The sequence below is a fragment of the Hippoglossus stenolepis genome, chromosome 8, assembly GCF_022539355.2.
Source record: "Hippoglossus stenolepis isolate QCI-W04-F060 chromosome 8, HSTE1.2, whole genome shotgun sequence".
Taxonomy (NCBI): domain Eukaryota; kingdom Metazoa; phylum Chordata; class Actinopteri; order Pleuronectiformes; family Pleuronectidae; genus Hippoglossus; species Hippoglossus stenolepis.
Window position 1 is genome coordinate 24,283,001 of NC_061490.1, and position 59,971 is coordinate 24,342,971.

Genomic DNA, 59,971 nt, shown 5'->3' on the forward strand with positions numbered 1-59,971 from the left:
TCTGCATCCTCAGGGCTGCACTACAGTAATTTCCTTTTTTTACTTATCTTGGTAAATCGTCTCCGAAACCATTTACAGACTGTCAAGTATGCTGCTGCAGGTTTCTCACCCAGATCCACCAGGACGAGACACATCACACCCATTTTCACATTCACTACTTTGGTTTCCCATTACGTCGAGGGGCCATTTCAAGGTACCTGTTTTCATGTGTAGAGCCCTTCATGGTCAGGGTACCTGAGTACATCTGTATTGCCCAGTAGGTCTCTCAGGTTTTCTGATCAGGGCCGGCTTACTATCCTGTGCACGACACCGAAAACAAAAGATAATTGTGTGTTTGAAGTAGTTGCTCCAACACGATGGACCTCTCTTCCATTAGACACACAACCCACAGTCTCTGTCGAATCTTTTAAAAAGCAACCGAAGGCCCATCAGTTCAAATTGGCCTGTGTCTCACCCTAAGATGTCAAGTGCTCGTTCTTTGGTGTGTTTCTTTAAAGACCCTCGGCTGCCTGTGTATCTTTGCCTTGTATTTTTATTTTATTTTTATTGGTCTTTTCTTTCTCTTTTTAAACTTGGAGCTTATGTTATTATTTTTGTATTCTTTCATTGGCTTTGCTTTTATTGATTGTGTCTTCATGGGCTTACTTGGTGTGAAGCGGTTTGTGAATTATGTTTCTGTGAAAAGTGCTTTACCAAATAAGTTGGTTCACTGATTTAAAGGATAAGAACACTGCCACTATAATTATCTGACCTCCCTTACTGGTCCGGGGCACCGATGTCAGAGCCCATTTGTTCCTAGTGAAAATGTAAAACACAGGTTACACATATTAAGTTTAACTTAGTGTTTTTAGGCATTAGGGGTTTAGTAAACATAACTGAGACTCAAGTAAGTACTTCATTTGTTGAAGTTGATTATCCGTCACAACTTCAATGTGATGATAACAGCTTTATTACACAGTAAAATTAACAAGACCAGGCTCTGTCCACTTGTTAGTTGGATCAATTTGTTGCCGATTTGGTGTATTTTGTATTTTACTTTAAAATAAAAGACAGCATCTTATGTTGGAGGTAATTCATCGAAGCAGAGCACAGAGATTCCAGCTGAACGTGGGACGGTGCCAACATATTAACAGTAAGTCGTTGAAAGTGACTCTAAATGGCTCAGAATGTGGATGACATTGCTGTGAAATCTTGAGCATGACCGCCATTCAACTTTTTAATTAAGGAGGGGCATTGCAGGTGGAATTCATTTGCCTGCGATGTTCCTGTGCTGCCTCAGCTGTTCTGTCTGCACTTCAGCAGCCAGGCTAAGGTCATGTCAGGACACCTGACTGGCAGGATTTGAGGTTGGCGGAGTCAGCCTGTCATACCCAGTTTAAGTTTGTCTATACTTGGACGAGGCAGGAGAGGGGATGCAGAAGACAGCGGCCGGCAGCTCCATGAAAGACTTTAGGCAGACAAATTGTTTGTGGCCTTCTGCGAAACTCTGAGGACAATCAGTCAATTGCAGGTAAAAAATCAAAAATAGCAATTAAAGCCAAAGACTTAACCTGTATTGACATCATTTTTTATGAATCATATTTTCAGTGTCACAAGGCTCACAAAGGGAATCAGAGACCAACATTTGAAAGAGTTGAAGAGTGAACTGGGTCTCACAAGAAAACCACATGAGCCATGGGAGTTTTCTTTGGGTTTCAGGCTCTGCCAGGTTTGTGCTGGGACATAGATTTCCTGATTTTCACTGACAGGATCTTCAAGCATAGCCAAGGAGGGAGAGGGATTGTTTTTGTGACCTAATTCAGTTGACTTCATCCGTCTATTCCCTCAAAAGCACGGAGGCCATGGTCACCTGCCAGAGATTGATTTCACTGGGGATGAGTTTAAAGGAGTGCACGGCTCATGTTAAGCTCAATTAGAAATAAAAATTAAAGGATGATTGCACAGATTTTCCCACAGACTCCGTCCTGCAAGACACTATCACTGATATTCACGTCTGAAAAGTGAAAGAAATGTCAAAAAAACGATATCAGAGATCAAATCAATAATTGACTAGTGCAGAATTCAGTGAAGTGATGCAGACATGGTAGAGAACTGTCATGGTGAAGAAAACACTGAGTGATCCAGTTGTTCCATGTTCTTCAGGTTGCTTAGTCCATTCTTTCTTCCTGTGGAGGTATTTCAGGCACATCTGACTTCGGAGGAGGAGAAAACGCCTGCGTTACTCTCTTTGCTGACCTCGTCTGGAACAGTGAGGCTTCTGTGCTCGGCAGGATTATGATCATAATCATGAATCATCAGTATATTCTTTGTGGAAGTTGTAGAGAAATTATATCACAGGGATAAAAGGCAAAGAGACGTCTACAACTTGTGATTTACACAAAGGAAACAGTCGTCCCTTGACTTGTTCAACAAAAGCCGTATCCACACAACAGCTTTTTCCAATTGGGAATAAGTCAAGTGACTCAACTGCTTTGATCCTCTGTGCTGTATACCGTGCAGTGACTTTCATTGTGGTCCACTAAATTTTAAAAAGCCTGAAAAGTCCTTCATCTTCCGTCTATATGACTTGACAGCTTAACAATAGCGTTAAAGCGTCAGCTAATGACGTAGTGCCTAAATGTCACTGTCTTTTCCATTAAATGTCAACTGTCACACTGGATTCAGTTAGACAGATGGGGAGAAACAGGGGGCAGATGTGGGAGGTACTGGGAGGATGAAAAGTCCACACCAGCCGCCACGGAAATACTGTCTGATCTTTATAAGTAGATGACAAATGCGTCTTCTCCACAAATCAGCTCCGTCAGTTATCTAATCACCACCTGAACATCCCTGACTCAAAGACAAATTGAATTTGTGAAACAGTGAAAGGAGGCAGCCGCTATCTCCCTGAGAAAGGAGTCGCACATAGAATAAAGACAGCAGCCGAGCAGGGTGGCAACACCGATCCCAGATCTGTATCAAAACACCATCAACACTTAGTGAGCTGGCTGGAACAGATGAAATGTGAACAAGATGTCAGACCATTGTCTGGCTGCCAACTGGAAGCGAGGCCTGGTTTAAAAATAAGGAATCTCTCCATTGACGTGAGATCTTGATTTACATTGAAAAAACGTGTTGTGTGTCCAATGTTCATTTGCATATTTAGCTGAACAACAATAAGATATTTATTAGTCTCCTAAAACCCAGATATCTTTATTCTGAGGGAAACATTTTCTCAGAGGTTGAGTTAGAAAAGAGTTAAAACCGACGACTGTTCCTTTAATTCTGCGAGAATAATTTCGCCTGCGACACTAGAAGGCTTTTTTCACATTCAGCTGTTTATCTGAAACCTCCATTGCACGTTCCCCCTGAATATTCTCTCAGTGCAGTTTGACACATCTGGTATCCAGCTGTTCAACTTTCTATATTGGTTCATTCTGATGAGGAAGACAGAGATTATGTCCTGAATTCATTGTTCCTTTTAATTTAACGTAATGCTTAATTAGTTAGATTAACTTTTTTGAGGCAATATCTGACAAAAATGTCTATATACGATGCTTGTTTTTATATTAAAAAGATGATCATCAATAATTTTCCTACAAATTCTATAATAATTACTTTTGTTTCCCCCTTGACCTTTTCCCGAATACTTCATTATTAAAATGATTTAGCACAACTGAACAGACACAGACACATGAGGAACATTATGCTGCTGGAGTGTATTAAACAGCATCTATGCATATTCTTATTATTATTATCTGCTGTAAAAACTCCTCAACTTTGGAGTAATTGTAATTGACACACAGTAATTCAAACTGACCATGTTGGACATAACACGTTTTCACAGTCACCCAATAACCCTACAGGGGTTAAAGTAAAATATCAGTTTTACTATATTACTACATTTTACGATCGATTAAAATATCTTTTATATTCTAATAATGACAGCCATGGACAGTAAATTGCACAAACCTGTTTTGAGTTGGATGTTAAGTAGATACATAAGTGTAAACACATAACCAATTACACTTATGATGCACAAGTGCCACTGTGGTTGCATTAGCAACTGATTATGCCGACAAGGTGTATTTTTATAATTCACACCCACACACAACAACGTCTTTATATCGAGTTATATATTCTTTACATGATCGTCTGTAGCCTTGTTAATGTGCCGCATATTTTCACATCACGTACTTTGCTGCAAATTCACACATCAGCTGTTCTCGTGGGGATGGACTGATTATACAAGGCAGCTTTTATAGAGCTTACAATATTTCATACTGTGCATGTGTTGTGTGATACTTTGGTGTGTGGCTTTTGGTCGGTTCTGCTGTGTTGAATTGTTATCATAGACATTTCCATTGTGTCTCCAGATTGATTAGATTTCAGGCACGGTCCTCGTGGTCCTGTGAGACGTACTTTGAACAGACGTTCTTATAAAATAATTACTTTAAATCCAGAAAGGGAAATAATTTAAACTTTGCCAGACAATAGAACATCCAGGTCAAGCATTGTAAATGTTAATTAATATTTCTTTCTCCAAACTAACTACGTTTCCACTGGGGGTTCATTTCAATTCATCATTAGCCCATAGATTGTTAGGGCTATTGTTAATTATTCCAAAGTGTTGCCCTGTGTTGCTGTGTTCCTCGGAGTGGCTGCTTAAAAGGGATTTGGGGTTTCTGGAATAACAATTAAAGGAAGAGCAGGGTAATCTAGCAGCAGGCAGGAAGCACTGAGGCCACATTACACTGTCTCTGCCTGTGCGAGTCTGTGTGTGAATGATTGTGTGTATTTGCTGCTGTTAAAATCCTCGGAAGTCTGAGTACTCAATATGATATTTCCTCCAGACGAAAAGACAAAAGTGAGGATGAGCTGTTGTGATGACGTCAGATCTGCAGCTACATCCAGACAGAAATAAAAACACGAAGTAAAAACCTGGTGAAATAAAAACCTGGTGAAATAAAAACCTGGTGGAATAAAAACCTGGTGGAGTAAAAACCTGGTGGAGTAAAAACCTGGTGGAGTACACCTATTAATCAAAACAAATGGGGTGTAAAACGTAAAATAGGGATATTATGTCAAACATTTAAATTTTTTAAAGTACGCAAACTAATACTTTCTCTTTAGGGTTAATTTATACATTTTACAGGGCTAAATTGGTCCATAGTTGTAAAGTTGTAAAATCTGCATGTCCACACGACTTCTCCAAGCAAACTTGAAGAAGGTAGAGGATGATTGAGATAATGACAGAGGAAACAATCACACAACAAGACATCTCAAAGATTGAGATTGATTAATTAAACACAATCAACAATGAAACATTAGTGCTCTGCAGGTGGTGACTTGTGACTGAGGCCCCGATGGAGGCTGTGCAATCAGAGCAGGACCCGAAGGTCAGGTTCTCTAAAGCAGGGTGACGACCCCTGACATCCTGGAATCGGGCTTATACAGCTTTACTGGGGAGGTTATGATTTTTGCCCTGGTTTGTTTGTTTGTTTGTTTGTTTGTTGGCTTATTGGTGTGTTTGTTGGGATTACACACAAAACCTTCTGAATGGATTTCCATGAAACTTGGGGAAGGATGGGAAAAAAGGGGTGGAGGGCGGGGGTAGTTTCATTAAGGAAATGTTCACCATTGGCGGAGGCGCTCCACTGAATGTCATTCTACTTTTGCAACTGTTTTAATTTTACGGAAAGAGGAGCAAGGCAGCGGTGAGTTCAGCAAATCAAATAAATGAAAAATGAAGTCTACATTAGTCATAAATCAAAACCTAATTCTGTGATTACTTTTTCATAAACCTGACACCTGTGAAAATAACAGGAACATTTATTTGACAGTGAAAATAGTTTGCAATTAGCAAATACAAAGCCCACATTTGTATTAAATCAAAACCTCCCTTTGCGGTTGCTTTGTTTCTAAATTTAAAAATCCACAGTTTGATAAACCTGACACTCTCACGGTTTGAGAATGATTGATGTTGAGGCATAATGAAAAATTACAGTCCTGTTAAAATGACAGCAGAAGAAAGGTGAAGCACTCAAGTCTTTGTTTGCTTTGATGTACTGAATATCAAAAATATCCCGAGTTGATATTAAAGATATTTATATCACCTTGTGATATTTTTGCCACACAAGTAAGCTTATTAGAATTTACGATAGAAGTTGATCGTCAGACTGGATTTTCCTGAAGGTCGGTTTGATACACTGTTTCTGCAGTTGAGCAGATATTAAAATGAAATGGGGACAGACTGAGTAATTGACTGATAATGTATTCAGGTTATGCAAATTATTCCCGATGCAGAGAATAGCTTACAGATCTGTAAATGTCTCACAGCCATGTTTCTTTTCACAGACTCGACAGTTTACGAGCAAAACAGTGATCGAAACCAAAGGCTCTATGTAAAGGTGGACAACTTGACGGCTGTGAAGCCAAAACACCTTGAGCGCCCCCTGGTGCCTTCCTCCATGTTATCAGATTGGACACATTAATCGATCTTTATCACCCTGATGTTTTGTGCATCTGATAATAAACCACAAACATCAACAGATATTTCGGACTAAAAAAATGCAATGACATGGTGATTTAGCCCAAATCCTCTAATTGGCCACATCAGACCATCCTCAGGTGTGAAGGACAGACAATGTCACACATAACAAACTTGTCATGCTCACGTCTGCCGCTTTGCACAAACAATATCAGACCTGATCACTAATTATTTGAGTTAATTAATTATCCCAATTAGTGTCACATATTAGAGGTTGATTGTTCTGTCTCCCAGCGTCAGTGGGAACGAATGACAGACAGCGGCTGACAGGCCCACACCGGTTTGGAGTAGCAGCATTCTGCTCTGTTGATTAAAGGGGAGGATTGAAGAGTGAAGTCATCACAGTAATCTCACAGAGAGCCAAGGAAAACTGACCACCATCAACTTTGTGAGAAAACAAAATATATACAACTTGTTTCTCACACAGCAAATACAGGCAGTGTGCGAGCTTAAATATTCTGCTGAAGTTGACTGTGAAGGGAAACATAATCTAATTTGTGGAATTTGCAAAGTGTCCTTGAATGGCTGCAGTGTAGAAGAAAGAAGGTTGAATTCATTTCAGACAACAAATGTATAAATGAGATATTTTACCGGCGAGAGCTGATAAATTAGCCTCTTGTGAGTCGGGAACATAACACAGACGTATCCGTTTTTCAGGTGATGTCAAGAGCTCATGACAATTTATATTTCGCACAGTTACAGACCAACATTATTATGAATTTTATATTATATATTATTGAAATTAAGCTGGATTGTCACTGTATTTTATGTCTGTTTTTGGTCTCTATACCAACGTCTCCTTAGCTGCTAAATGCTCCACTAGGTTAATCTCTCTGTGTTTTGGAGCTTTTCAACAAAACGACACCATGAGAGCGGTGAGAATTTCTCATTGCTGTTTTTTTTATAATTGCAATGTATCAGAAGGCAATGACAGCCACTTAGAAAGATAAATTATAATAAAGAATAATACAGTTTCATTGGTATGATTATTACGTGTTCCAGTGCACAGTTGATTTCCTGTCGGTGACAGCGTGACTCACAAAAGCAAAGTACTATGACAATGACATCAATACTCAAGTCAAGCAGAGCGGCAAGCCCAGGATTCCCTTGGAACTAGGTCTCGGGGAGGGGGATGACTCATGTGATGGTGTGGAGCTACATCCGCACTTTGAGCGCTCAAGTCAAAACATACCCTTACACTGGGGCCTTATGGCGTTGGGGACCATGCTCCAGTATGACTGCACCTCTTGTGACACAATGAGATCAGCGTGTTTCTGAGCACAAAGATATTTCCCCGTGACTTTTGTCCAAACTCGGCCTGCACGAGCTGATTTACTTTGCACAACGGTGATTAGACATTGAAGTGAAGCGATACAAACACAACAGTGAAAGAGAGAGTAACACAAAGATCTATGAGAGTTAATAACACCCCCTCATAAAACTCGCTGCAATATGATTAACAGCGGAAAGGAGCTTGTCCCTCTTGGCAAGTTTAAACAAATAATAAATTTGACGGCAGATGCAATAAAAGTCGCCTTTGCTTTGTTTAGTCAAGATTTAGTAGGTTTGTGAGTCTGCCTGTTTGATGAGAAGACCAGTGCATATGTTTGATGTTCACAAGATTGTGTTTATATTGGTGATCATCTCACTGAGGTACTTCTACACTACAGCTACAGATATGATAAGAAATGAGACGCCTCTGCGATGCTGTTGCTGGAAGACATTTAGGGTAAAATACCTTTTTTTGGGGACAGTGGTTTTTGGGTGTTTTGGTGAAGTCTTGACAATTAGGTGTATTTGTATTACCTCCACTAAGACGTTTATGTTTTCAGTCTTTGTTGGTTGGTGTATTTATTAGCAGGATTATGCAAAAACCAATAAAATAGTATTAGTATTATACTAAAATAGTCAAAGTATTTCCTCACGGCTGTGATGTTGTCGCTCCCCACAAACACACACAGTTACTGTGGAGTGATGACAATGTCCCTGCAGGGGAGCTGTAACTCGGAGCCTGCATTGGGAAGCTGTGATTCAGGTGGAGTTTATAAATACATTACAGCAGCGATGGTGGTGACAGCACAAGGGGATTGCAGCGGTTTTACTTGAACCCAAAACAGAACATGTCCAGCATCGTTAATGAGGAACACGTTGATATGTTATTATACTTATATGAAAATCACTTCGTTGATCGGACACTGATCACAACAGAATTAATCACCACGTGTGGCTGCAGGGGGCGCTGTTGCTGAGTTAAAGTTGCACAGTGTTGCTTTAAGAAAAGATGTGACGCTTCTACTTCTCTTATAAAACAGAATACTACTCACACAAAGCTTATTTAACAGAAAAACAATCCAGTTGTGTGATACTGAGACGAAGACACACTCCTCGTCCTTGGTTTGTAACATCAGAGTTTGTGCGACTGCTCCACAGCTCAGACTCACACCACTCACATGACAAAAAATAACTGAGAGGAGTTCTGCAACAATTATTTTCATAAGCCCTGTGATACTGACACTTTCTTTTTTTAGGATTTTGTGGGAAGTGATGCTTCACAGCAACATCACTTGTAAGTCTTGCAGGTTGCCTGAAGCTCTGTTGTCAAAATGATCCTGACCTGGATAAGCAGCAGGAGAAAAGGATTGATGTAGAAAGCATGTAGCATGTGGAACCTGAACAACAGCGCTGCTTACAGAAATGAATCTGGACAACATCACTCATCAGACATTCTACATGTCAACACAGAGACTGCAGTTGATTTACAGAAACTGTGCATGGCTCCGTGTTCCTTCCAGTAACAGAAAGGGGATTGTGAGCTAAACAGATTCAAGTTACACGCCAGTGGCCGACAGAACGGATGTGATACTGCAGCGGTCAGGAGGAGGGAGGACGGCTGCGTTTGATTCGTTGACCACAATGTGATGGAACTGATGAAAGGCTGTATTCTGTGGAATAGCTCTCAAACCACTTTGCTCAGACAAAGCTGCTGCACTGACTGCCTCGAGTAGAAGTAAGGACCGAGTTCACAGTTTCACAGAAAACTACCCCACGGTAAAATTAGCACATACTGCAGTATTATGCTGTGAGCCTGAGATGATTCAGCAGAGCTGGGCCTGAGTAGTTAGTACAGATGATGCATAATTTGTCTAGCGCTGGAGGAACCAATGATGAAGGATTAGTTACTTAACTGAAAGCAATAAATACCAGAAACGGAAGCTGTTTTAGTGTTATATATACATAAATATACACACATACACACATATACACATTTAAATGTCTTTCATCCCCAGCAACTACATCTCCGAAGTGAATTCTGACCAGATCTACCTTGTCTATATCTAGTGTTCACTTCACACAGGCAGAAAAGAAAGGACCTGCTGTAAACACACACTCTCAGCTTATCAACTTTATGCATATTTGGTTGACTTAAGCCGAGATCTGATTAGCAAACATTTGGATGCCAATCTTTGTTTGCAAGCCTCATCAAAGTAACCCAGTCTCTGAGTATGTGACCTGTAATCCATCCTAAAGAATCTTCAGGGAAGCACAAGATGGGTAATGGCTTAATGAGATCAGCCCTGCGGTTGGACTACTTCGAAGTCTTTACAGGAGCCTTCTGCAACGTGGATCTCAGATCCTGGCACGCTGACAGGGAAACGAGCTGCAGACATTTCTCAGCGTTTGACTGAAAGCCATGTGGCAAGATAAATATTTACTCTCTGAGTTCAAATGCAAACACAAACCAGCAGAAACGGCTGGAATGTGCATGTACAGAGAGCAGGATGACGGGAGCTGAATTATGTTCGCATGCTAATGTCAACGCTTCCTCCAATCTCTGTCTCTCAAACTCATACACACATACACCAGTGTGTGTGTGTGCGACCTTTCACCTCAAACGATGTTGAGTGAAACAGAGACTCACCGGCGACATTCATATCATATAGTAAGAGCAGCTGCGGTGAGCGAACTGTGTGTCGTGACAATTTGGGCGCATTTGGAAGTGAATGAAACTGATTTCTTATTGTACTAGTCGAAGGTCTCACAAGAGATTTAAAAAAGACTGAGTCTACGGACACACTGAGCCACGGAGCAACTGGATTTTTGACCTGATGATGTCGTAAGATGAAAAATCTGAAGTTCAAGGATGTCTGGCAATCACAGTGAAGCGCTGAGGAACGAGAACACGCCTCTGAAGGAGCAGACGGACCATTTAAAAAGCAGGCAGAGCTGGTTCAGACTGAGCAAGAGTGCATCAGAGAGGTGGAACAGTTGGAGTTGTAACAAGTGAAGGTGGAAGACGAGACAGAGGTGAGAGAAAGCAAACCTTTGACTCAGAATACGAGACAACTCTCCACTCCTACCCTCTCCCCACCTCCCAGTCCAACCAATTTCTCTTTACTTACTCCCCAAAACAAACCCATCACTCCAACGTCCAACCCTCCTTCTGCACATTTAAATAATTGTGAAAAAATCTTTAATAAATATAATACATAACATCAACCAATGAATGTCTGTCTCAATGTAGGTACAGGATTCCTGGCTCATGGTTCTTGGGTTTAAAGTGTAATTAAAAAATGACAGTTTTACTTCAGCGCTCTACAAAACACAGTTACTCTCTTTGACTGATGAACTGACCTTTATTTGTCTAATCGATTAAATCCCCAATCAATGAAACGCATCACAAAACGTGTCACGGTTTGATATCATCTCGTATTTCACCCACAAGTCTTTTAAATATTAACAAAGTCGACCACATCCACATGTATAAAACGTCTGGATGTGTCCTGACACCACACAGGACAACCCGAGCTGTGTCCCCACTTCTCCACACTCTTTATAACCATGTTTAGTCCAGTCAGGCTGGTCAAAGAAAGTGCTTAAAAATGCCTGTAGAAAACCACTTGAATTTTTCAGTGAGATATTGACGGACACTATGGACGTCGAACCCATAATGGAAACGAAGGAGCTGCTTGTGCTTGTAGAAATGTTCAGAGAGCTCTGAAGACAACCAGGATAAAGAAGAATTAAAACACAAAATCCTTGGAAACACATGACTTTTGGAAATGGCTGCAGAGATACAAGTTTTCGTTTCACATCCATTGGTTTAGTACATTAATATCTGGTATACGCCAACTGCTTTTAACATTAGCCCATGGTGTGTACTTTAAAGTCTCAACATGCAGTATAGGCCAGTATAAAAGAGGGACATGGATGTTGACCCCTGTAGAGGAGAGAAATCCATGAGATAAAGGGTTTACTTTATCCAACTGGCCACTCCCAGTTGACCTCATCAAGTGGTCACCAGCCAAAGCCAATTAGTCTTATGTCACACAGGAGCATCATCCACTAGCATTAGCCACTTCCCCCGGGGGGGAAAAGGGGCTTCTCTACTTTATTTAGCTTAGAATTGATTAATTGTAGTGTTCCACTCAGACCTGACTTTCACCCCCCACCACGGGACTCAGCAGATTAATCGATTAATGAACTCTTTGATTAATGTGGTCAAATGGGTGTGAAAAACCTTTCTGGATATTAATGCAATAACTAATTAGGAGACATTTCGATGATCCTCTTATTTGTACACAAAGCACATTCTGCTTAAAATATAAACTATCATGTAGATCAAGTATTTCATTTCTATAGGATTAGGCCTTGGATATCTATATATATCCACACACAATTTCCTGCTTCTAAAGAATAGATGTAACCTAGATGTCTCAACAAACTAAGATGTAGTAAAACTTTAATCACCATTATTGTATGTGACATTAAAAGTAGGACGTGAGAGAATATGAGAGCATGAGAAAATGAGAAGAAGAAATAAGAAACAAACAAGATAAAACATATTTTAAAAACATGTATTATTCAATGAATAACATGTTTGAGTGCATGGGAATATGCTATGTTCAGTGTGTGTATGTGCATGAAGGTGGGGGGTGTATGACATAGAGCTAGGAAAGAATATTTAGTTTAATGATTTACCCTTGAAAACAAGCTGTTGTTGACCAAATGCTTTAACTTGTCCCTCTCATTTGAAAAGGTTAAAATAAAAGAAATGTCTGTGCCTGACACAAACCCTGTTATCAATTCTATAATATTTAAAGTTGCTCATTCTGGTGCCAATTGTGCGTTTGATCGACAATCAAACTGCTTCATGTGGGTGTAAAGAATAAACCCACATCACCAGCCATCAAGCCCACTGACAATCACAAAGCACGTCTAATCAATTTCCACAGTCACCTGCCTTCTGAAATTACAGCCTGCGAGCTGCTGCTCTTTCCCCATTTCACCAGTCAGATGATTTACAACACCTCGGCATCAATTTCCTTATTTTCTGCTCCTAACAAGCCGTTTCGAAAAAAAAGACCCGTGCGTACGAAGCTAACTTTTAGGGAATTGCAAGTTGTTTCTTTTCTTTGAGTGCTGGTGTGGAAAAAAACTGCAATTAGAAATGCGCCGAGGCCAAAGTGGTGAAAGCGTTGAAAAGGAAAAGGAGACGCTGTCCACACACGGAAACTTCCAATGTCCTGAGGTTTTAGTGACATGTTAGTGACATGTTTCGACCTGCGTCAGGCGTAAACCAGCATGTGAGCAAAGGCATCACTTCCTAGAGATGAACGATGACAGCTCTGCCATCACATGAAACTCTGTGCCTCTCTTTAAAGAAATGAAAAGTAATACGTTGGATCACGGTGTTGTTTACACAATGTTAAAGTGAGAGAAGATGTTTGATTACCTTCGCCGAGGAGGTTTTGTTTTCATCTGCATTTTTTGTTTATTTGTTCACAGCAAAAAAAACAATTTGACAGATTTTAATGACTTTTAGTGGAAGGATGAGTCAGAGAAAAAACAATTTAAAAAAACAAATTCTTTAACCTTGCGAGATTGGACACTTTTCAACTTTTCCATTGATTCCTCAGTATATTGTGTATCCATCTTGATTTAGAAATTCAGACATATTAAGGGGATTTGTATCGATGAATGTGTGCAGATTTCATGCAAATACAAATAAAAGTCTGGATCTAGTTCGCATGTGCTTTCAGGCATTTTTACCGCTTAGGGTTAGAAACCTGCACTGCCTGAAGGTTGAAGTGCCAAAGTCACTGTATTAAATTACAAAAGGGACAAAAAACTGTGTAAAAGCAGATTAAACAGTCAAAAGTGCAGTTGAGGGTAAAAGTGCAACACTCGCAGAGTTAAGACAGTTTAAAATCATTTTAAGTTTAAGTTGACTGTTGGGCCTTGACGTTCCACTGAGTGTGATTCTAGTCTTTATATGGGACAACCCCACTGTGGGTGAATCTGTCATTTACAATCAAGACTCAAAATCCACCTTCGGGTTTGTCTTTAAAGGTTAATAAACATTTAAAATCACACAAAACAATATATTTTCTATATTAAGACAATGACAATATCTTTATGACGTTTCTTAAGTCTTAAAATTGAATCATAGGTTTAGATCAGTCAATTATTTATAAAGCTTGGTATAATATTAAACTGTTTTTATCTTTGTTTAATCCAACTTGAAATGTGGTTTATATTTGCGTGCTTGTGTGTGTGTGTGCGGTGTTCAGTTCCTTTTTTCTTTAATCTCATTTGGTTTCACATTTGGATTAAAAATTTCATTTTGAAAACAAACACGATTGTTTTGTCCTAAACAAACCCGTCCGCGAATAGTCGCAGCAGATATGGGTCAGGATCATTATCAGAAGCGGGCTGAAGCAGAACGAGGTCAGATAGGACGGCTTTTTTAGTGGCCACTCTGCCAAACCAGTGAAAATAATAAGAGGAGGGGGGGGGAAACCAAACTAGCTGTCGACCCACAAACCAAATATTTGTCTCCACGTTAGTCCAACGTACACTTCAACTTCCTGGCTCTTGACAGGGAAGCTTCTACAGTGTAGTCAGAATCCATCTATTGAGAAATCCAGAGTGAAACCGGTTCCAGAACGAGCGAAAGGTCAAAGTCATACATGTTTATTCTATTGGATTAAAGGTATTTTAATCCTGACTTGTGCTCGTGTTGCTGGAAACATCTTGTGCTTCTAGGGTATGAAACCCTGCAGTTCATCTCACTGCTGAAAAGAGAAACTTGGCATTACAAATTGTTTGGTCTATAACATTATTGGCAAACTTTGACCTAGATAGATAGTCGGGAGTTTGACATCTGTCAGATGACACTCATGTCATTAGACTGACAGGTTCCTCGGGGCATATTGTTTTAGATACGGGACAGCATGTGTGATTTTACAAAGTTAAAACAGGACACTGATTTCAGTTTGAGTTGAGCCATGAGTAAAAGAAGAATATGTAGAATTATTGTTACATAAATGTGGATTATTAAAACTTTTTCTTAAACTCTACAAAGGTCACGTGTGTGGAATTTGGTCCAAATAAACATCTGGATCTAGTGAATTTAAATGTGGTTTCATAAAGTGGACAGTTGGGCCTTGAAGGACGTTTGCACTCTACTCAGTTATATCTTATTTTAAAGAGCAAAAGTTGTATATTAAAAACACGATCAGCTTAAAGGAAAGAGACACTGGATAAAAAGAAGAAACGGTGATTAATACATTTCAACGTTACACCTGAGATAAATCAATATTATAATATAATATCTTCAGCTTCAGGAGATCACCTAGATAGCAACGGGGAGATATTATCAGAATAAACTTTAATCTGGGCTTTTACAGTTCTGTTAATAGAAATATGTTGGAGGCCTGAATGGTTTTGACCTCTTATATGAGGAGAAAATGAGGCCATTCCAATATAAATCATTAGCACTTAACAAACATCAGCGGTTAATAATGTTTTTATTCAGTCACACTCTCACGTTACATTAAGCACAGTGGTGACGAGCGATCTCCAGTAGTTACACCAAATCTTCTCCTGCCCTGTTGTTGCAGATGCCTGCAGACGGCCATTTTTCTCTCACTGCTGCCATAGCAACAAGCTCAAAAAAAAAAAAAGGAAGCCTGACCTGATGTTAATATGATTTGACAGGCAAGAATGTATGTGTGCATGTGAGCGGGTGTGCGTGTGTGTGTGTGCGTGTGCGTGCTTTATCGAGATTATATACTTTTCTTGTGCGTGCGTGCTCTCAACCACAGTCGGCACATTTCCGTGTGAAAGCGTGTTTGTGTTTGTGCGTAAAGCTCATTAGCTCCTCAATGTGCCGTTGCTATGCCTCTTAGCTGAGTCTCAAACACAAATGAGGGCGGAGAGAGTCGCCACACACACACACCACGTTTCAATGACTGTGTACGGGAACTCTCTTAAAACTCGCTTTCGTGGACAAACCTCATCTTGTCACATTTCTTTCATTGTACGAAGACATTTTCTGCGGCGGCAAAGCACAAAATTACCTTCTCACATCGGTGGGGGATTGACAGGGATGTTGATCAATAATTACCCCCAACCCACTAATGCACTCAGATTAATGAAGGACACGCCACAAGCAACTGGCCAGTTTAGCAATAGATTCTAATGCCTGCATCACAAAATCTGTTAAAAGCTGACTTATGTGATTCACTAACATTTGTGATCCTACATAACCATTTTAGAACATTTAAACTGGATCTACAATTAGTTAAATGTATATTTGACCCCACAGTTGGGACTATTTTGACAATGGGAGGTGCTAACTTTGCGTTTCCTGCCTTCGCAGCAGAGATTCGGCGTCTGCATCCTCCAGAAGTAGATCCCTCTGCAGTTAACCACACTAACTAATCCAGGGAGTTAAATGCTGTGTTTACTGTCAGTCCAGCTCAGGCAACATAATTTCAGTAAAACCGAAGTTTATTACGACAGCTCGTGAAGGCTGGCGCTGCTTGTCCCAGTTAATGTAATTTTACAGGAGATTAGTTTACCAAATCTTTCAAACGGAGGCGACAAGTACAGAGTCAGCGCGGCCAACAGTCACCACACACAGGGTGTAACCGGCTCTGTTAACAACCACGCATCAGCTTCTTCTTGTTCATGAGCGGTGAAAGAAAAATGAATTCACACCAAACTGCTTCCACCACAACTTATTTCTATCTGAACTTCAGTGGATAAATGGTCAAGAATTGAGTTTCTTCTCCAGCACAAGCTTTTCTTAATTTTCTCTACATGATGTTATAATACGAGGTTGACAAATCAGATATCCTATAACTTTTACAGCCCCCGTGTCACATGTGCACCACTTCCCTGAGTCCAGATAAGCCAAACATGACATAATTACCCAGCCGGCTCTGCATCGACGCTGTGTCCGGTGTTGTCCTGTTGATCCTGTTCGCTGATCAAAATGCAATTTGGTAAATTAAAAGGTGATCAGGGAGATTAGAGTGACTGCAGACTGCCGCGTCACATGCTATCACCAGAATAGCCTCTCAGAAAGAATAGAGCTGTTTAGTGATTGTTACCCGTGACTAGAACTGTCATCAGCAGCCTGTTAAGATCAGAACCGTTTACACCTTTGCCAAAGAATTCAGTTTCGAGTCAAAACATCTGCTGAGACATTAACACGACCTCTGTGATGTCACTTATCACTTCAACAACAGGGAAAGATTACTGTAAAGAAAAATGCTTTCAATAAGTAGCTTTACTTTCTTATTGTTTACTGACAACCAATAGAAAAACCCTCAGTTAATTATAAGACTTACAGTTATGAATATTTGCTGAAAATGTTTGAGGTTAATCCATTGTAGAGATTTTGTTGATGGCGATGTTGGGGTTATCTACACAGCAACGTAATTACCTCTGATTGACTGATGTTTGGGAATAACAAGGTCTTTAGCCAGTGTTTAGCTCCATGTGGTTATAACTCCGTGAGAGATGAACTTTCATAGACGCAACATATTCAATAACATGGATTAAAATGTTGGGGGCTAATTGTTATTTTTCTCCCTGACTCCCGCAATTTGCAGCGTAGCTTAAATTCGGAGTTAATATTAAGACGTCTCCTGTATCTTTCTTCCGGTGGTTAGCGTAGCGACCTGTGCTCCAGAGCAACATTAATGAAATGTACTCCAGACAAACAGAAAAGGTAATTGACCTTGACCTGTGCAGGAACCTAATTATACCCCAGGCTGCACACCACTGAGGATAAATGAAGATAAGAAGAAATGGCTAAAGATAGAGGAATCTTATGTTGGCCTGTGCCCCCCCCCACACTAACATCTGCTGCTCACCCAGTATATAAAATAACTCAACATACATAAAGAATTGTTATGGTCCCTTTAGTTCAGCCTTACATCCTGACTGGAGCATTACCCAGAAGACATAAGAATACATACGCTGAATTACAGGCACACTTATTCCATCCTCCCATTCCTTATCTACGATCTGATCCTTATTGTAAAACCCTCTGGTTTATATATGTATATACATATATTTTTGGGTGTTCCAACCAGAGTGCTCTCTTTAAAATAGAGCATCGGAGCATCAGATTGGATTCCAGCAGGAGTTAATCAGAAATGCTGCATGGTGCTCAAAGATGACATGCTTTATAAGCAGGGTGGAAAATAACCATCGGCCTCCAGCCTCTAACAAAGTGCTGGCAATTTGTGACAGAGACTCGTACGTGAATCAACCAGCCACGTTGGCAGCCGCCACAAATTTTGGGATTCTGAAATGCATTGTTAGCGGACAGTCGGCTCGACAACACCTCTGTGGTCAGAATGGGTATTTGCTCCTGGTCTATTACTCACAAACACGCAGCTAACACCAAATCTAACAAGATCCGTCTCCACAAAGGGTGAAAGGAGGAGGATTCTTTGGCCGGAGCCAGACAGATGTGAACATCGCTGGCGGAGCTGGACAGAGTTGAATCACGGGTCAGCTGCACAAGACAACAATTGGATACTGTAAACCGAGCGGGCACGGTGGTGGATCTGCTTGGAATGATTTGACAGACTCCCTGCTGGGGTCTGTCCGGTCACTGTGGTGTCACAGCAGATGAGTGTTGGTCATGTGCCTGGAAGCAGATAGTGGCCCTGCTGGATTCCTGCTGGATTGTGGCTCAAGCTCCTTTATCTGAACTACAAGGAATTACTGATTTTTGTATTTTTCATGTCAAGGCACCAAAAATCTCTGTATGTCTGTATGTCTGTAGGTCTGTATGTCTGTATGTCTGTATGTCTGTAGGTCTGTATGTCTGTATGTCTGTACGTCTGTATGTCTGTAACCATTTGCAAAGGTGCATTCAAGACAACGACAACTGATTCTCCAGTTCTGCCGAGTCGAGCTTCATCAAACTTTGAATGAACAGGTGAACAGCGTCTTTACTCTCCACGTCAATTAGCATAAATTAGTGCAGGTCACTTTTGGAACAGACTTAAAGCAGCAAATGTCTGATTAATTGTCCCGTTCAAGAATTTCCTATCATGTCATATTTTCGGATCATCTCTGTTCTTCACATGTGCAACCAGCAGATGTGCTCGTATTTGATGTCACCGGGAAAATGAGCCGTCTAATTCCTTAAAAACTCAAAAATTGGAAACCCTCTTATCGCAAATTCTGCTCATTTAATTCACTTAACGGCAAACGTCACTCATTTGCAAATTGCGGATTCGATTTGTTCTACATATTTAGCGAAATCAGACATAATGTGCAGGCGCACGGACGATTTCTTTCATCCTTTTATCAACGCTTGCTTCTTCTCTCTGCTGCGTAAAAATGTTTGGTAAGTCCTGAGCAGAAATAAATCCTCCTCCTGCTGGGTCAGACCATGATGAATCCCTGTTAAATTGTGTTATATATGCTATTTTTTCCGTGCTGCAGTCTTTTTATGTTGTCTCTGTTGGGTGTGTGTATTCCTACTGAGAATCCTTTTTCAAAATAGCAAAGATGTTGTGTTGTGTAATCCCACTTTATGATAATTACCAGGATGATGCTACACTGGCTGTATTCTTGAAGGCAGACAAATACCCATGATGAATGATATTTATGTTGCCACCAGCCCTGGCAGAGTCAGACTTATTTATTTATTTTAACATGTGATTACTGTTATTACATTTTATGAGATCAGAAAAATCGCGTGTCAATTACAGTTGTGTCTTTAACTGCATTTGAGCAGTTTGTACAAAGCAGACAAGTGTGTTGCAGTTCACTTAAGAGGCTGTTATTATAGGATGTAAGAGCTCAGTCACTGCAGTTTATCACCCGTCCAACATCTCACGACTGGGACTGATATGCGATCACCTCGCAATGAAGCTCAGTAATTTCTCATCACGTCAAATAAGCGCGGTGGTATTTGGTATTATATGTTTAATCATGTCTAATAACTCAAGTGGCCCTCTGCTGCAATGCTGTAAATTGGCGTAATATACCATGAGAGGCTTGTCAATTAAATATAAAGTGGAGGCTCTCGTGAGCCACGGGAAGAAAACAGCAGCAGGGAATTCAAGAGCAGAAATCCAGTGAGTCACCGCTGCGAGGATTCATTTCTCTTTCAAATATTACAGAATCTGAATATCCTCCACTTCACCTCCGCAATATGGAGTTTTACACATTCCCTGTGAAGCCGTGCCTCTGGTTTGAAGTGCTGACACCTGAAGTAGGCTGACGTGTCCTCGCCAGTCACTCCCTCTTATCGTGAACACACAGGCAGCTTCCTCACACAGCAGACTGGACCAGCGCTGCCACTTTTAACCTCCCTCCTCAGACTGGAGCTGAGGTGTTTTCATGCGTCTGCCTCGCCGCGATTCAAAATGAATTAGTCCTCTCTGTGTACTACAACCAATGCACTGGTGCTGTGAGTTGCACAGATGGGGGAGAGAGAGAAAGATTAGGGAAGACAGAGTACTGCGTGAATAAGCAGGGCAGGAAGTGAACCCATTTGCCCACAGGCAAGAACGAAGTCTATAACAAGAACGTTGACATTGCGCATTTTCTTCTAGGGACGGATTCTCTGGCAGGTGGAGGGATCCAATATCCTCACTGTGACGTCTGTCTTCTCTAAAGCAAGATGCAGTTTGGTCTGTTGTTAGAATGTGATGCAAACCAACTGCAAGAAACCAAAACAACACACAAAGTGTTGTGGTTTTCAGGAGAGAAATGTTTATCAATCAAAAACTCTGCCTCTTTATGCAGATCTGTGCCAAACTTTAATGGTTTCATTCTTGGCCAATGTCCCATCCTTCCACCAGGTTTTATGCAAAACCATTTGGTAGTGTTTGTGTAATCCTGCTGAATAACAACACAAAAAAAACAACAACCTACAACAAATGGAAATAGGTGAAAAGTCCATTTCAACAATAACTGGAATATCCACCAGAGAAAGCTACAGCCCAGTCGACCCTGTTTGCTTCACACATCAGGAAATGGAAACCAACATTTTAAAAACCCGAGTGTTAAGAAAGATTAACATAACAGGAAAACTTTCCCACAATGGTTCAGATCAGATCATAGAAAACAAAGTGCAGTGACGGCCTCCTTCAGATGCTGCAACAATGGCTGGTAACTTTCCAAATTGCCGAAGTAACAAATCCAGCACCACCCGCTTGGACATAGCTCATGGTAATTTCCAGCCCGGTAAATAATTGAAGAGGAAGTGCTCCGATCCCAAACCCTTGAATCAGCGGCAGCGGATCTGCACCCTCAGTCTTTTGGAGGACACACATTCTGCTTCGTTCACAGTATATATATATATATTGGTCATAAAACATTTAGAAAACACTGTGAGTGCACATAATTAAAAAACATATTTTCCTCCAAACTAGCAAATCCCTATTTAAGGGGATCTTCAGGCCCACTGTGGATGTCTGTCATTTAGCGCTGGCATTATAACAAACCTGTTGCCGATGCCAAGTAGGTCATTGTTAAAGCCAACCACTGTCAAACAGCACTTGCAATTTATTTTCTAGCACATTTTTTAATGTCCCTGTCAGATGGTTGGTGCACGCGGCGCCGCACGAGGACTCATGAGTGAGTTTAACAATCACAGTAAAAGTATTGAGAAAAAAATACAATACACAATATCCTTGGTCCTAAATATTTAAACAAGATCCAGCTGGCACTCAAAACAAACACTAATTGATATCTGCCAGTGTTTTCCTGACCCGGGTCAGTGTTCAGGCATTACAGTTTATTGCTTCGATTAGCTTTTTTCTAAGTGTACTTCTCCCTCGGCTTGCCAGGCCATGCATTATTCAGAGTGGCTGCTCTGACACACAGAGATTAAACCGACTGAAATAAATCTATTATTGCTATAACTTGATGTTGCCTCGTCGTCAAGAGGATCCTCCGGCTCGGCGCTGCTGAGTGAGACACTCACACGTGGCACCACACTGCCATCATCTGGCTGGTGGAGAGCACATGGATATAACTATTGTCTACTGGATTGTAAAGTTTCCCAGTGTATTGGGTCTTTATCTCGTTCTGCGTCATCTACCTTGTTTGTTCCGGACTTTTCAGTTTAGTCTGAACCAGGAAAACAGGTGTGAAAGTTGGCTCAGGCCAAGTTTTAGTCCAATCTAAAGAAGTGGACATATTCCAGGAAGTTGAGACGGCTTTAAACAACCGCAAATAAAAAGCAGAAGATAAGTATGAATGGTAACATGTGGGGGGGGGGGAGACAAAATATTTAATTGCAATTTGATCTGTGGAAGCCTTCAAAAAGCAACTAAAAACTTGTTTATTCAAAATGGCCTTTGTCTTGTTTCCTATTGTTTAGTTTTCCAAATGTGTGTTTACTTTTAGCCACTGTGCTTGTGTGAAGCACTTTGTGACTTTGCTCTGTGAAAGGTGTTTTATCAAATAAACATTTCCTACTTAGTTTACTGCTGAACAAGTGCATTCACCTGCCTGGAGTTATTTCTGACTCAAATAAAAAAACGTATTTAAATATTTCACTGTAATATTTTACTTGAGATAAGTTAGTAATGTGAGAAAAATACCCCTTGTCCCCAAACGTTGGTTTAAAGTAGTGAGAGCAAAACAAATAACTGTCCAAATGAAATGTTGACTGTCCTGTTTACAAGCCAGTGGTTTAACCGTCTGGGACAGTTTCCACAGAGGAGCGTCTGTTTTGAGCAGCGCAATCTAATAACATGGCAAATTCCCGCTGATTAATGGTGACAATGGCAGCGGTTGTGGGAAAACTTGGACACAGCAGGAACTTCTTTGACATCTGTCTGTCAGCTGAGGAGGTTTTTCCAGGAAGTGCCGCCAACCCACATCATGAATGCCGTCTAGATCCCAGTATGTGGGACAGTGTTTTCCAGCTCTGTCCATTTGCTCTGAGGAGAAGGACTCGTACTGTTTTTATTGTATATTCAATATCTTGTATACAGCTATAAATGTCTTTTCTTATTTATGATGCTGTCCTGACTCCAGTGGCCTTAAAATTAAATATTTAACTGTCAATTTGTTAACTACTGGAATTCAGACCATCTAAATTGTATGTCTTTTAAGTAAATATATTACTTTCATTATTTTACCTGTATTTATATTTACCATACTTCGAAGTGACATTTGGAGAACAGAGATTTTACTTGAAATAGAGAATATTACTACAGTAAATCTGACAACTTGTTAATGTTATACTTTAAAACATGTGGCAGCCTAACAAGTACTTCCCCTTTACTCTTGATACTTCAGGAAGAAAGTGTTTTTATGTGATTGTACTTTTTGCCAAAGTGAATTTTTTAATTAAGAACTTTTACTTGTAATAAAGAATTTTGACTTGAGTAAATAAAGTCAATTTTTCATATTATTCACTGAACGAGGTGACTCCGGCTAACAAGTACTTTTATATTTGATAAATTAAGTGCATTCATCTGGTTGTACTTTTACTGATTTTGAGGACAGGACTTGTACTTGTATTTTTTACTATAGGTACTTAAAGAAGTGACTCTGCCAAACAGGTACTTTTACTTTACATCAGTTAAGCATCTTTTATCTGATTCGCACTTCTCACCAGAGTAAAGTTTAGAATTTTGCAGCTTTATTAGTATTTTTTACTCAAGTAAAAGTACTTGTACAGTATTGAATCAGGATGGTACATGTTGTGCTCAGTCGTTCCACTGTGTTACTTTGAACACCAGTGTGTTGCTCTACCATTACACAGTGTTTGTCTGCAGACTGTGTTGTAACATTATACATTGCGTGTGTGTGTCTGCAGAGTGTGTTGTAACATTATACATCGCGTGTGTGTGTGTGTCCGTGTCACTGTGTGTGTGTCAGTGATGTTGAGCTGGAGTCTGGACGCCGGACACCACCGACATCCGCCCGTCCAATGAGCAGAGGAGGGGGCGTCGGCTTCAGTTCCTCACCGGAGAAACGACCATAACAAAGCAGCGACGACGACCCGAATGGAAACAGAGACGAACTAACGGAGAAAACAGGTGAGATGTTAAATACAGATAAAGACAAAGAGAGATGAACTGTGGGAGATGTTTGTTCCTGCACGCGCTGCAGGCCGATCCGATCTGCGCACAGACTCCGATGATTCAGGCGAAATCTAGATTTAAAAAATATGCTGGATTAACCCTGGGAACAGTTCTCGGAGGATAATAGAAGAATAGAATAATAGAATAAACAGACGCATCGTTCGTTGGAGGTCAGAGAGACAGAGAGCGGGGTGTTGCGGTCGTGTTCCCCCCGGCCGGGACGTCGTGTTCCCGGCGGAGGCTCAGCAGCAGCATGGCGGTCTGAGCTGTTGTTATCCGTGTTGTGTTCACGGACACGACACAGATCCGGCTCCTGCTCCGTCTGTGCTTTCACAGACACACTCATTGTTATCTGTGTGTTCAGCTGCTCACACTGTGTCATGTTAGCTGTTAGCATCAGCTGCTGCAGGGGCCTAACACCAAGCAACACCGAGCAACACCACCACCACCAGCAGCACTGAGTCCGAATAACCCATCACCACCACAGGTCCTGCAGTCATGATGCTATCACAGCAGAAGTGCCTGAGTAGCATCAGCAGAATGCAGTTAAAGTATATGTAATTATTCATTATTGCATCTGAAAAGTGAGTGTCACTGTAGTAGAAATACACCAAAACTCAATAATCTGCGATCAGCTACTTATTATGTCAACGTAGTGTGTTCATGAGAAGTTTTTACAGGTTTCAGAAATACTGTATTTCCCATAGAAATGTAGTCGAGTAAAGTACAAGTACCCCAAGATTGTAGATCAGTATTTGAGTACAAGTAAATGAAGGTTTAATAAATAATAAAACAATTATTCCATTAAGATGAACTTCCTGTTGATTGAATGATCAGAGATTCATTGCAGCGCTACATACAAATATACTTCAAACTAAAAGTGTTTTGTATGATAAACAGCCCATTTCGGAATAGTCCATATTACTACATTATGATTACTCATATATATATATATATATATACCTCACTCTATGTACTTTCTACCTCTGAATACTACAGGTGATTTAACCATCACAGAAAACACGTTACTACAAGTTGGTTTAATCTATTTCTCATCCAGTATTGTTGTTAATGAACAGATGGATAAAGGCACAAAAAGAGTCTACGAAAAAACGTTTGTGTGTTTTCTAAGACTAAATGGTATTTATTATATACCTTTTATTTATAATGACGAATATTATGGTGATAATCAATTCACCATATTCACTTTTAATCTCTATCAGTACAAAAAAAACTAGAAAACATGCATTTGAAGGATACTACACAAGTACAAGGATAAAATCGTAGAGAAATTACGCATCAGTTGAATTCTGTCATCTATTCATCAGCCCACTTACAAGTTCAATAGAATTATGGCAGATGTATTTCCGAGGTATAACAGTGGGATGTTTACAAGTCTTGCAAAGTGCACCACACAGTTGATTAGTTTCCTGGAATCTGTCCAGGTCCAATTTTACGTTCAAATGGCTGCGTGGTATGTTGTTGGTCAGCCCGTCCTGCTGCACCTCTCTCTTCCTCTCTACTCACGCCATCTTTTCGTGTTGTGCACAGACAGCTGCAGCAATGGGCAAGTCCCAGTCACACTTGGCCAAACACAAGGGCGAGAGTCAGGACCCGCTGACGAGTGACGGCGAGTACAAAGACGGTCAGACAGAGGAGGACGGCAAAAATGGAGACGTGTCTCAGTTCCCCTACGTGGAGTTCACCGGCCGGGACAGCGTGACGTGCCCCACGTGCCAGGGCACTGGCAGAATCCCACGAGGTAAAACCTTCTAGATGTGAGCAATTCATGTCAAATCTAGTTTATCACAAGCACACAAGTTCTGACAAACAATCAAACGACAAAAAATTCCCTCAGGTGTAATTTCATTTAAACTGTGCGATACTTCAGTTGTCTGTACGATCTCTCCACTGAAGCTTCTTATCTTTACTTTCTCCCTTACTGCTGTAACGTGGCAAACCTCCCTGCTGTGGGATAAGAAGCCATCTTATCTTTCAACCACCATTATCAGTTTTAAGACTATATGAAGAGCTGTGCGATTTAAAACCCCCGATTCATTCTCAAAGATTCTGTGACAAGAGGATAGAAAACTACAAGACACATGTTTATACGTACGAAAACCAGTGTAAGAGTGTGATTCTTTATAATAAAGGTATTTAAAGAGGCAAAATATCTCGTGTGTTTATGGACAGTGGTAACTCTGTTAAAGTTTAATTTGTAAAAGTGTAGAAGCCTCTAACAGTTGTTTAATGCAGCAAAACAGCTCAACTTTTACATTCAATTCATCATTTTACTCTGAAGATGAGTGAAAGTTGCTACAGCTTTGTGTATTTAAATGTGATCATATGTCCGACTCACTTCAAATCAAAATGTCAGTGCATGTATCTCCAAATATAATACTGTGCTACAAATATGTAGATCTTCAGACCTTAATGTCTATACAACTATTTACAAATCACGCAGAAAATCCATCATAATAACGAGCTTTTCCAAACTTTAAAGATAAAGTTAAGACTTATTTAAATATAAAACGTCCATTGTTCTTTATCTCGAGTCTACAGCAATTGTTTTTTCTTCCTGCTATTGTACTGGTATTACAAATCATCAAGCCCAGGATCTGATTCATCAATCCTTTTTCATTTTTTAAATAACTCGACAGGTCAAGAGAATCAGCTGGTGGCTCTGATTCCATACAGCGACCAGAGGCTCCGGCCAAGCAGGACGTAAGTCAGCACTCACTGTCCCTTTTTTACAGATATACCGTGTGAGCCGTATGTGTGATGAAACTGCGCGAACACACAGTAGCGTGTCAGACTCTGAAGTCATCAGCTGGTTTGAGGTTCTGTTTCCTCTCTGTCCCGCAGAAAACTATATGTCACAATATCCGTGGCTCTCTGCCTGCTGCTGTCAGGTCTGGCTGTTTTCTTCCTCTTCCCTCGCTCCATCGATGTTTCCTACGTGGGCGTGAAGTCTGCCTACGTCTCCTATGACCAGGACAAGCGGATCGTCTATCTCAACATTACAGTAAGATTGTATAGTTTTACAACACAATGCTGCATTTCACAGGGAATCGCAATAAACTAAACTCAGGGCTCGAGACTGATGGTGTCCCACGTCCTGGAGAGAATTTGTATGTATTTAAAACTTGTTTAAATTTGTTATTTGTCGCTTAGCAAATGACAAGCTAACCCAAGCTCTGATCACTGACTGCAACCATGTGCTGGTGCATAACAAGTCACAGCTTGCTGACGGGTCCTTGCAAATATGTTTAACTGGTTAAAACAAAACCATATTCTGTAAATAAAGATGTCCATTTCCTCCCAATGTACAAAAATGAAGCCAAAACATCCAGGACATGGGCGCTGCCATCTTGTGCTTCTGATGTCATTTGGAACCAGTGGTTTAAAGGTGTCGGGGTCCTGCTGATACACGTGTTCAACCGATGGCGAGTCAATCTCAGCTGTCAGGAATTTTGACATGATTTTACATGATCAAATTATTTAAAAGCTCAAAGTTTCCCTCATGGATTCCTTGAGACCAAAAGTAGAGATTATAGAGAGTGAAAGTTGGATTTAGATTCACTCAATGACCATAAACATGACTTAAAATGAATAATAATGTTGTCCGTGTCTTCTACATGTGTATGTAAGCTTCTGTTTGAAGACCAGTGCATCATATTAAGTCAAAATGTGATAATAATGTCAGTGTTGTGTCTATAGCTTGTTTCCGCTGCCCACTTTCATCCTTCTATTCTACTGCCAGAGTCTAAAACCTTATTTCCCTCTTTACACAGAACACTCTGAACATCACCAATAACAACTACTACGCCATATCTGTGACCAACATCACGGCACAAGTGCAGTTCTCCAAGACGGTGATCGGCAAGGCCAAGTTCAGCAACAGCACGGTGATCATACCGCTGGATGAACAGCAGGTGGGTTGAAACACTTCTTACTACACAGACACACACACACACAGACACACACACACACACACAATGAAAACAGATTATTTCTGTCTCAGTTTCATGGAAGTGAAGGAAGTAAACGCCTGATCCACTTAACATATGACTGCATCTTGTGAAACCCACACAGCAGCTCGTCGTCACACAAAACCAAGCAAACCTCGTCCCACTCGACTCAGACTGTAAAATAATATGACATTTCTGTAAAATCCAGACTTCAAACAGATGTTTTAAAGATCATTAAAGCCTCCGTCTCCTAAAGACTTGTCACATTACAAATTGATTTAACAGAATTTAACAAAAAACAAAACTGAGTTAGAGTTTTGTGATATTTTGATTAAATGTTTAATATGTTGGTATTTTTCCATCTTTGCAGATCGACTACACCGTCCCCACCACCATTGCTGATGAGATGAGTTATATGTTGTAAGTATTTTTACATAAAAGTCCTAAATAATTTACTATTGACACTTTTCACGATTATAATTTTAATGATGATCATTCTTAATCTTAATCTCTGTTCTTACAGTGACTACTGCACTATGCCGACCATTAAAGTTCACAACATAGTGGTAATGATGCAGTAAGTATGACATTTTAAATGAGTTATTAGGTATTGTGAGTGATTTCATCACGTTAAAGACCAAGATCCGCACCAGAATTTGATGTGGTCTCTGCTGACTCACTCCACATCTTCCCACCAAGTTTCCTGGTAATCTGTCCAGTAGTTTTTTGCGTAATCTTGCAAACAAACAAACAAACAAACACACAAACAGACAGACAGTGGTGAGACAGAGACAATCTTCCTCAGCGACTCAGCACATCTCCCTCTGTCGTTTTTCTGTTCATTAGTTGACTGTGTGGTTGTTTTTTCAGGGTGACGGTGACGACGACGTATTTCGGACACGCGGAGCAGGTCTCCCAGGAGATGTACCAGTATGTGGACTGCGGTGGGAACACCACGTCCTTGCACGGGCATGTGCAGGTCTACCAATAAGGGCAAGCGAGAGACCCCCCCCCCCGGTGTCACACACTGCTGTAACATAGGTCCTCGGAGATAGACTGGGATGACTTCCATGTAGGAAATTCTTGCACAGTGTCAACGGATTACAGGACAGCAACATATCATTTCTTAAATTTGTCCCAGTGGCTCATCCATTTTTAAATTCCCAACCACTTTTTTTTTCTTTCCCATCCGCAGGTCAGATATGATGTTGAGAGGAGGTATTTTGTGTTACTTTTCAAAACCGGCTGTCAAAGCAGATTTACTCACCCGCCACAGCCAGAGTTTTTTCAGGATTCACCTGGAGGGTTGTCGTCATCTTCCACCCTGGTGCCAGCAACGTAGAGCGATGTAATTTAATATTCACATCAGTGGAGGGAATCCCAGTGGTTTCAGATCCGATTGCACTTTAGCCCCATTCCTTACCTAGAGAGTAATAAGAATGTTGAATGAATACGACAGGAATGCTGTGATTGTTGTTATATTCTCACCCCCCTTTTGATAAAGAATACAATAACTACAATGTGAGAGGGACTCAACTTTATTTTTTGGGGGGGGGCACAGTATAGAACCACTTTTTTCTGCCCTCTTTTCATTCCTTCCTGCTGCAGTTTTATCTCTTTTCTTTCCAGTAAAGTTAAATTCTTGGTATTGTAATAGTGCAATATGTATGAGGTGTCGTCTTTATCATTCGTTTTTTCCTTTATTTTCAGCTTGAGTACAGGTCTACAGTACAGTACCGCTACTACTAACAGTAATAGCAGTTATTTTTATGTTTATGAGGGTAATTTAAAAGCAAATGTGACCACTGTGACACCTGACATCAGCATATTCTGAAGGATTAAATGAAATCGTTTTACATTCAAGGAAAAAAAACTTATTTTTAAAAGGGATGATATTTTCAATCTCATAGGAAATGTGGGAGCATGACAGTGGACGATTAAAAAACAGGAATGTGTAAATATGAAATATGTGCTTTCCTTCTGGTTTGCTTTAAAACACTTCATTTCCAGAGCTGTGTTCGATCTGATAACTTTTTTCCCATTAACAAGTTTTAATCTGGTTTCCTTGCTGTATTAATCCAATCTGAATCTCTTATTTTATCGTATTTTGCGTTGAGTGCTGGTTTTTAATTCATGGTTTCACTTTTATAATGTGGTGGTATTTGGATTGGCTGATGATTATATTTTACAGCACAGACCGTTTAAATGATTTAATGACTTCTTCTGACAGAAGATGTCTGTAGCTCTGTTACGCTGAACACATCAACTTTTACACATGGAATCTATTGCACTTCTGTCTGTCCTGGGAGAGGGACCCCCCCACATGTGGTTCCCTCCATCAAAGTTGCTGGTCTGAGTTATCACACTGGTTATTCTGGCAGGTAATATGATTTCTGGTCAGCGTAAGAAAACTGTAACCGTAGCTTCCAGCCCTGCCTGATGTTTCATAACACTGTAGATGTTAAAACCTTATTGTTTCTGCTTAACATCACCTCAATGTTTTTGATGCATGAAGCTGAAAATAAAATCATGATCCACTGTCGGTCTTCTCAGTTTCTTGTGTGTGCTTGTAATATTCTCTGTACACATTGGGTGGCGCCGAGTGCTCTAATAAATTACAATATCATGCACGTCCTGCTGAAAACTGAGAGTTCAAAGTTATTTCACTGTTGTTTAAATATATAATTACCTACATATACGTCAGATAATTACAATAATTATAAATAAACAATTTAATCCACGTTAATTTACAGAACCACATAAAATCTAGAATTTAAAAGCAATTACAGTTGTGTAATGGTCAGGATATTAAAAAGCAGAATCTGAAATGCAGTGCAGTAAAGTATTAACTACAAATTAGTCCAAATACCTGAAAATACTACTTGAGTAACTGTATTTAATTACTTTCCACGGATACCAGACGGTGATAGAGGACCAATAATCAGAGGGACACAGACATTAACCTGATAATCTGCTCTGGACTAAATTGTTGAATAAATGGACAGAACTATCTGACCAACAACAACCACTGACTCACCACTAGAGGGCAAAACAACCAACAAACTCCAGTGCATTAGCATCAAGAAACCATTCATATTATCTAGTGATGTAATCCAGTAAATATCCACACGCCGATGAGCCAAATCTGATTTGTTGAGACTTTTCATCTGATAAGATTAAAAACTCAAGATACAGTTAGACCTTTCTTTTCATAGCTGTTGTCAGTAAGAAATAAAAGTTGCCATCTATTGTTACACATCATACATCATCATACACTACACATCACAAAATGTTGTTCCCAAATCTATATTTTTTATATTAATTTTACTTGCTGTACATCACCCTGGTCGTATTCCACTGTAAGTCACTGTGTTACTCGGTACAGGCGTGTTGCTCGAGCTAAAAGCACACGACGTTTCTCCTGTGATCACATCTGCTGGACTCGTTAAAGCTCCAGTTCACTTCCTCTCTACAGATCCAGGTCAGGGGTTTGGACCAGAGAAAGAAAAATACACACAAATACAAAAACCATCACGTACACAAACCACTGAACCAACGTCTCTGTCTGTGTCTGGAGGAAGGTATTTTACTTGCTGTATTTCAAGTTCCACACGATGCACATTATTTAGATGAAAATGGTATTGTATGACACAAAATATGATGTATGTCATTTGTAATTAACATTCGCAAATATTTTACATTGAAACATCAGCATTATCCATCAAATTTCAATTTTTGCACTTTTTGTTGTTTATAAATCTGACAATATTCTGTTTCCCTGCTTCCCGGCCTTGTCATTTGTTTGGGATCCACACTGAGAAGTCGCAGAGTCAGTCGATCTCAGTCCAAGCTGCCTGGAAAATGAGTTTCAAGCTTCGTCTCTCTCTGCCAAGACTGGACTCGACAAACCGGTTCTCCCCTCCGTTTGTCTGTGTGCTGCAGTCAATCCAACAACTGATTGTTATTCCAGCCTCTGAAGCTGCTTCTCTGCAGCATGTGGCTGACGATGAAAGAGCCGTGGAAGTGATTTAAAGTCTTGCCTAATGGAAGTTAGAAGTTACAGGATGACGCTGTTTGGATGAACTGTCTTTGTACATGATGGCACATCAGTAGCTCGGGGGGAAAAAGGACAAAAGTTGGATTTCTTTTTTTTCGAGCAGAAGAAAACTGCCTCGTATGGAAAACCACTTTCCTTCCAGCCCCTGGGTTTGACTGGAGAGAGGCTCTGGGAGAAGACGGCCACATCCGCTGCTGCTGGTTGGGTTGGGTTGTGTTATTGCCATTAAAGCAGAACTTCCCCCCCACCCCACAGTTCATATAGGCCCAGCACTTCCTACAACCATGTAAGAGGAAATGGCTTTTCCACATGTGCACTGTACGAACACGTCTTAAACCACTTACTAGATAGAATACACTGCCACGTGATTTCATGCTGCTCGCTACGGATAATTAAAACTGATTTCAAGGAATAATCTCAAAACCTGTCTAAATAAAAACCAAAATAATCTGCAGAGTTACAAAAACGAAAATACTCTCAAAGATTCTATATTAAAATCTTCTGAAACTTATGTGTCACCTCTCAATACTATAATAATAATATTTAATATGAGCAAGTTATGAGTTCTACAATGAAAAAGTAGCTAACTTTGCCTTTGATACAAAAAAAACATACATATAATAAATATAATTTACTTATACTTGTGTGGAAATCAAATTAATAGGTAAGATCCTGAATAGTTTTCTAAAGTGTGTCTGTTATGCTAACTTTCGACTGTTTTAGCTGAAGCTAAGTTTAGTAAAGATAAACTGGAACAGTAGCTACATCGTGTGTTTAAATCACTATCGTTAGTTTATTATTTAAACTTTATTAAACTTTTTTTTTGTACCAGTGGCTCTGACACACGTCATATTCTTAATAAAACACTGAATTAAGAGAACAGCTGTAGCTAGCTAACAGTTAGCTTAGCTGCTAGAGCTAGCGTTAGCACTTAAAGCTTGTGTTTTTAATTAACCTGTGATAAATGTTTGAGAACAAGAGGCCATGTTTACACCTCCCTCCACCTCCACCTCCTTCACCTCCATCACCTTCACCTCCTTCACTTCCTCCATCACCACAGGACACTGCTCCCGCTCCGCCCCGCCTCACCGGTGGCTCCCCCCGGCTCTGACCTGCCGGTGTCGCCCTTTCCCCGCCTGAAGCTGCCGGGGCGACGTGGAGAAGTCTCGGTCCTTTCTCCTCCACCTCCTCCCTCCTCTCGCCTTCTGTCCGTCTCTCCCTCCTCTCTTCTCTCTCTCTCTTCCTCCTCTTCCTCTCTCCCCGGCTCGGACACCTCCATCATGGGCTTCGTGGGTCTCTGCGGGCCGCTCCTCCTCCTCCTGGCCGTGGCCGGCGTGTGCTCCGCGGGCTCGGACGCTCCGCGGGGAGTCGCGCTCGGCTTCGTGTTCGACCCCAAGGCGAAGTGCGAGCCGCCGTGCGAACACGCCGGGGTCTGCATCCGCAACAACACGTGCTTCTGCTCCAGAGGCTACGAGGGGGAGACCTGCAAGTTCGGTGAGGATCTATATTTAATACATATATTCATAATGTGATTTTAAAACAAAGCCTAATACTAAACGTGACCCCTGTGCTGTAAGAAATACTGCGATATAGTGTAAATATGGTTTTATTCTGGAGGTGTGACTGTTTTACTTTGTTAGTCAGGAGAATATAGATTTAAGAATAGTACAGAAACCAACTTTTCACTGTAATATTGAGTTTATATTCCATCTCTTGTAGGAGTAACTTTATTTGTAGACTGTAAAACTTGAGAGTGCATTAAACAGATCATCAAAAAATCATTTAATCCTTATTATTCCTTAATTGTTTTGTCTGTAATCTCCAGGTGGATTGTTTGACTTATTTATCGTCCAAAAACCCGAATATGTTCAGTTTATAATCACAGAAAACAAAGAGAAGCAGCAAATCATTTTATTTGAGAAGCTGGACGCAGCAAATTTTTTTGCTTGAAAATGACTGAAAAATTGGTTATCAATACAGTGTTTAATACATTTTAGTAGGTGACTAATCCCTGCAGCTTCCTTTAGTCTGTTTTAATGCAACACACATGAATTTACTGCTGAATTACTTCACATCAGGTCAAACATGGCTCTACCTTGATGTGAAAATATTAATATAATATATAATACATAAAAGGCTCTTTTCCAAAAGACTGTTGAGCACATTACTTGTGTTCGTCACTAAACCTTCTGCAGAATCAGCCAAAATCAAGTTATTTTGCAACTGATGCTTTTAAAAAAAATTCATAAATACTCTGTGACTGAAACTCCCCCACCCCATCCAGACTATAAACAGCAGTGTAAATATCCCGTGTGTTCTTGTGTGACTGCAGCCAACTGTTATCCCAAATGTAAGAACGGGGGGGAGTGTCTTCGCCCTGGAAAATGCAGATGTCCCCCAGGATTCGGAGGAAGATACTGTCACAAAGGTACGCAGGTTTATTAGGAGTGAATGAAACAGTGGTCGTGTGATTTGGACGTTGTCATGAATTAACTCTAAAGGCTGTATCCTGTATTTCTTTCTTCCTTGTGATACGATATCCACACGTTCGTTCCATTACACAAGTGTTGCTCTTTTACCAGACATCTGTATGTAAGATAATTTACAACATCCTGTCAGAACAGTTACATTATTCCACAAATGAAAGTGCAGAAGTAGTTTGCAACCAAAACTTTTCCACTGGCTCAACCTTAATGTGCTGCTAAGTGAACCCGATGGTTAGGATGTCAGAGTCGGGGCTGTAGATACTACTGAGGACACTTGGGTCGTGTTCTGAGAAGTTATTTCTACCTTTTTGGGGGGAATTTTAAGTTAGACCAAGACATTTTGGCAAAAAGAAATAAGTTCATGCAAAATAAACTGGTGAATTATGTCCCTCGTACTGTGGAGAATTCTTTAAAAGAGCCATTGTGTAGTCTGATTGGGTCCTGGACAGAAACCAGAAAGAAATTCACAAATTATGTTATCTTCTCCAGTCTTTCTTTATTTTTAGTGATTTTCTGGTGAATTTGGGGATAATTTGATCTCCTAGTGGTTCTAAGAATACCATAATAACTACTGGGAGGCATTTGCAACTACAATGACAAAGAGTCTTAAGCAGACATTGCTTCATTTAAGGGCTCGCAAGTCAAACAAGGACCAATTTCTAATCAGAGAATTGTAAAATATGAAGTGAATCCTGCTTAAAGACCCTTGAGGACGTGAGCTTATTATCGACGTCCCTGCTGACAGGTGTGATCCGTGTTTGTCTTTTGGCAGTGACGTGTGACGGAGGATGCTGGAACGGAGGGGAGTGCACTGCTGTCAACGGAGTGGCCAAGTGCATCTGCCCCTCGAGCTGGAGCGGCTCCAAATGCCAAGAGGGTCTGTTTATATCCGTATCTAATTACCCCATTAACACCGAGGGTCAAAGTCTCTGAATGGAGCCTGTGTCTCAGCTGCAGCTCCTCATCCGAATGAGCCCACTCACACATTTCCAAGGCTCTTCCTCACAAATATCTCTCTGTGGTTATTAACGGCATTTTATAGCTTATTCATAATGATCAAGACGTTCTTGGCAGTAAATTAAATCCAGCTTTTGCAAATATACAGCATCTAGATGGAAGCAGAACATTCACCGAGCACAATTCTATCTCTGCCGTGTCCCAACTCCATATTACACAGCGATTAAGGAGGTCCCAGCGTTCGTCTTCATCGGTATCAGACTCGAACGTGGTTCCTGGCATGCTGAGAATGTCTCTTGTCATTTGTTCCCCTTGCAGCAAGTTGTCCCCAAGGCTGCAGGAACGGGGGAATCTGTGTGGCTCCAGGAATCTGCAGCTGTCCGGAGGGATGGCTGGGCGGTGCCTGCCACACTGGTGAGTTCAAACTGGTCCCACACACAGATCACTCACAAAATCAATGAGCTATTTTCTACATCTTCTTCCTCTCCACCTGCTCAACCTCTTTTCCGTTTGTTCATACATTCCTGAGATCCACATAAGTCTCTACCTGACTGAGAGGAGTAATACTCGTGTTTATTTAGGGAAGTTTGAGTCAGTGATTTCCAGATGTGACCGAAGCGAGACATGGAAACGCATCTCGACTCTGTGGCCAGTTTCTGGATTTGCGATGTCAGGATTTACATCAGTTGTAAACTCTCTTCCACTTTCTCAGGGTTTAACAAGTGATTTACACCTTTGTTTTTTTTATCTCTTGTCTGTAGCCGTGTGCACGAAGCCCTGCCTGAACGGAGGGAAGTGTATTTCTCCTGAAAAATGCCGCTGTCGCCCGCCATATTCTGGCCCTCGCTGCGAGGAGAGGAAGAAGTTACACTAGTGGGACTCGGCCGGGGGGTCACAGGTCAACGGGGCCCAATCAGGGCCTCTGTGGTTTACGAGGACAGTTAAAGTTTTTTAAGCTGCACATTTGTAGTTTTTACATTTTTTTCAAAACCGTGTGATATGTAATTCTTTTTTTTTTATATCTTAAACACCAAGTCTGTGTTTTGTTCTTGTTTGTGCAAACATGTTATTTACTTTACTGTGATTTGTGTCATTAAACTAATACAATAATTAATCGCATGAATCATTGAAGCTCATTTAAAAATAAATAAAACTAAAGCATAGAAATAGATCAATTTTCTTTATTTTGTCAGATGTGACTTGTACCACAATGTAACCTGGTGCTGGTAAAACATAAAAAAAACAGCCTAAATCAAACAGGTGGTCATTACGTTAATACTTAGATTTACTATCAGTGTAAATAAGTGACAGCCCATAACTTACCTGGGCCTGATCAAACAATATATTAAAGAGAGCGGTAAAGAAAACGCACAAATGTAATTTAGCTAAATTCAAACATATTCATATAAACGTCTTCAGTCTAAAACAAGTTACTGATGTGTGTCATCTAAATTAATCAGAATGAGAAAGTACACTTACATTTATTTTTCTCTCTAGAGTAAGAAACAAACATCGTCAGTTTGGTAAAAGTTTAAAACAAGACTATAATTTGGTGGGAATAGTAATAACCTCCATCTTGTGAATGCACCGTTTACTTCGTCTACACAATGTTCTGCACCAACACACACTCACATCTCTGCTGATGACTCGACCAGATGTGTGTGACTTTCAGCCTTGAGGTAGTGAAACACACAGGGACGCAAAGACAAGTGCAATACATCAAGTCCCTCTGTTAGTGCTCACGTGTGCACAGAGCCACACATTCAAGCACATGCAAATACACACACGCACACACACACACACACACACACACACACACATACATACAACAACTTGTGGTGCCTCATCTTGCTTTGTGCATTTTGTAGCTTCCTTCACTCTCTCTCTCTTCTTTCCCATCATGCTTGTGATGCCTGTGAAGGTGTAAAACAAATTCAATAAAATTAGATTTCACACAACTACATTTATCTCCATGTTACAGTATTACAGTTTGTTGAGTCTTTATTTTGCAGCTGCAGTCTGCGCCTCATGTATCAAGTAACAGAGCCAAGCATTTTCTGTTCAAAATAAAAGCCCAGAAACTCGTTTAAGATCACTAACAGCGTAGCGAGAGTCTAAACATCTGGATGAAAAAACACTACATCTGTTGCACGATGAGAAATATGTTAACCCCCCCTTCCCAAACTTCCTCCTTCTACCTTTCAGACAAAATGGATGCTTGGATTCAATCCGTGTACATGAGAGGCACAAATGGGAGAAAGCAGAACCTCTGAGGGAATAGAACCTTCAACCCTGGAGGTGTTAGAGCCGGTGGGTACTTTTCCCACTGAGTCAGATTAAATGAAGCGTCGCCTCACACTGACCTTCACTGTGCAGGTTTGACCCTTGTAGCCTTTACGGCAGTGGCAGTAATCTGGTAGGACACACCTCCCTCCGTTCAGGCAACGCTGCTTACAGATCGCTGAGGAGGGAATTCATATCAAAGCATGGTTTAATTATTCATAAATACATAAATCTGTTTTTTCTCATGAATACACTCACGGGTCTGACACTGCAGGCCTTCCCAGCCGATGGGACAGTGGCAGGTGTTGGGTCCGACACACTCGCCGCCATTTTTACACTTTTGCAGGCACACGGCTGAGAGTCAGAACAGGGAGGAAAACACAGCAGCAGCTCGGTCAACACTTTCAGCAACAAACCTGAAATCTGGTTAAAATGAATCTACCCGAACCGTCAAAGACACAAAAACACAGACACACTCACGTATGTTGCACCTGCTGCCTCTCCATCCGGATGCACAGGAGCACGTGTTGGGTCCCACACACTTTCCTTTGTTCATGCACATCGGCTCACACACACCTGGAACACATTGTTTTTTCTGAACTGTGAGCTGCATGGGGACAATGATCTCTGCATCAACGTGGTGGGCAGTAAACTCACTCACTCTTTTGACACCTCTTCCCCGTGTAGCCCTCGGGGCAGGAGCACACGTTGTTCCTCATGCACTGACCCCCGTTCTTGCAAGGAGGATTGCAAACGGCTGAAACACAACAACAACGTTCAACTGCAGGTTTCAAGAGACATTCGCTTTGACGCAGTTAACGTGTTTCGGCGGCTCTTCTGGTTCAGGAAGCCGGGGATCATGGGTAATACAGAACTTCTACAGTGATTGTAAGTGGTTGACTTTTCTCCTCAGCTCCTCTCCTGGTGCGCTGAGGTGATGTAATAATTCAGAGCTTAGCCCCTGAACTAGATCTAGATCTGTGTGACCGGGCCCTGACCTCTGACCTCTGTGATGACAGGGAATAATCACCATCTAATTAGTGGAGTAAAAAAAAAACTCTACTTAAAATTCGTTTTTAAAGGGAAGTGCAGACATTTCTGTCCAATCATTAAATCTGATGTTTCAATATCAAACTCAATAATAGTTTAATTCTTGCCTCTGAAACAACTGTTTGATCATTGTGGGAGAATTTCCATTAACTATGCACTTTTAAATTAAATGGAAGCTAATTTAAGTCCTGGTGGATTCAAAAAAACATGATGATCTAAAAAGAATCATTAATTTACCAAAAGATTTAAAACCTCCAACAATATAAAGCCAGAAATGCAAATGAATAAATGTCTTTAACCCTGATTAGTGTATTGAAGAGTTTCATCATGTAACCAACTCAAAGATCCTTCTTCAGGCTCAAAGTCATTAAAACGGAGACAGGTTCAGTTTTAGCCTTTTCAAATATCTTCTACAAAAGTGTGTCTGTTGTATTTACACATGACAAACTTACCGATTTGACACTGGGAGCCGTAGAAGCCACTGGGACAGGCACAGAAGTCGGGCTTGATGCACGTTCCTCCATTCAGACACACGGGGCTACACAGAGCTGCAGAGCGTACGAGGAGCTACAGTTAGATGCAGAATATTTAACAACCGCAGTCTGAAAACCTTTATTTCAAATCTACAGTATATATGATATATATCTTGTGCTTTAAGATCAAATTTCGTGACGCCTGGAAATGCAGCCTGTTTATAAAAATTATTAATTTAAATAAAAACATATCAGACGCCATGTAGCTGCAGCGTGAACACACATGATGCTACCTGAGTTACACGTCGGTCCGTTCCAGCCGGGTTTGCATCGACAGACATCAGGTGACACACACTCGCCTCCGTTCTCACAGTGCCTGTTACACACCACTGAGACACACACGTGATAAACACACACACACACACACTTCTAAATACAAGTACACAAACTTAATCAACTGAATTCAAGAGAACTGAAGTCACAGCATCGTCCCACGCTGCAGATTTACAGATGATCTTTAAGATGTGTGAGCACTGGTCAAAGTAATAATAGTATATATAAACGATAATAGTAACATCTCACTGATTCCACATCTGGGTCCCACGTAGCCGTAGGGGCAGGTGCACAGGTTTCTGGCCAAGCAGGTGCCTCCGTGCTGACAGGGCGGCTCGCAGCTCGCTACACAACGACACAGGATGTAAGCAACACAAAGATACTCATCATTGTGTTGTGAGTGTATGTTTGTGTGTCAGCATAATTGAACCGAGTTGAGATTACCTCCCTCACAGGTGGGTCCACTGTAGCCTGCAGGACACTCACACACGCTGGGTCTCACACATTTCCCCTGGTTCTTGCAGTCGGGGCGACACACGGCTGCGGGAGAAGAAACGAGGCGGTGGAATCTTCAGATGTGGTTTAAAATTCATAATAACAATTAATATTAGATGTTTTCGGTCATGCATCTACACGTGTTTCTCTATATGTCCCATTACATATAGAACTTTAATCTTTGTCTGTGGTTTTACTCAGAGACACCTTCAGTAGTTAGTATTTATGATGACTTTTCAGTCTGAACATGATATAATGTGTTTTCCTTATGTACTTTGTATATATCTAACTTGGGTTAATTTACTTTTGCACCTGAGCTCGATGGATTTATCGGTTTGTCAATATGAGCCTTATCCACACGGATATAAACATTAATTATGATATTTACCACATGTACTTTTATAGCTGATCACAATTCATAAAGACATTGAACTCTGAGGTTTACGTTCTTGGAACAACATGTGGGCTCTTTAGAGGTTAATTGAAGTGTGACATGATTTAATGAATCCAACCTGTCTCCTCCTCACCTATGTGACAGTTGTATCCGGTGTAACCTTCCTTACAGGTGCAGGTGTTGGGCAGAGAGCACTCCATGTTCCTCCCACACTGGTACCTGCACACGGCTGAAACACGTCAATCACATGTTTATTATCGAGGCGTGATTATAAACTTTGTTCTGTTGGTGAGTTTGGAACAATCGGCTTCACCTGTGAATAATATTGTGTCACTTAAATTACGTAATTTGCATTTAATCGATATAAAAGTCAGGGAATCTCAAGCACAAAGAAATATGATTTTCTATCTCACACTAGTGAGCACATAACCAGATATTTTACACAAATAATACTCTCATAACGAGATTAAATTCAGAAAGTCAATTTCCTGTGGTTTACTTTGCGTTGACACAGAATTGTCAAGCTGTTATTAGAATCTCTACCTTTACATATGACTCCATCACCGGTGAAACCGTACGGGCAGCGACCACACCTGAAGGACCCGGTGGCGCTGGGCTCACAGGGAACACCCGGGAAGCAGGGAGAGTCGGCGCAGGTCACGCGGTGAGACGGTTTCCCCCACCTGACCCCGGTGGCGAGGGCGGGGGTCAGCTCCACCCCACTGGGCTGACCTCTGAGGACAGTGGAGACTAACACTCCTGTTCCAGTTTGATTCTGTGGAGTCGCCGTCGTCCTCCTGTCGGTGGCAGAAACTCTCCTGACGGTAGAGATGGTGGCTTCTGGTCTAGTCCTCCTGTCAGAGGGTCGTCTGGCTGAGGTGGGAGATGATGAAGATGAGGAAGAAGAGGAGGAGGTGGTGGGACTCATTTCCTTGCTGGAATTTGATCTGGTAATGTGAATATGACCGTCTGCTCCGCTGGTGACTGTTCCCTGACCTGTAAAACACTGGGAGTTAGAGGATATGACTTAAACACTTTCCTGTCCCATCAATGTTTTTATCCATATTTGAAATGCTAGAGAACTGCTCCACTCTCACCTGTTGCTGTACACGTTCGTCCGTTTCCATGGAAACCCGTTGGGCAGGGTCCACAGGCGAACCCTGCGGAGACGTGGGTGCTGTCAAAACACTGAACCCCCGGGTGACACGGCCTCCTGCTGCACGGCGACGGGCCCGAGAGTTTGGGCCTCAGGAAAAACTGCGGGACTCTCGCTTGTGTGGTTACAACTTTCACCGTGGACTCCGTGTTACCTTGGAGACGAAAAGGATGCGACAAGAGTTTACTTGTTTTCCCATAAAAGGAACACAACCAAAACGAATTCGAATATTGTCTGAGTAGTCAAAACTGTGATCTGTGCCATTGAGATCCAGTTTTGTATATATCCTAAAAATCAGGGTGGATGATAAAACAAATACAGAATATTACCACCTTGTCCTTCAGTAAATTAAACTATTGCTTTTCAAAATAAAATCTGAGGAAGAGGACTTACGAGTGCAGTTTCTTCCATCGCCGGTGAATCCCTGTGGACAGACGCCACAGACGAAGGAGCCCAGCGTGTTGTTACAGCTCGCTCCAGGGAAACAAGGCTGAGAGACGCACTCGTCCAGATCTTCTCTACACGTACGGCCTGAAAACACAGGAAACACAAAGCTGCTTAATGTGGAAATACTCTATTACTTAACCCCAAAAAACTATAAACCAAAGTTAAAATACTACAAATGAAAAGATAATAGGTGTGCAGCATATTAAAGGGTCATGAAGTTACAAGTTAACAGCTGTTTTTCAACATTCACTCCCAGGAAAAGCTCATACAACAGTAAATCCTGCAGATCTAAGGCCACCACTTAATGAAAGCGTGGCCCTGCACAAAGGAATCCAACTGGAAGATGCGTACCTGTCATCCCTGCTGGGCAGACACAGGAGAAGGAGTCCGGTCCGTCCATGCAGCGTCCCAGTCTGCAGGGGTTGGGTTTACAGTCATCGATATCCACCCCACACCTTTCCCCTTTGAATCCACTGGGACACACACACACGTATTCTCCGCTGCCGACAGGAAGGTTGACGTTGGGAACGCAGGAAGCTCCGTTGAGACATTCACAGGATCGCACAGACACCTGGGAGAAACAAAGAATACTGTCTAATATGCACTGCTTTTTATTTGATTCATTATTTGGACTTCAGTCTCCCTGGGTTACGATGTAGAAATTATGTTTTTGTAGATCAGTGTATTACACACGTGTGGTGTTTAGAGTTTCTGGACACTCAGGCAGGTGTATGGACGTACACGTGACAAACCAAACGATGGAAAGCAGGATTGGTTGTGAAATCAAATTCAATAATGAAAAAAAACAAGTAAACAAATGAACAAACATACTAATAAGCAAACAAGAAGACTTGAAATTATCAGTTTCTATCAAAACAAAAAGAAGAGAGAGTTTCTTGACGTCTTTAAACTTGATTCTACTTACTTTTCTCATATTTTGTCACATTTTCAGTGTCAACAATGTTCAGAGAATCAATATGTGGTGTGAAGTAAGGAATTGTGACACAGCACCTTCAGTAGAAATAACATGTCCTCAGCTCCTTCTAGTGGCCGGCAGCAGTAAAACAACAGACAGTAAAAGGCTGTGGACTCGTTTGTTGCTTTCAAAATCACAGACATTTTACTGACCAGCCAAAAAAAGTAAATGTGTTTTAGACTTTCAAAATGTCTTTAAAAAGTCAAAGCATGGCGAGCAGTACCTGCACAGACGCTGTGGTCTCCGCGTCACAGTCGTCCATCATAGAGAAGTAAAAGGTCTGTGTGCCTGAGGTCTCGGCTGAGGCCGTCCACATCAGCAGACCAGCCGGAGACATGGACGCTCCCTCAGGACCTGATATCAGGCTGAAGCTGAAGCCCTCAGAGTCCTGAGCTCGGAGCTGGTACATGAAGTTCTCACCCTGGAAGGAGCGAAGATGAAACGGCGGCGGCTGCAGCACCGGAGGCTTGTTCTCTGACGGGGAAATACAAAGGAGGGAAAAGATTACTACCAAATTACGTCAAACCTGCAAGATGGCGACATCCGAATCTGTGATATTTTAGCTTCAATGGGAGGAAGTGGAGATGCTTCATCCATCTTTGTTCACATTCTGTGGTAAAAAACGTGAGCTGTGGTGTTTTTTTATTGTTTTAAAAAAGAGGAAACAGAAATCATTGCTTCTCTCGTCTTTCTCTAAACTCTCAAACATCAGTAGTAACCTCAAACAGCCAGAACAGGTCCAACTCAACCTTTTAAAGTATAAATGAATAATTGATTAAATGCATGAATGATCAAACGAGTGAATGACAGTGTATATATATCAAGGAGCTGATAAAATCCGCCTGACCAATAATCAGCACCTTGCCCTGTCAGCATTTATCCTCTAACTCCTGTGAAGCCGACGGTGGATTTTCCCTGTGAAGGGAGCAGAGCAGCGTTTGACCTACTTTAAAGTTGAAGAAGTAAAGTTGGTCTAGAAAGTGTAACAATGAGGTGAGCTCTTCTGTCGGCGCCGGGGGACTGAGGCAACTTCAATGGTTCCAATCTGCACAGAGCTGCTGACAAATTATCCAAACAGCCCTGAGCGGCCAGCGACCACAAAACACACCGTGATGGCGATCCGGCCTCGGCTCCACCGAGGAAGTTCAAAAAGTTTTACATCACCCGGGGTTTGGTTTGGACTTTCTCTCTCTCGGCTGTTCGATCTGAACGAACCTATGAGACTAAACAGATTAGGGACACGGACGTGTTTGTGCACGTACTCTCTGCTATAGACCATGTGTGTTTGGACGAGTCGGGCCGGCACGTGAGGCAGGGGCTGCTGGGATTGGACTCTCCCTCGCTGTAACACAGGCCGTCAATGTTGCAGGTTTTCTCCTGGGAAGCAAAACAACATATTATTATATAAATATATAAAAACACACATGTTCTGTGTTTCTTTCTCGGAGACAAACTGCCTCTGGTAACTTGAAACATGATGTTTAGAGGCCACTTAACAAACATTACAGCCCCGGCCTCCCTCGGGGGGGGCCACACAGGTTCAAATGTGAAACATGCACAGAACATGAAAAACTAAACACATTCTGTTTCCTGTGTTTATGAAAACCTCACACATTCCGCAAAACACTAAATCACAGCCCGATCGGTGAATGTGCTGCTACAAGTTACAGCTAAAGCAGAAAACAAGATGACGTCTCCAAAAAATATACAGAAACTTGTTGAGGATGATGTGGTTAAAGGACAAAGACAAACTTTAGCCATGCTTCTGATCCACATATGAATTGAAATGACGTGTTACCCTCAGGGTGCAGAGGACTTCAGAGTTCAGGCTGCAGATGTGACAGGCTCCGTCGTACAGAGTCAGGATCTTCGCGTTGCTGTAGCTGTAGCCGTCATTGGACACCTGCCGTCAGAGGGAAGATGATAAACTGGGAAAATGCATTAAGCAAATAAACTGAACTACAATCATTCAGACGGGCTCATTCTCAACCACTCAAATATTTACAAGAAGATGAACTGAGGATCCTGTCGTCCTGCAACAGTCGTCAGAGAGAATGTTCTTATGATATGTAACAAATCTAATGACAGACACTAGTTTGTCCTATGCACAAAATTAAATATACTCATTCAAAATGCTGAGAGAAAAACTTTCCGCAACTGAGGCCAGAAACTGAAGACTAGCTAAATGTCCCATCTGTCTGCTTCCACTTGCTCCACTGCAGATTTACTGTGGGAGCTTCCGTTACTATAGATCCTGCACAGAGAGAATAAGAGAATAAAACACTGTTAGCTTCCCTGTGCATTACAGAAACTAACTTTGATCTGCCAGCGGGCCAGTGGTCTGTTCATCTCCGTCTCCTGGTCCAGGCCTGCGAGATTTCCATTGACCTCCAGGGGGAGTGCACACTCCAGGGCCGTCACATCCAGAAAGGTGGCTAGTACAAACTGGGGCTCGTCCAGGATCCAGTCTCCATCCACAAACTGGACAAGAGACACAGATAATTAGCTACACCTCCACTGAGATGCCCCTCGAACAGTTAAAACAAAATCCATGCATCATAGATATCATAGAAGAATAAACAGACACAAGCAGGACAAGTACCTTTTCTTGAACAAACTCACACTTGAGCTCGTACGAGTCCTTGAAGCCTTGACCGTAGACCTGGACGGTGGAGCAGTCTCCCTGTCGCACATCACACAGACCCTCCTTCTCCAGCTCGGTGATCTCTGGGATCTGGTCTTCACAACATCAACGACAAAGAGTCAAGACGAGTGGAGACCACTGCAGTCATACGTCTGTCACCATAGAAGTCAAGAGGAAGCTAGACGTGTGCATGCAACTGTCACATGAACGACAACAAGGCTGGAAACAGAGATAACTTAAACTGTTGTGGGTGCAGGTCAAGAAAATAACATATAAACTAGTTTTTAACCAGTTTTAACCCTAATCTGCTTTATGAGCCTGAAAAAGCAACTTGATTTTATTTTATTATCCAGGAAATCTGGACATGAGCCAAGAAAAAACAAATCTAGGATTTCTTCATCACTTTGTTTAACGTATTGAGATATGTCTTGTTTTTTTGGACATTTTCTCCAACTTCCCAGTGAAGAATTAATGGATCTAGATGAAAAGAAAGCAGCACAATTAAGGGACTGAAATCTTTGAGTGTGTAATTTGCTGCAGATTCTTATAAGAGTCAGAATTGAGTGGATTTTCAATGGAAAGTCGTTTTTTCAGCCAGTTACAAACCTGCTACTTAGACCAACGTGTAGCTGAGATACTGTGGATTCAGTTGGCTTAGCTGTAAAGCTTGATTGATTCTAAGGGCCTTGGCAGAGTGAGCGCTCTCCTTCTACACAGATATATTTCTAGCTACTGTGATGTCTCACTTTGGATCTTTTTCTAAATCACCTCAGATATATCTCTGGCATTTCTGTACCAGAATACTTCTTTATCAATAAGTTCAAACTAGCTGATATGAGCTTCAGTATTGACTTTGTGTTGGTGTGTGTTTCGTATGTTACCAGACAGCACACTGCAGTCGTAGGACCCAAACCCTGGGAAGCACACACAACCCCATTCCGAGCACTGTCCGTTCCCATTGCACAGACTGGGACACTTGAGGGCGGCCAGAACATCCTGATGCTCCTTCTCTCTCCTCTTCTCCTCCACCAGCCTCCTCTCACACTCGTTCTCCAGCAGCGGCAGCGTTGCGTTCAGCCACGACAGCTCATCCTTCAGCTGCAGGTCGGTAACGCACATCACCACCACGTGGTCCATCAGGGACCTTTCTATCAGGCGCCCGCAGCCTATCACGATGCTCGCTTGTGCCACAGCCCTCTGGCACTGAGCCCGGGCCTGAGGCTCAGTGAGGCCAGACGGTGTGGGCCACGTTGGGGAAGAGTCCAGGTGAGCTGCTGGTTCATGGTCTTCAGGGAAGAAGTAGGTAAATCCCTCTAAGTCCGACTGGCTGAGGCTTTGGTGCGGGGAGTTGGAAATGTAACGGTGGGCCTGCCGCCTCCCTCTGAGCTGCTGACTCTGGGACGAGGTCACAGACTCGTCCCTGGAAGCTCTGAAGTGGGAGCCAATACCGTGATCGTGGGCTTGTTGACCCGGAGGGAGCATCTGTCTTTCGTTGCCTTTGAGTAGCTCCACTGAGCCGATGTACTCGGCCGTGACGTCCAGAGTGGGGATGACGCTGAGGACATGCACGTTGCCGTGATGAGAGCAGGTGGGGTCAGGGGCTGTGGCCGTTTGCAACCGAGCTCTGGAGGACGCCAGGCGGGGCTCTGCCTGACAGGTACAGTACTTGCGGGGGCTCGGTGCACTCAGATGGGACGGCAGGGTGTCAAACAGGCTGCTTCCTGGAGGGAGTCTGACAGAGGAGGAATACAAAGAACAAGATGTCAGTGAAGAGGAAAGAGAGTCGACTCAAAAATCCTTCACAGAAACTCCTGCTCAGACATCCTAAAAAAAACTGACCTCCATTCGGAGATAAAAGCTTCCAGATCCCTCAGTGTGGCGCCCCCTGCTGCGTGGAACTCATTGTCCGACTGTCCGTCGTAGGTCCCACACAGACCCTCAGTGTGACCCCGATCGGACCCGGGGGCCCTCACTGTCAGACTCATCCCCCAGTCGGACACGTCCGCACGGACAAACGCTCCAGATGAGAAGGTCATCTGGAGACAACATGGACACGAGAGATCATCCTCAGAGTTTGAGTGCAGAGAAGGTCAAAGTAACAGTTAGATGAGTCGTATAGATGATGGATGGATATGTTTGTCTTCTTACACCAACTTGAAAACAGATTTAAATCTAGAAGTGCTCTGGAAGTTGGCAGGAATGTACGTGGGTGTTAAAGTGTGTGAATGTTGCTCTAGCTCACAGTGACTTTCCGTCCCTGGTAGGACTCCGTGATGCGAATGCCACTCTTGCTCAGGTCTCGGTTCTTCACGGACAGATGAGGTTTGGTTTCCCCCAGTTCCCCGTTGCACATGTCAAAAGCAATGACGTCGCCGCCGTCCCTCGCCACGAAGCCGCACACGCACGAGGCGGCGTGCACCACGCTGCCGCACTCCCACTGACGCACATGGACCTCGAACGGCCAGAAGCTGCTCTTGTACAGAACAAAGGTGCCGATTTGGTAACTCTCATAGTATCTGTACGGAAGGAAAACACAGGTTCCTGTCATTAGATCGTATTAGATATTTGCTAAGTGCGATTTAAAAATGTCACGTTATGTTAAACTGCGATTAAATACACGATGTTCCCTGATTAACTGCTTAAGACACTGAAGTACCTGCCATCAAATGTGATAATGTGAGGATCAGTGAAGGAGTAGCAGTAGGCCGAGGGAACGTCCTTCACTGTGATCTGAAAACGAGCGATCAGTTAAAATATAATAACTTCTACAGATGCAGCAGCTATCGACAGTCTGGTGTATTCACCTCAACGGGTTCTGGTGAGTATCCGTTCCACAGGAAGTTCTGCGTGACGATGGGTTTCACGGAGATCTGAGTCGTCCTGTTTCCGTCTTTGACAAAGTCCGTGACGGGGCTGAAGTGGATCAGAGCTCGGCTACAGACCCCGACTCTGCAGGGGCCACGGGGCAGATCCACCACACAGGAGGACAGGGACACATCCGCACCCAGCCACCCCCCATCTGCAACATATGTCATTTTTATACATGGATCATTTCAACTAACCCACACTTTGTCAGCTGTTATTGAGATTTGTAAAGATACAGTGAAGTAAAGTGACTCCACAGCCCTGTTTTTATTGACCTGTGCAAATAGGAAAATCATTTTTAAATATATCAACCTGTACAAAGGAGAGGGTAGCTTCAATTTACACATGCAAGGTGCATACAGCAGCAGATCGAACACGTCTAACACAGCTTTAATGGATCAGAGCATCACTGCTGTGTGACGTCAGTGGGCAAAGCATATTCATGTCAAGCAAAATACTGTATGTGGAGAGTTTTTCTGCTTTATTTCTCTCTGCTTCTCCTCAGTTACTTAAGATTTATTCATTTTCCAAAATGAAAATTCAGGCAAATGGTAGCAAATTACTTTTTTCACTTTGCCAACATGTTTTTATCCTCGTCATTAAACCCGAGTTACTCCCTGATTTTGTTTACTTCTGCATAAAGGCAAGGATTCACTGTTTCGACATCTCAATCCCAATTTTAAAAATAGCCTCTACTAGACTGGAACGTATAGTCTTCTGCAGACTGGCTTATTATGGGACCTGTTTCCAGACCCTCTCAGGACCAATAAGCAGCCTTTATGTGCTCAGACGTTCTCACCTTGGCTGCTGGTGCTGAGCTGCAGCCACAGAGCGCACTGCTGTGAAGGGGAGGACGTCTCTTCCACACACGGGACAGGAACCGTGCTCTCCACCACCAGCTCGTACAGCTTCCCGTCCTCAGACACGACGCTCAGCTCCGGTATCAGCTGCACGTTGTCAAAGAGGAATGTCAGCAAATATATACATAAACACTTTATCACTGGGAATAGAGTAATATCGTAGAGAACCAAATAGATATACATATCACCACACAAAGAGATAAATACTCTATAGCCATGCTGATTCACATATTGTTGATCAAGACACAACACACACAGTTTTAAAAGTTCAGATTACTGGGATTTACCCTAATCCCAGCAAAGAACTCCCGACTTTCCACTGAAGCTCCGCGGACGTCTGGAGACTCCAAGAAGAAACTGGAACAGGAGCAGTAAATCTGAGAGAAGGAAGGAAAGAGAGGAAGATTCAGTTGTTTGTCTTTCTTTTGAAGTAATGTACATACCATCAATTCTCTTTTCTTTATCAGTGTGACTACGGTGTCCACCTGTCAGTGATGAACTTAATCAAGGTCATATTAGGACGATATAAGAAACATACAGTAATGAAGAAAATGTAAAAACATCCAGGATGAATAAAAGGGTTTTATAGTTTTAGTTCCAGATCACACAGACGAGCAGCGAACACTAAAAACGACATGTTGACAGATTTCAATAATAGCTCCAGTCTCTGCTGCCTTAAAACTCCAGGAGCCACATACTTGATGTATTTCCAGAGGATGGAAAGTCAAGTTGTAGGAATGTTTCATTCAGACTGTTTTTAAACATTCAATCTAACAACTTTCAAATATGTGTCTGTCCGGCTGTTTTTAGTCCAGATGTGGGGGTAACGTTAACCTTTATAAGTCTTAGGACATTTGTAAGTCCAGGACCTGGTTAAAACATATCTAAATAGGATTATTATTTTGGGGCTCAAGCTGGTAAACTACAGTTCTTCATGAATCCAATCAGGGCCCCACAAAGTAAAGCACCGCGGCCCAGCGTCAGACCTTGTCCCCCAGGCGGAGGTTGAAACCGTCCAGCTCGATGAAGGCCGAGGTCTGGATGGTGGTCTCCTGCTTCAGCTCGTCCTTCCTGCCCTCAGGGGACAGACGGGACCAGGCCACCACGAAGCCCAGGGAGCTGCTGGAGCTGCTGGAGCTGTTGGAGCTGCTGTCGAAGCTGCACTTGAGGTAAACGGTGTTACCGCTGACCTCCGACACGATCACAGGCTCTGAGGGAGAGGGAGGCTGCTCGGCTGAGAGAGACGAGGGAGAAAGAGCAGGAGGAGGATTTTAATACTTACAAGGGTTTGATCACGTCTGGAAATGCTAATTTAACATCCTCATTAATGTTCACCTAGTGATGGAGGGATGGATAGAAAGAGAGATAGACATTTTGGCATCCAGCAGCTTATTACAACTGAAAAGTACTAAACTTTATATATATATAAACTTTTAACATCTCTTTTAAACATTTTTATTGTTATATTGCTTTTAACTGGGGTTTTGTTCATTTCGTTGCTTTATTTCATCCATTGTCTCGCTTTGACTTGTTCAAATTTGTAATTGCGCTGCATGAATCTTCTGTTTTTATGTCAATGAAGCACTTTGTAAACCTTTTTTTGAAAAGTGCTTTAAAAATTAAGCACATTATTATATCATGATCATAATCTCAGTCCCAGTAGAGGAGGTGAAGCTCTTCTGCTGAAAGCCCCGTCCATAAAAAAAACTGTTTTCATAGTTTGGTGGTGGAAGAACTTGACTGGGTTGTCATCTCCCTCTAATTAAACCTCCCTCCTCCACCTCTGCCAGCTTCCTCAAACCTGCCCTGGCATAACTCCTGGCCCGGCCGAGGGGCCGTCGCCATGGAGACGAGGCCCAGCGGACCCCGGGACACATGCTCAGCTCATTAAGAGGAGCGGTGAGGGGGCCGGCGGTGCATTCCTGACCACATGGCAACTCCCCGACCTCCTGATTGTTTTGCTGTTTGACCTAACACGAGGAGACAAGCGTCGGCCATAAACAACGCAGCAGGATCCTCACTTTTACATGTTCCATCCACGTCCACCTCGTCGGGGCCACAGGTCAGCGACGCCGTGGGTGAAGTGTCTGACATCTCTGTTGGATAGATCGAGCGATGGGGCAATAACAGTGAGTTGTAAATCAACATTATTAACACACTCGATTGCTGGTCGAGGGAAAGTAGGAAGTCCTAAACAGCAGGTTGAGTTGACCGACCTTGAGCGCAGTATCCCATGCATCCCTGTGTGGGCTGCAGCAGGTAGACGTAGAAGTCTCCACAGTTACGCACCGTCACCGGGATGCGGAACAGGCAGCAGTCTTTGCTGCTGCTCGGGAAGAACTGCCAGGCGGCGCAGGCCGTCAGCTGCCGGAGCTCCAGCGGCCCGGGCAGGGACTCACCGTCACGCAGGGACAGCCACACCGGGGCCTGGGTCCCACAGTGGTTCACCTGGAAGTTCACACAGAGACAAAGGAGGGAAGAATCAAAGTCCAGTTGAATTACATGTGTTATTTTCATTTCAAAAACAAAAATGGGGAGGTCAAATGTCTCGAGCGTCTTCACTTTCCAATAATATCCAAAACATCTAAAAAGGGTTAAAGGTCTGGATATGTGTTTGAAACTTCTCGCATTTAAATCCTTGGTCGGCACAAATCCGGCCACTTATCCGCCATCATCGTAAAAAGACGACGCCGTATTATGCATCACATGTCCACAGCTCGTCTCTTCCCACTCCTGCAGGGATCCATCACCCACGGGGAGCGGTGATCCCCTGGGAAGGCAAGAGAGCGGCTGACACTTCAGATGGATCCCACAGGCTCCTCTCAGCGGGCCGCTCGCAGGAAACGAGACACATTCCAGCTCTCCTTCACAAATATATGTACACACACTCACCAACAACCTGACAACAAAGTCAAATGTGTCCACACTTGCACAATCTAAACACAACCACTTTGTTTTGCGACACTTAGACAATCACAGCTGATCACAGATGTGTCTGCAGAGGTTTCTGATGAGTTGGTGTTTGAAATTAAAAGCATCATAGATCAACACTTTGTATTTATCACCTCTGGACGTCACCACATGATTCTACGAGGAGACAAAATGAAAACTGCCCAATTTCAGGGGTCATGAGAAATGTATGACCTTCACTCAAGGTCACAGTCATCACATAGTTACGAGACATCGAGTCACCTGAAGTAAGACTTGAGGGGTGTGAAATCTTGCATTACATTAAAAACCCTGATGCAACTGTTGCTTGACAACTTTATTAAACGTGGCAACTATTCTGAAGATCCATTAATCAGTTGATCTGAGCAAATATCAAAACTATACAACGAGCTACAGCTTCTGTTTTGGTTCCAGATGTGAACTTGTGGTTTTTCTTAGTCTTATATAATCATAAACTAAAAAACTTTGGGTTTTGATCAAATAAAACAAGACAATTGAAGTCGTCACCTTAGAAATTCAATGACACATTCAGTAAAATATTAGATTCAAATAACTAGATTCAAAAAGTTTCAGCCCCACATGACATAAAATGAACGGAAATGTTAAACATCAGTAAATATATTTTGTATTATTGTTGCATCTGGTTCGATCCCAAGTGGACAGCTCCTAGTTTAGATCGACCTCAGCAGCATCGAGATCCGATCACTCGAGCATCTTTTAGCAGCGTGTGAACGACCTGAAGGACTTAAAGGACCGAGATCCTCCGGGTGAGAGTAACTCACTCATTCATAAAGACAATTCATACAAATCTCATGTCCACGACGTCTGACACCTTTTACAAGTGTGTCAAATATCTGAGGCAATTTGGTTTTCAAGGAAAATGCCAAGAAACAGACAAGGTCTGAACTGATTTCCTGATTTCTCCTTTTAGACAAGTGGAACTCGGAGCTGTCCACTTCAGATCACCAGGTTTGAACAGCACCTGCGTCCTTGAGAGACGTTTTTACAGAAACGGTCATTTACCTCCACGCACTGAGTGGGCATGCTGGCTGGCTTGTCAAAAATCTGAAACTGGTACCAGCCCGGAGTGAGGGAGTGGTCGCAGATGAAGTCCTGCAGGGCCGACTGCTGCAGCCAGCTGGAGCTGAAGGTGGTGCTGCGGTAGGGGTTCTGGAGGATGGAGTGCCCCCCCGGTGCACATTCAGGAGGGAGCGCTGCGAGCAGAGCCAGAGAGAGAGAGAGAGAGAGAGAGAGAGAGAGAGAGAGAGAGACACTGGATTCACATGATCTCAGAGTCACATTAGTGCCAGTTACATGTTCCTAAACCTATTTGTTACCATGCAGACTTAAAAACACTTTTAAATCAGCTGGATCTGAATTTCTATTTATATAGATATCAGTTCTTCAAACACTTTCATCAAAATACGTGAATTGCTCCCTGGGAAATTGGTGAAAAGTCCAAATATGTATTATTTAGAAGTTTCCTGGAAATTGATTTAGTAGTTTTTTGCATAATTCTGCTGACAAACTAACAAACGATCAAACAAACTAACTAACGATCAAACTAACTAACTAACAAACAAACAAAGCATCAAACAAACTGATGAAACATAACCTTCAACAAAGTTGTTGTGGGAGAACATGACACAAACAGCAAGACATGTAAAACAAAATTGTAACTGCTCATGCTCATGGATCGCAGCTAATTTATCATTTATAGTATTAATTTGAAATAAAGCTTTTGGTTTTACTGTAAATCTCCAGGTCACCTGTGTTTTTACTGTGCGAGTCAGGGAAATGTGTCATTTAAAACTAAAGATCAGCAAGAGGACCGGTGATTAAGGAGGTGAGGAGACGGAGACAGGTTTCGAGTAGAGACCAGGGACCATCAGAACATTCGACCACAAACGTGAGAGCAGAGGGAAAGAACCCCCCCCCCCGAGCTGTCACCAGGAGAGAGGGAGCAGAGCGGTGTCTGACTCTCATGGCCCTGACCTCAGAGGTCAAGTGAAAGGTGACACCGGGACTGAGTCTGAGGTGAACTGACACAGAGACGCTGAAGGAACATGTCAGGAGCTGTCAGAGCCGAGCTGTCCACACACGTCCATCCCTCGTCCGTCCCTCACCCGTCCCTCATCCCTCCATCTGGACCTGGTCGGCTTCACCCGACTCTACAGAACCAGGTGGGTGAAGAGAAAGTGAACTCCTCTGTTTTCAGAACATGACTGAGACCATGAGACTGGAGCTGCGTGGCCTTGGAGGACAGCGACGTGATGGACGAGGGAAGAGGGTCAGCTTCTATTTGGCACAGAACCAGATCCTACCTGAGGCTTCATCTTCCTGATTCTGATCAAGACCCGAGGGGATTCGATCTGATTCTACATCTCATATTTGGTTCAATTCTTTTAAACTGAAGAGAAATGAATTCAACATGAACACCAGAGGAAAAAAAATACAAGGAGAAGTTTGCTCGTTAAAACTTGAGGAAACGGTGCGTAAAGGGTTTGAAACGTACCTGTCTGAGCGCGCAGTGCGTGAGGAAGGAAAAACACAACGCAGGGCAGAAGCTTCACGAGCGTTTCGAGCTTCATCTTCCCGCAGAGACCAGACGTCCACAGAAACAAACACCCGGAGCGAGAGGAGCGAGAGGACTCACTCCGTTTGAAACCCCCCGGAAAAGAGGAAGGACGCAGGGTGGAACCCGGAGTTTGTCTTTGTGGAGGTTTGCAGGAGCTGATCGGAGGCGCCGGGCTGCAGCGGCTGACCTCACTCTGCCTGCAGGCTGCAGCATCACAGTTAGGAGGGGCGACATGACCCGGACCTCCGGAACCTCTGCACACATCTGCACACATCTGCCCCCGAGCTGCAGGACTCGGGGCAGAGGAGAGCAGAAGACACCGAACAGTCATCATCCAAAGTGTTTCTGAGAAGCAGGAATCTGTCTGTTTGAGTTTTATATTCACTTTTTATTATCGTGTACATTTATTTAATATATTGGAGACAGTGTCAGGGAAACAATAACATCTTCTGGTAAGAACCTAATGCACAAAGCTGTGTAAATTCATATAGAAATAAATACATTAATAAATCAAATTCATTACCACCCACTTTAAAAACACATGTAGGATGTAACTTAAAAACTAATGACTCATATTTTCAGTATTCATGTCACTGTTGCATGATTTTGATGATGTCTTGTATTTCTTTCATTTCTTATTTAGTTATAGTTTGATCTTGTTTTTCTTTCTTTTGGTTTCAGGTTGTAACTTTTGTCTGTTTCCCTTGTTGTTGAGATGATGCATCTAAAGAGAATCATCCCATGACAATACATTTTTAAACAATAATAAAAAATCCATGTGCATATTGAATGAATATTACACACCACTCATATTGGATTAATATTTCTGCTTCTATAATCTTAATAAAATCGTTTCCCTTCGTTGCTCACTTGCTCTTTCGGCAACAAAGTGAATCGACCACATATTGTGACCTCACTTCCTTTACAACAGCATCAATCCATCTCAGAAAAGCTTCAGTTCACCTGCTGCTGTGGATTCAGGTTCACGTGACGTCAGCCTGACACGAGGCTGAGATCAGGACTTTGTGAGGACGAGACATCGGATCAGACGCCTCTGAAATAAAGATCTCAAGTGCCTAAAACTTAAGTTTACAGAATATTATATATGCAGAGAAATTAGTATCACATCACTTTCCACACAGTATGTACAGAAAATGACTTATTTGTTCAGCAAATTAAAATAAAACGAACCAAACCTTGATTTCTCTCTTTCTGAAGATGGAAAACAAAGTGGACTGATGTTTTAATCATGGAGGTTCACGTCTGGCCAGTCAGTGATATTTCATTAGTCACCAGCCAAACCACTAAACCAGATGCTCCACATGCTGCAGTTTTCAGGGAAGCGGCGTCAGCCAAAGAGTTTGGACGAGTCAGATCTCACATTCACATTCATGCCCTGTTTCCATTCTCACGCTTTAACTGCAGCCGAGCTGCGGATGTGGGCTTTTCACTGGCAGGAGCCGGTTGTTCTGTCAAGGACCTGAAACTCATCTGCACAGGAGAAGAAATGGGATCTGGAGGAAGTGATGGATCAATTCGAACCGATTCAAGCATTTGAGAGGAATTTTTTTAAAAGTCGTCAGTTAAATGTTGAGAAATAGGAGATGCTGCAAATACAGGCTTTTCTGCAACAAAGTGATGTTTCATACATTTAACATCTACGGGGGAAGAGTTGTGCTCTAATTCATTAGTTCTGTGTCGGTTCTCTTGCTGTGATTCTGATCCTGCACTGGTTTATCATGACATGCAGACAATGCTCACATTTAAGAGGCTGATAACAAACTAGAACCTCCACCAAGGCCCAACAGTCTCAATATTAAATCCACATTCATAGATTTCAGTCCCTTTAATGTGGCTGAGATTCTTCATCAGGATCCTTGAATTATTTCCTGTGAAAATGTTAAAAAAAACATTATCTCACAATGTTGAAGAAAGTGAAAAACATATTCCAGGATCTGACCCCTGAGGTTGAATGACTTCTTCCGACATCGAACATTTTTGTGTGATCTTGCTCACAAACAGTCAAACAAACAATCAAACATACAAACTAACCAACAAATAGACTTGTTGAAAACCTCCTTGGTGGAGATAATGAAGAATAAACAATAATAAACTTGTTATGTCTGACCTGAACCCAAAGATACACAATTTACCATGATTAGCACAAAATGCTCATATTTGTATTAAAATGCACATTTCAGATTGTTTTTCTGTCTCAGAGTTAGTGACCTGTGTGACATGATTATGTTTATTAAACTCTACAGGACTGAGAACTCATTTTTAAAAGTATAAGCAGGACGACTGTTTTTGAGGTGAATCTAATGGTTACAATAAACTGTAAAGTTTCTGTAAAGTCAGTGAGACAATCTTCTGTGATTAATGATGAGTAAAGCGTCTGCAGATCTAAAGTCCAAGCGATGGGAGGCTGACAGCTGTGCAGGTCGTAGACTGATCCCCTGTCTGTGGAATACGAAGGTGCCTGACTGTCTTGTTGAGACGCTCATGTGTTCGACTCCCAGGCGGAGGAGGGATATACAACCCCTCCCTCGTAAATCTCCGAGACCATCGACCTGGTGAGAGCCTGGAATAACCATCAGGTACAAAACCCACTTTCCTCCTCGTCCATCTGCCGACTCCTCGTCTTACACAACCGGCAATTAAACCTCCATCGGCCTCTCGGCAGGGAAAACACCAGCTCTGTGTCGAGCAGACGTTTACGTTACATGTACGAGTTTGTACCTTAAGGAGCGAGAAAAGTGCTGAACAAAGAGGATCATGGTTAATCTATCAGCTCATTTCGTGTTATTTATTTCTTGTGGGAGAAATGGCAGCAGCACAGTGGCCCCGTGGGAAATGTGATGCCAGGAGAGCAACCTGTATAAAACCTCCATCACTACACAGAGTCGCACAATTTAAACATCTACAGGTGAACATGAGGAGTCTGAACCATGTTCTACAGCAGACTCACAAAGTTTTTCAGCCCACAAACCCAAAACAATCGAGATGTGCACACGTCCCAGTGTTTCCTGTGGTTCTGTAAACCGACCTGCTGCAACTGATGGTGTCGCTCATCTGTCGTGATCACCTCAGGAGTCACGTGGAGACAAAGGAAATTTAAAGACTTGCTCTCTAGTTATTTCACAGAAATTCACTGTATTCTTTATTTTTTTAAAATATGCTCTATCTTGCAATGTTTAAAGAATGATAACAAGTTCCTGGATCTGCCCCTTTGTCCTAATCTGAGCCAACGGGGCAGAGTTTGCAGTTTGTATTTTCTCGGTGCTGCAGAGGCGTCGGCTTTGTGTTTTGTTTCCGTGAGAGAACAAATGTGACCTGAGAGCAGCTGGGTCATGACACCAGCTATTTCTGCCTCCACCCCCCAAAGAGTCACATAGAAGTGAATAACTGAAGAGTGTAACGGACCCAGAGAGAGTTAGAGCGGAGGGAGTTCTTCTGACTGATGCAGAAATACATGCAAACACACACAGAAGCATCAATAGACTAATATGCAGGACGTGTCTGTTGTGTGTTGTTTCTTAACGATCATCAGATCTTCTCATTAAATTTAAATCAAAAATGTTTTGTGTTTTCGTTCTCCTGAAACCTCTGAGGGACAAGTATCCTCCACCTTTTCCAAGGGGATCATGTTTTCAGTTATTTTGATTATTTGTTGGTTTGTTTCTTAGCACGATTACGCAAAAACTTTTTCTATCTATTATATTCTATTATTATCCCATTTAGTGTCTTGCTCAAGGACACTTCGATAACTGCAGGAGCCCGGGATCAAACTGACGACCTTCCAGTTGGTGGACGACACTCTCTACCTCTGAACATGAAGTTCACATGCAGTTTTCCAGGCTGCAGCTCTGAAGAGATGCAGTGTTTGTTTTCACTTTGCAAATCTTTGCAGTCCAGTGATGTTTTCAGCAAACTCAAAGCTGTGATTTTGTCTTTATCAGCATCTTTAAAAATGATTTATCACAAGTTGTTGTGGCAGTTTGAGGTAAAAGTGGTTCTTCTGAACTCACAGTACACGTGTTTCCATATTTATTACATGTCGTTCCTTTTATTCAGAGGTTTGATTTACAGTCTTTCTCCTCCTCTATCAGAGACAGGATGAAAGTAGAGAGGAAAAAGAACGAGGAGCGTCCGATGGGACGAGACGGGCGGCGACTTGAGAATCGTTTCTTCCCTCAGCGACGATGCTGGAACAACAGTAAAACCAGATGGAGGTCCTGACACACAGTCAGACGCTGGAGAGGAACAGAAGAAAGTCCAGAGACCAGACCAGTAGCTTCCTCAGCTCATCCCCTGGATAATGTTTCAGCTCGTGTCTATTTCCTCCAGCAGTCGCAGAGCCATAACTTACAAGCCTCCCCGTGTAACAGGGTGATTTATGTTTATTGTGTCCAAACAACGATGCAATTAAGCTCCATCACGGTGCCGGAGTGACACCGAGACGCGTCTGAGGCTCGACGGCAACATCTCTGCCTGTCAGCTCCGACTCAAGGCTCCTGTAATCGTTGGAGCTGTAAACGTCACCGGCTACAACGGCAGAAGTTTCTCAGACGCGGCGCTGAGGGGCCGGAGGTTGAGAGGAGCCTCCGAAGGTGGCGGCTCCTGGTTTTTTACAGGGGCAGCGAGGTCAGCTCCTTCACAGGCGCAATTTGTGTCGCGGCTCCGGTTTCTCGTTGCCTTTGCCCCCTGGTGTCAGCTGTCAGAACAAAGATGTCCCCCCCCTTACTGTCGGCTCCTGTAACTCACAGCTGTGACCTCTGATGCTACAGTTTTGAGAAAACTTCAGACGATTCTTTATGATAAACTATGACGAAACATCAATGAAAAGTTTTTACGATTTAGCATTTGTATCATACAACGGTAGCACCCGTAGACTTTATATAAAGATGGACGACATGACAGCTTCCTATAAGTGAAGCCATAACATGTGGACCGCCCCCTGGTGGCTGGTTGCAGTATTGGTCATAAGCAGAAGGGACATGGGACAAGCAAAAGCTCTTAAACCTCTGTATTCTCTTTTGTATCGTGTCTCCTCTTCCTCATTTTAACCTTTAAAAATAAAGAATAGAAAATACAATTAA

General features: G+C 42.2%; 3 protein-coding genes across 5 annotated transcripts; 2 read left to right on the forward strand and 1 right to left on the reverse strand.

The window, feature by feature from the left end:
- The first annotated feature begins 23,692 nt into the window (after positions 1-23,692).
- On the forward strand, positions 23,693-30,411 carry tmem106ba (transmembrane protein 106Ba). The gene is made up of 8 exons (XM_035163340.2): positions 23,693-23,853; positions 25,450-25,660; positions 26,559-26,622; positions 26,764-26,923; positions 27,693-27,833; positions 28,240-28,289; positions 28,393-28,446; positions 28,740-30,411. The coding sequence occupies exons 2-8, from the start codon at positions 25,462-25,464 to the stop codon at positions 28,858-28,860; spliced, it is 789 nt and encodes a 262-aa protein (XP_035019231.1). The 5' UTR covers positions 23,693-23,853; positions 25,450-25,461; the 3' UTR covers positions 28,861-30,411.
- Positions 30,412-33,011: 2,600 nt separating this feature from the next.
- Positions 33,012-36,540, forward strand: vwde (von Willebrand factor D and EGF domains). The gene is made up of 5 exons (XM_035163341.2): positions 33,012-33,420; positions 34,259-34,354; positions 35,185-35,289; positions 35,688-35,783; positions 36,131-36,540. Exons 1-5 carry the CDS (start codon positions 33,207-33,209, stop codon positions 36,241-36,243), a joined length of 624 nt encoding a protein of 207 aa, XP_035019232.1. The 5' UTR covers positions 33,012-33,206; the 3' UTR covers positions 36,244-36,540.
- On the reverse strand, positions 36,537-55,471 carry vwdel (von Willebrand factor D and EGF domains-like). 3 transcript variants are annotated; one of them, XM_035163339.2, is made up of 31 exons: positions 54,810-55,469; positions 53,318-53,508; positions 51,562-51,793; positions 51,367-51,441; positions 50,332-50,579; positions 49,633-49,722; positions 49,285-49,432; positions 48,425-48,639; positions 48,277-48,350; positions 47,863-48,136; positions 47,460-47,656; positions 46,502-47,352; positions 45,579-45,715; positions 45,293-45,457; positions 44,775-44,879; positions 44,239-44,353; positions 43,200-43,450; positions 42,352-42,571; positions 41,947-42,084; positions 41,495-41,707; positions 40,941-41,393; positions 40,531-40,626; positions 39,953-40,048; positions 39,758-39,853; positions 39,469-39,564; positions 39,155-39,250; positions 38,314-38,409; positions 38,133-38,228; positions 37,911-38,006; positions 37,733-37,830; positions 36,537-37,282 (listed from the first exon to the last, which is right to left on the reverse strand). In XM_035163339.2, exons 1-31 carry the CDS (start codon positions 55,204-55,206, stop codon positions 37,268-37,270), a joined length of 5,670 nt encoding a protein of 1,889 aa, XP_035019230.2. In that variant the 5' UTR covers positions 55,207-55,469; the 3' UTR covers positions 36,537-37,267. The 3 variants fall into 3 exon arrangements, 1 of the variants encoding a protein (XP_035019230.2); XR_004697351.2 differs by lacking the exons at positions 36,537-37,282; positions 37,733-37,830 and having other exon boundaries at positions 37,979-38,006; positions 38,310-38,409; positions 54,810-55,470; XR_004697352.2 differs by lacking the exons at positions 36,537-37,282; positions 37,733-37,830; positions 37,911-38,006; positions 38,133-38,228 and having other exon boundaries at positions 38,357-38,409; positions 39,459-39,564; positions 54,810-55,471.
- Positions 55,472-59,971: the final 4,500 nt, after the last annotated feature.

What these genes read in the sequence shown, in the direction of transcription:
- tmem106ba (XM_035163340.2), top strand. Translation starts at nt 25,462, where the DNA reads ATGGGCAAGTCCCAGTCACACTTGGCCAAACACAAGGGCGAGAGTCAG. An exon ending in CACTGGCAGAATCCCACGAG is followed by an intron (nt 25,661 to 26,558) that starts GTAAAACCTTCT and finishes ATAACTCGACAG; the next exon opens with GTCAAGAGAATCAGCTGGTG. An exon ending in GATGAGATGAGTTATATGTT is followed by an intron (nt 28,290 to 28,392) that starts GTAAGTATTTTT and finishes CTGTTCTTACAG; the next exon opens with TGACTACTGCACTATGCCGA.
- vwde (XM_035163341.2), top strand. Translation starts at nt 33,207, where the DNA reads ATGGGCTTCGTGGGTCTCTGCGGGCCGCTCCTCCTCCTCCTGGCCGTG. An exon ending in GGGGGAGACCTGCAAGTTCG is followed by an intron (nt 33,421 to 34,258) that starts GTGAGGATCTAT and finishes GTGTGACTGCAG; the next exon opens with CCAACTGTTATCCCAAATGT. An exon ending in AGGAAGATACTGTCACAAAG is followed by an intron (nt 34,355 to 35,184) that starts GTACGCAGGTTT and finishes GTCTTTTGGCAG; the next exon opens with TGACGTGTGACGGAGGATGC.
- vwdel (XM_035163339.2), bottom strand. Translation starts at nt 55,206, where the DNA reads ATGATGACTGTTCGGTGTCTTCTGCTCTCCTCTGCCCCGAGTCCTGCA. An exon ending in CATGGGATACTGCGCTCAAG is followed by an intron (nt 51,442 to 51,561) that starts GTCGGTCAACTC and finishes TCTATCCAACAG; the next exon opens with AGATGTCAGACACTTCACCC. An exon ending in GGGACCCAGATGTGGAATCA is followed by an intron (nt 39,565 to 39,757) that starts GTGAGATGTTAC and finishes TGTGTGTCTCAG; the next exon opens with TGGTGTGTAACAGGCACTGT.